We start from the raw sequence: 72,089 nt of genomic DNA, 5'->3' as shown, positions 1-72,089 counted from the left end.
ATAAAATCTGAGCTAATATAAACAAAAATTCTTTGGCACAAACCCAAAAGTTTAAGATAAGGTGTCTAGTTTCCATTTAGTAAAGTTATATGAGTCTGTATCCCAGAAAATACATTATTTTATCACTTGAGGGTCTCCCTCTTCTTACTTCAAAGTCAGAATATGAGCTTGAGCCTTGATTTTCAAGGACAAGAGTCTAGTGGCTGCCGATTGTGTCTACTGTGCAGACATCTAAAGAGAATTGCTGTCATTGCACTGAGAGAATTTAACAAGTATACACCTATTCTATTGGGGTGTTCATTCTCCCGCTGCTTCCTAGTACAAGGGGAGAACAGAGTATATCAATTCCAGTAGATTGCTGTGCAGCACCAAATAGTAGAATACTGCAGACAGGGGACATGAAGTTACATGAGCCTTGGTCTTTAAGTATCAAAACATTAGGCTCACCTAGTCCAGAGGACACAATGCATGTTTCAGGGGAAATTTTTGAGGGGGGATTTACTGCTGCATAAATCAGCCTTGTCAAACCACAGCTAAGCAATCAGGGTTACTGGAAGAAATCAGGAGTTTCTTGGTAAACATCACCCAAGGATTGCCACTCCTAGCACATCGTGGGGAGGCCTTTCTAGTTCCATTTCATGGAAGAATGGCTGAAAGTGCCTCTCATGAAGCTCTACCCCATCTTCAATAATGTAGACTTTTCACCTCAGCTTCTCCCTTACCCAGCATGCCCAGATGCTCAGTAGAAACTCTCCATCAAGCAGGCGGCTGATGTTTGCTCACAACAGACTAGAAGGAAACTTGGTAACCTCAGCTTCCAAGGACTCAGAGCACCTGATACTAAAATACCTCCTTCCTCTCCTAACCTCTCTGACAAGGATTAAAAAGCAGATGAATTTCTTGAAACACTGGAAAATCTATCAGGCTATACTAACATCAGGTATGCCTTCCTGGCAAAGATATTTTGGTCCTGGACAAGATGAGCAGAACAAATTGGAAGATGGGCGAGCAACATGTAGAGTCCAGTTTGAATGTGAACAGAAACAGTGAGTGAAGGGACACAGGAGAGGAGCAAGGAGAAATGGGCAAATGGACATCATGAAGAACTGAGGGTGGGGGAAACAGGGACCGGCAATGCTGTCCCCATCCAGGAGCTCAAGATAGGCATAGGCTAGGGAAGAAGCACCTGCATGGGGATGCCATGGAGTGGGCAGCAGAGAAGGGAGTGGGTGGAAGAGAGACCATAAAACAAACTTTTTGTTTCTGAGATCCTAGCTTGCATCTTAACTATGGCTGCCTCCGTGAGGAGCCACAATAAAGTAGTTTGTCTTCGTTACCTCTTTATTTGACAGTGAGCACTATTTAAAAAGCTGCCACTTGGCCATATTTTACACAAAACCCTGGTTTCTGAGGCAAGTACATTGGTGCAGGGTAAGAATATATATTCCTAAGTTTTGATCAGCTTTCTAACCGTCTTCATTAATATGGGCTCCCAATACCAACACACTGAATACCACAGAATTCAATGAGAAAACAATGTTCATGCCCTGGCCGGTTGGCTCAGTGGTAGAGCGTCAGCCTGGCATGCAGAAGTCCTGGGTTTGATTCCCGGACAGGGCACACAGGAGAAGCGCCCATCTGCTTCTCCACCCCTCCCCCTCTCCTTCCTCTCTGTCTCTCTCTTCCCTTCCCGCAGCTGAGGCTCCATTGGAGCAAAGATGGCCCGGGCGCTGGGGATGACTCCTTGACCTCTGCCCCAGGCACTAGAGTGGCTCTGGTTGCAACAGAGCGACACCCCGAAAGGGCAGAGCATCGCCCCCTGGTGGGCAGAGCATCGCCCCCTGGTGGGCGTGCCGGGTGGATCCCAGTCGGGAGCATGCGGGAGTCTGTCTGACTGTCTCTCCCTGTTTCCAGCTTTGGAAAAATACAAAAAAAAAGAAGAAGAAGAAGAAGAAGAAGAAGAAGAAGAAGAAGAAGAAGAAGAAGAAGAAGAAGAAGAAGAAGAAGAAAAAGAGAAAACAGTGTTCACTTTCTTATTTTCAATTAGGTCTTAAAATATTGAAACTACAATAAAGGCCAAATCCCTTTCTATCTTCGTGAAAGGGAAATGTTCACAAGAATAAAAAGATGTAAATGAACCTCAAAGTCCTCATATTTTTGTCTCCGAGGTGCCTGATTACTAACACTTTAAGTACTTGTCACTAGTCCTTTTGCAGAATTGAGATACCATAAATCTTTTTATTAAGTTGCCATTCTTTAATAAAGTGCAATTCTGCAAGCATATTTACTCAAACCAAAGAAAATGCATTTGACATCAAAACTTAAGTGTAACACATGCTTACAATGCCATAAAATTTAATGTTTAAATTGGGAATTAAAGGAGAATAAAGGGTCAAATTCTTCAACACTGTGACTTTCTCTGTGTCCATACAAACCTAAATGTACCATACTTGTCTGCTGCCAATTTTGAAAAACCAGTAGCAAGTACTTTGAATGAGAAATAAGGGGAAATAGATGCCACACAGTTCAGGATTTGTCTCCCTGTTCCTCTGCCCTCTCCTCTTAATCCACAGCCCACGATGAAGACAAATAAGAAGAAGGAAGAAATAGAACGATAAGATTAATCCTGGGAAGAGAGAGGAAGGTGAGGTTCATCAATTAGTAAAATAAAAGTCTTATTTAAACACCTGACTACCCTACCCATTGCCAGGTGTCACTACAACCAGCCACCACAGTTACTGCAAAACTGCCTAGAGAAGAAAGAAGTTCCATCATATGGACCAGACAGCTTCCTCCACCACATCTTAATGGCTTCTCTATTCTCCACTGTGAAATGATGAGTCACAGTGTGCACTAACAAGTGCCAAAGACAATTTATGACAGTCAGACCATCCTAGAATAAGGTCTAGGTGGTGTCAGTCAGGCAGTAGTCCTGGTGTCTGATTCTTTGCAGCACATTTGAAACAAAATGCAAATTAGTATTTTGTTATAAAATAAAACATGGTACATAGACAAAATGGTTTTGCTCTCCTAATTGAGTCATAACTTTATTTTAAATGAAAGACTGAGGAGTACTCATCATGACTGGACTTCATCAGTTAAAAATATTCAGAGATACATTTTGCTTTGTCTCATATAACTCTCATTTGATGACTCATCACCAACTTCTGAAGCCTGCACAGGACATCAGTTTTCAAAGAGAAGATGTGCAGAATATTTATCAGTTTTTCAGCATGGCCAGCAGTCAATAAAAACCAATAGTTCAGTTTATTTCACTTAAAGCCCATGTGTTCTCCATTTTTTTTCCTATCACTTCTGTTGTTTGGATCTCCACTAATTACTGAAAGCCCTATTAATATCATGATGGTATCCAAATAATAGAACTTGCATTCTATAGGTCTATATTCTATAGGTCCGACCAGAGAGGGTACAATCTACAGTAAATATTGGTTCCCAAAATTTCAATATGAAGCCCTCCCTGGAGAAGAAAAGTACTAAGATTCAATATATGATTCGAAGTTGTTTGCAAACACACTGCTGCTGCAGAACTGAGAAATACTCAAGATCAGCACAGCCTGCCAACAATAAATGAAAGTTATGAAGGAATCCTTTGTCCTGTAACCTGTTTGAAGGAAGAATGCATTAAAGAAGTTGAGTGGTCTGCGTGGAGGTTTTCTGAATGTATTTCTTGGTAGATACTTTCTTGTCAATAGCAATGCCTTATCTATTGTGTAATAGGCATGGTTTATCATTCATAAAGCTTCTATAAAATTCCTCAGGACAATTTGCTTGCCTTTGTTCTGACTCTATGACTTCAAAGCAACTCTATGATCATGACTTTGCTATGCCAACATCATGACATCCAGAAGACATTCTGGATACTGAACACATTGTTCCAGTCACTGCAAAGGCATCTGCCCCATTGTCAAACAATATATCCACAGCCTGCTTTATCATGCATTTCTTGGGGGAGTTGTTTAGTGTGTGTCAGAACCAAATTGCTTCAGGAACTCGGGGAAAATTAAATCCAGAAAGCTGTCTCTTGCCCTCAGCCATAGAATCTCCATTAAAGAATGCATCTATTGAGGCTTTAGCTGAGCTATATCTGACTTCATTCAGCAACATCTTTTTTTAAAAGCAGCAAAGACAAAATATTCTCTCTGTGTAATTACACATCAGTCTCCCTCTAACAGCACTGAGTGCTCTCAAAAGATCATTCAAATGCATCTCCCACTATCATGATTATGTTCTGTTCTGGCAAACAGTAGCTCTGAAGGCACGTCTTACAACAACAAGGAGTCATTTGTATTGTGGAGACTTGACAAGTGTACTTCAAACTTGTGAGTTCCAAAACTTCTCCTTCTAGCACCCAAAGAAAATGTGTCTAGTCTACCACATTGCAATCAAATGCCCGTCAGCACACTGAAAGCCCATTTAGAGAGAACAAGATACTTCAAATACATGCCCCACTGAGGCAAAAACCCTTGCTGGTGCACATGGGGGACTTCAGGCCCTTGAAAGTGGGAAATCTCATCATTTCTTTATGAAAAAAGTCATCTTTTTATTTCCTTCACATAGGATGCTTTTCTTTAATTCATTTTTAAATTTATTTTTTTTAGACTTTATTTATTCATTTTTTGAGAGAGAGAGAGAGAGAGAGAGAGGGAGGCAGGAGCAGGAAGTTTCAACTCCCATATGTGCCTTGACCAGGTAAGCCCAGGGTTTTGTACCAGTGACCTCAGCATTCCAGGTCAATTTATCCACTGCGCCACCACAGGCCAGGCCTTCTCCAAGATGCTTTTAAATGAAATGAATAATAGCCATCTTTTTCCCTTTCCCTTGGAGCCATGGGCCGTTCAAAAAATACACCATTCCATAATCAAGTATCTAAAATTCGTTAAGTATCTTTATAGATTAAAGTTGCTGTCAGTGAAGATGAGGCTTAAAATTTGGCTTGGACTTAGACTTGGAGATTAGCACTTCATAAAGTTAAACTTGAAAAAACTTCTGAAGTAAAAAAAAAAAAAAAAAGAGGAATTAAAATTAGAGCTAGTACTTATCTTGTACCAAACACTGCCTGGAAGTTTTGACACTTTTGTAAATTTTCCCAACTACTATGCAAAGTAGTTAGTATCCAGCTTTAACTCTCTCTCTCTCTCTCTCTCTCTCTCTCTCTCTCACACACACACACACACACGTGCACAGGAACATTAAATAACATTCCCAAGGTCACATAGTCAGAAAGTAAGAGAGACACGTCTGCCTGATGTCTGAAAACTTATTCTTTAAAATACACTGGACCTCCTCTCAGCACATCTTTGTTCAGTTCTGAGTCAGTGAATATATAATCAGCCTCTCTTTGCCTCAGTTTTCCGTTTTCCTCTATAAAATAAAGGTAGTCCACTAAGTAATTGAGTCCTTCCTGCTTGAGACTTTATGACACCATGTGAATTGTACAGCTGAAGGCCACACTGCCTAGTCAATATCCAATGGCTCCCTAGGATTTGTAGATGCTCTTGAGATCCTAAAACACAAAATCTTGTTTATAACCTACTGATTAAACATAATGCCACAACTACTGATTAAACATAATGCCACAAATTATCTTTAATAAGCAATTATAGAAACTAAACCTAAAGGGCAACAAGTTGTCATGGTCTTTATTAAAAATTTGAGTATTGTCAACAGAAAAATAATAAATCCTTCTCAATGAATCTAATTATGGTCATGTAATCACAAGGTGATCTTTGTGCACTGGGCCAACAGACAACTATATACAACTGCCACAATTCTAATAGTGTCCTTCAAGTGCTCTATATATATGAGAGAGGGACACACACAGGCAGGAAGGGAGAGAGATAAGGAACATCAATTCTTCATTGTGACACCTTAGCTGTTCATTGATTGCTTTCTCATATATGCCTTGAGTGGGGGGCCTTCAGCTGAGCTAGTGACCCCTAGCTCAAGCCAGCAACATTGGGCTTCAAGCCAGCTACATTTGGGCTCAAGCCAGTGACCTATGGACTCAAGTCAGCCACCATGGGATTATGTCTATGATCCCACACTAAAGTTGTACTGAAGCTAGAGAGTCCGTGCTCAAGCTGGCAACCTCTGGGTTTTGAACCTCAGTTTTCAGCATCCCAGACCAATGCTCTATTCCACTGTGCCACCACTGGGTAAGGCTAAATAATTTTTCAATAATACCTCTTCCTTATATTGATATAAAAATATTTAAGAGCTGGACCAGTACAGCTGGCTATCTCAGCAAAATTCCAGGTTCAAATAATCTAGTCCACTGTATGAGCCCTTGTTACTATTTTGGGTTTTAAATTAGGCAAAATGGTTGTGCTATTCAGTGTGAACTACTTCTGGATATACATATAGTAAAGTCAGACACAGGTTCAAGTTCTGTTCTGTTTGACAGTTAGATAAAGGGCTGATGGAGCTCCTCTGAGCCTCAACTCCTCCCTGGTAAATGGGTATCACACACACACACACACACACACACACACACACACACACGCACACACCTTAAAGGGTTTTGTGAGAAATCAGTCAGATAAAGCCTATAGCGTGGCTAAGCCACCATCATACTGTATTTGGATTCCTGAAACAATCTCCTAACTGGTCTCTCCATTTCTATCTCAGCCCCTCCCTACACACATTTCTCACCACAGCAGCTAAAAGGACCCTAATCCAAAAGGAAGTAGAAGGCCTTGTTATCTCACTCACGGTAAAAGCCCAACATCCTTCTGTGTCTCATAAGGCTCTCCATGATCTGCACCCACTCCCAAACCCTGCACTGCCTCCCTGCCACACTGCAGGGTCTTGGGTGCACCAGGCACACTTCCGCCTTATCACCTTTGAACTTGCTGCTCCTTCTGCCTGGAATTCTCCTTCCATGGATACATGCATGACTCACTGCCTCACACTATTGGGTCTTTGCTCAAAGAGCATCTCTTCGGTGCATAATTCCTTGGCATTCTTTTCCCAAGACTTCTTTCTCCCCTCTCTGCTATAGCTATAATACAGAAATGTGATAATAATCGCTTCAGGTTAATGGTCATCTCAAGAAAAAGTGAGATGAAATGTTAAGGTATACCTTTAGCTGTATCTGTAATACAGAGTGGGGCAAAAGCAGGCTTACAGTTCTGAGTACAGGAAACACAGAGTTTATTCTTGTCTTACTCTTAATTAATAATTAAATTATTAAATGATTAATCATTTACTAATGATTGTATTTTCTTCCATATGCATAACTGTAAACCTACTTTTCCCCCACTATACTATTTTTGTCTTTCCTCCTTTATTTCCTTCCATCCTCCCTTTCTCCATCACTCACCCTCTCTTAGAGAGAAATCTGAAGCAAATACGGCAAATTGTTAAAATCTGTTGAACTTGGAATTTTATATGACTGTTACATCATTTTGTATACTTTTCAATGGCTTTAAATATTTCATATTTTAAAGTAAAATTTATGATAAAATTGGTTAATTAACATAAACACAGAATGGTTACTTTTCTAAAAAAAAACATGTAATTTTTCAAAAAGAAATAAAAATTGTAAAAAGGAGACTTAAAATTGTTTAAGCAATGAATAATTTAAAATTTACCTACTAAGGGAGAAAAATAAGGCCCAGATGATTTTATAAACAAGTGCTACCAACCATTCAAGGGAAAGATAATCCCCATATTATGCAAAGTATTCCAGATGTTATGAGGGTGTGGGGAGGAGAGAAATTCTTCCTAACCCTTTTTAGGAGGCAAATAAAATAGTGGATTGCACTGTCAAACAAGTACCAGAAGAGGAAGTAAGAAATCATAAGATAAGGAAATTAAATAAAGGTGTAAAATGTAAAATTTAGATAAAATTTCTTCTCACTGAAATTATAGTTGTTGATTTTAGAAAATCTACACAAACTATTAAACTTAATGAGAACTATAGAAAATTTTCTGGCTAAGAAATAAATGTATAATAATTGTGTTTTCACGTAGGCATTTTTAAAAGCACAAATATTATGCTAAGCAAATTAAGTAAATCAGAACAAGCTAAGAACGATATGATTTCACACATAGGTGGGATATAAAACTGAGACTCATGGATGTAGAATAAAGTTAAATAGTTACCAGAGGGATATGGGTGGGCAGTATGGGGAGGGGAGTAAAGGGGGGCAAATACATGGTAAAAGAAGGGGGTCTGACTTTGGGTGATGGGCACACAACACAATAAAAGTTCACATGCTATGGCATGTGAAACTGAAAATCTATGGCGTGTTCACCTGAAATCTATGTGTTCCTAGGAACCAGCATTACCCCATTAAATTTAATTCCTAAATTTAAAAAAGCACAAATAAATGTGTTTAAAGATGCCATTTGCAGCAGCAAAAAATAATACATTTCTCAGGAAAATATTTTAAGAAAGAGAATAAGACAAATGCTTTCCTTTCATGGAGAAAATTATTTCAAAAACCATTAAAGTCATTAAATGACACAAATAAAGGAGATAATTATGTGGAAAGATAGAACACATTCACTCATGAGGGAATAAAGACTGTGTGAAAGTATTAAGTCTTCCCAAATTAAATCACAATTTCCATGTAGTGAAAATAAAAATTCCAACAGGATTTGGAGGAATCTGACAAGCATGTTTTTAAAAATGCATATGCAAAACCAGAGTGCCAAGAATAGCCATAAAAAATATACAGAAGGAGAACAAACAGAAAGAAGGTAGGATTGCTATCCTACCAGACACTACAGAATAGTGGCTAAGTGCATAAACTCGGAGCCAGACACCACAAGTCTGAATTTTTTATCTGACACTTGCTGCCTATGTGAGTTCAGATGAGGTTTTTTTATATGATTTCTGTTTTACATTAATAGCACTTCCAATTTTGCCTGACATGCAGTAGTATGTGCTTTGTAAATGTTAAATGTTGTTATAAAAATTACACATAAAGAAATTAGCAAATAAGTAAGCAATTCACTGAAATAGAAATTTTAATGTCCAACCAACATATTAAAAATTCTGTCAACCTCACTAGCAGGAAATGCAAGTTAAAGCAAAAAGAAAAATGACAGATAAAAAATAAAATATCTGACAATACCAAGTACTAAGGAAGCTGTGAAAAAAAATTTATTCAAAAAATTTTCAACATTTTCAAAAAATAACTGGCAACATTTGTTAAATACCACATAAGCTACAATCCAAATGCACTCATGGGTAAGTACACTAAAAAAAACTCTCAACTCTTCAGAAGATGACTCATACAATAACAATCATTACAACTTTGTTAAAGCAAGTATTGAAGACTCTATTAATGTCCTAAAATGGGAGAATGACCAAATAATTTGTGATATGTTAACACAATAGAACATACAATACATTAATAGAATAAAGGGAGTTGTGTTTAGTCACATAAACATAATGAAGAATAAAAATAAAGTTATAAAAATATATGTAGTGTGTACCATTTATATAATTTTAACTACATTTAAAATGGTGATAAATATAAAAACATTTTATAAATGTGATATATAGAAACATATTTATACATATTTTATGTATAAAACTATATAACTACCTCAATAGATGCAGAAAAAGCATTTGAAAAAATTTAACATCTATATAAGATAAAAACCCTCAATAAAGTGGATATGAAGAGAACATACCTCAACATAATAAAGACTGTAAATGTCAAGTATACAGCTGATATTATACTCAATGGTAAAAGGCTGAAATATTTTTCTCTAAGATCAAGAACCAGACAATGATGCTCACTCTTGCTACTTTTATTTAACATAGTATTGACAGTCCTAACCAAAGCAATTATGCAACAAAAAAAATAGAAGACATCTAAATTGGAAAGAAAGGAGTAAAACTGTCACTATTGCAGATGACATAACATATAGAATAAACAACTTCAGTAAAATGGTAAGCTACCTAATCAATACACAAAAATCTATTGCATTTCTAATAAAAATAAAAAATATTTTTAAAATTAATTTTTAATTAAATTTATTGGGGTGACACTGGTTAACAATTACACAGGTTAAGTAACATAAATTTTAAAAAATCCCATTTATAATTGCATTGAAAAGAATAAAATACCTAGTAATAAACTTAACCAAGAAAGTAAAAGACCTCTACACTGAAAACAATGACATTAATGAAAAGATTAAAGACACAAATAAATGGAAAGATATTACCTATGCATGGATTAGAAGAATTAATAGTTCAATTGTCCACATTAACCAATCTATAGATTCAATGAAATCTCTATCAAAATTACAATGCCATTTTTTTCACAGAAATTCAACAAACAATCCTAAAATTTGAGTGAGATCACAAAAGACCCCAAATAGTCAAAGCCATCTTGAGAAAGAATGGCAAGACTGAAGAAATCATAGACCCTGATTTCAAACTATAATACAAAGCTACAAAAATCAGTACAATATAGTATTGGCATAAAAACAGACACTGCCCTGGCCGGTTGGCTCAGTGGTAGAGCATCAACCTGGTGTGCAGAAGTCCCAGGTTCGATTCCCAGCCAGGGCACACAGGAGAAGCGCCCATCTGCTTCTCCACCCCTCCCCCTCTCCTTCCTCTCTGTCTCTCTCTTCCCCTCCCGCAGCCGAGGCTCCATTGGAGCAAAGATGGCCCGGGCACTGGGGATGGCTCCTTGACCTCTGCCCCAGGCGCTAGAGTGGCTCTGGTCATGACAGAGCGACGCCCGGGAGGGGCAGAGCATCACCCCCTGGTGGGCAGAGCATCGCCCCTGGTGGGCATGCCGGGTGGATCCTGGTCGGGCACATGCAGGAGTCTGTCTGACTGTCTCTCCCCGTTTCCAGCATCAAAAACAAACAAACAAACAAACAAAAAACCAGACACAAACAAATGAACAGAATAAAGAACCAGAAATAAACCCATGTACATATGACCAATTAACTTATGACAAAAGATACAAACATAGACAATGGGTGAAGGGTAGTCTCTTGGGAAGCCACATATGAAAGAATAAATCTGGATTATTATCTTCCACCATATACAAAAATTAATTCAAAATGGATTAAAGACTTAAATATAAGACTTGAAATCTTAAAAAACTCCTACTAGAACACATGGGTGATGAGCTCCTTGGCATTGATCTAGGTGATGATTTTTTGGATCTAACACCAAAAGCAAAGGCAACAATAGAAATATAAATGAGTGTGACTACATCAAACTGAAAAGCTTCTGCAGAGCAAAGGAAACCATCAACAAAATAAAAAGACAACCTACAAAATGAGATGAAATATTTCCAAATAAAATATATGATAAGGAGTTAATATCAAAAATACATAAAGAATTTATATAACTTAATAGAAAAAAAGCTGATTTAAAAATGGGCAGAAGATCTAGATATCTAGACAGACATTTTCCAAAGGCATTAATAGGTACATGAAAAGACACTCATCATCATACTAATCATCAGGAATTTTCAAATCAAAAGCACAATGAGATGTCACTTCATACCTGTTGGAATGGCTATTTTAAAAAAACACACACATACATGAAATAACGAGTGTTGGAGAATGCAGAGAAAAGTAAATCCTTGTGCACTGTTGGTGAGAGTGTAAATGGGTGTAGTCACTACAGAAAACAGTATAGAGGTTTCTCAAAAACTAAAAATAGAACTATCTTATAACCCAGCACTTCTACTTCTGGGTATTTATCCAAAGAAAATAATACTGACTCAAAAAGATATATATACCCCTGCATTTATCGCAACATTATTTATAATAGCCAAGATATACAAGCAACCTAAGTGCCCATGAATGGATGAATGGACAGAAAATGTGAAGTATTTATAAATGAAATATTACTTATCCATAAAAAAGAATGAAATCTTGCCATTTGCAACAAACTGGATGGAAGTTGAGGGCATTATGGTATACTAAGTGAAAGAAGTTAGACAAATACTGTATTATCTCAGTTATATGTGGAATCTAAGAAAAAGAAGAAAAAGCTCATAGACACAAAGAACAGATTATTGGTGGTTGCCAGGGGTAGGCAGTGGAGAAATAGGTGAAGGGGTTAAAAGGTACAAACTTCCAGTAATAAAATTAAAAAGTCACTGAGATGTAATGTACAGCATGGCACTAGTTAATAATACTTTACTGCACATTTGAAAATTGCTAAAAGTGGATCTTGAAAGTTCTCATCATGAGAAAAATAATTGTAACTATGCATGGTGACAGATGTTAAATAGACATTGCAGTAATCATTTCACAATATACACAAATATCAAATCATTATATTGGACACCTGAAACTTACATAGTGCTATATGTCAATTAAACCTCAAAAATAAAAACATTTAAAGATGGCAGTGGAGTAGGCAGACATACAAACTGCCACCTCGCAGGATCAAATTGGATTAAAAATTAATTTAAGAACAATCATACTGAAAAACCAATTTTGGACTAAAAGAACAAGACTCAAAAACCAAAGAGCACAGAGAAAACCACACTGAGACTGGTGGAAAGTGCAGGCATGTGGTGGGGACTCCCCTGCTTCCAGGAGCTAGGGGCAGCTGAGAGTCCAGAGGGATTCTCATAATGGGGGGAGAGACCCCAGGAGATGGGGGTCTTTAGCCCCAGGACCAGAGCCCCAGACTAAAGCCCAGAGATTGGAGGAGACAGCATTGCATGGAAAGAAGAGTGGGATTTCTATTAATAAATTTTATTTATTTAAATTAAATTAATTTAATTAAAAATTAATTAAACAGGAAACAGCTTGCAAAGAAGGTGCAGCAGCCTTAAAAGGCCAGCACAGAAAATCTCACTCACAGCCACTTACCTGGGGCTACAGGGACAAGGAAAGCTGAGAGAACTGGTCTTGTGTGAGGAGAGTGGGGGGATCAAAGCATGGGGACGCAAACAGTGATGGGGAGAATACCTATGCTGAGTCATTCTCCAATACTGAGGTGGCCATATGCAGGGGAAGGGGCACTCCCTACATCTAGAATAAGCCTAGCATAAGGCCAGTTGACTCACCTCCAGAAACCTTTCCAGCTCCATTCAATGAGAAAGGCTGTTCGGAAAGGAGGAAGTAAAGGGAAGGGGCAGTGACTCAGGTTTCCAGGGAGACCCGAGCTATACCACCCCTTCTGATACAGAGAATGCACCCTGTCACCAGACAGTACCAGGGCAGAGCATACCTTCTGGTGCTCAGAGGTCACACCCACCACATTCCTATTGACTTACCATACAGGAAGGAAAAAAGGCCTGGATAGAGATTCAACTGGGGCAAAAAGCAAGATACACTCACTATCCCTCTCCTAATCACAGAAGTTCCCTGCTGGGATCAGCAAACAAACAGCAGGGAAATTAAGACTTTATGTGGCTCACCTTGTTAGGGAGAATTAAAATCTGAGCAACCAGCAGAGGATGAGGGATTAAGTCTTGGAGGAGGGGCCACATGGCTGCCCTAGCCCAACAAGCTTGCACTCAGCACACAAGAAAAAATGGGAAGACAGAGTAATGCAATCCAAATGAATCAATAAGAGAAATCCCTAGAAAAAGACCTGAATGAGATAGAAATAACCAAATTACCAGATGCAGATTTTAAAATAATGATTGTTAGGATGCTTAAGGATCTTAGAGCTACAATGGATAGTAATAATGAGCACCTAAATTAAAAAATTGCAAGCATCAAAAAGGATATTGAAATAATAAAAAAGAATCAGTCAGAAATATAATTACAATATCAGAAATGAAGACTAGACTAGAAGGAATTAAAAGCAGGCTGGATGAAGCTGAGGATCGAATCATTGAATTAGAGGATGAGATAAATGAAAACACAGAAACAGAGCAGTAAAATGAAAAGATGCTCAAAAAGTCTGAGAAAACCATAAGAGACCTCTGTGACAATATGAAGAGAAATAACATCTGCACCATAGGGGTTCCTGAAGGAGAAGAGAAAGAACAAGGGATAGAGAACCTGACTGAAGAAATCAGAGCTGAAAACTTCCCTAAATTGGTGAAGAAAAAAGTCATACAAGTTCAAGAAGCACATAGAGTCCCACTAGAGGAACCCAATGAGGTCTACATCAAGACACATCATAATTAAAATACCAAAGTTAAGAGATAAAGAAAAAGTACTAAAAGCTGCAAGAGAAAAGAAGTCAATTACTTATAGAGGAGCCCCCACAAAAATGACATAGACTTTTCAACAAAACACTTAAAACCAGAAGGTAATGGCAAGAAATATTCAAACTAATGCAAAACAAGAGCCTACAACCAAGACTTCTTTATCCAGCAAGATTATTGTTTAAAATTGGAGAAATAAAAAGCTTCCCAGACAAAAAAGAAACAAAAAAGCAAAACAAAAAAAACTCAAGGAACTCATTACAATGAAACCAGTACTACAAGAAATGTTAAGGGGCCTGCTGTAAAAGACCAAAGGAAAAAAGAAAGAGAAGATTATAGATTTAAAGAATAAAATGGCAATAAACAACTACATATCAATAATAACATTAAATATAAATGGATTAAATGCTCCAATCAAAAGACACAGGGTAGCTGCATGGATAAGAAAACAGGACCCTTACATATGTTGTCTACAAGAGACACACCTCAGAACAAAAGACACAAAAGGAAAAAATATTTCATGCAAATGGAAAGAAAAAAAAAGCTGGGGTAGCAATACTAATATCTGACAAAATAAATTTTAAAACAAAAGCTATAGTGAGAAATAAAGAATGTCACTACATAATAATAAAAGGAGCATTACAACAGGAAAGGATAACTATTATACATATATTTGTGCCTAATATAGGAGCACCTAAATATATAAAACAAATTTTGATTGACAAAAACGGTGAAATCAACAGCAATACAATGCAATAGTAGGGGATTGTAATACCCCACTAACATCAATGGACAGAACCTCCAGACAGAATATTAACAAAGAAACAAAGGCCTTAAATGACACACTAGATCAACTTGATAATAGATATCTTCAGAACCTTTCATCCCAAAGCAGAATATACATTCTTTTCAATTACTAACAGCACATTCACTAGGATAGACCACATGTTAGGACACAAAACGAGTCTCAATAAATTTAAGAAGATTGAAATTATATCAAGCAACTTCTTTGATCACAACAACATGAAACAAGACAACTACAATATAAAAATTGAAAAACATTAAACACTTAAAGACTAAATAGCATGCTATTAAATAATGAACGAGTTAACAATGAGATCAAGGAAGAAATCAAAAGCTTCCTTGAAACAAATGAAAATGAACATACCACAACTCAAAATTTATGGGACACAGCAAAGGCAGTCCTGAGATAGAAATTCATAGCATTACAGACAAACCATAAGAAGCAAGAAATAGCTCAAATTAACAACTTAACACTGCACCTAAAAGAACTAGAAAAAGAACAGCAAGTAAAGCCCAGAGAAAGTAGAAGGAAGAAAATAATAAAGATCAAAACAGAAATAAATGACAGAGGCAAAAAACAAAACAAAACAAAAAATACAGAAGATCAATGAAACCAAAGGCTGGTTCTTTAAAAGGTAAACAAAATCGATGAACCTTTAACCAGACTCACCAAGAAAAAAACAGAGAGGACTCAAATAAATAAAATTAGAAAGGAGAGTGGAAAAGTAACAACTGACACAGCAGAAATACAACGGATTGTAAGAAAACACTATGAAGAACTGTATGCCAAAAAATTAGACAACCTAGGTGAAATGGATAAATTCCTTGAAACATATACTCTTTCAAAAATCAATCTGGAAAAATCAGAAAACAGAACCAATTACAACAAATGAGATCGAAACAGTTATAAAAAAAAAAACTTCAACAAACAAAAGTCCTGGGCCAGATGGCTTCACAGGCGAATTCTTCAAAACATTCAAAAAAACTAACTCCTATCCTTCTCAAACTATTTCAAAAAATTCAAGAGGAGGAAAGACTTCCAAGCTCCTTTTATGAGACGAGCATAATCCTCATTCCAAAATCAGGCCAACACATTACAAAGAAAGAAAACTATAGGCCTATATCCCTAATGAAGTTAGATGCCAAATTCCCAACAAAATATTAACAAACCAGATCCAGCAATACATGAAAAAAATTTTACATCATGATCAAGTGGAATTTATTCTGAGGAGGCAAGACTGGTACAATATTCACAAACCAATCAATGTAATTTATCACATAAACAAAAGGAAGGAGAAAAACCACATGATAATTTCAATAGATGCAGAAAAAGCACTTGATACAATCCAGCACCCATTTATGATCAAAACTCTCAGCAAAGTGGGAATACAGGGAACATATCTCAATATGATAAAGGCCATCTATGACAAACCCACAGCCAACACCATACTCAATGGGCAAAAATTAAAAGAAATCCCCTTAAGATCAGGAACAAGGCAGGGGTGCCCCTTTTCACCACTCTTATTCAACATAGTTCTGAAAATCCTAGCCACAGCAATCAAACAAGAAGAAGAAATAAAAGGTATCTAAATTGGAAAAGAAGAGTTAAAACTATTATTAGTTGCTAATGATATGATAATGTACATAGAAAACCCTAAAGTCTCAGTCAAAAAACTACAGGACCTGATAAATAAATTCAGCAAGGTGGCAAAGATATAAAATTAATATTCTGTAATCAGAGACATTTTTACACACCAACAATGATCTGTCTGAAAGAGAAATTAAGAGAACAATCTCCTTCACTACTGTGACAAAAATAAATAAATAAATAAATAAATAAATAAATAAATAAATAAAATACCTAGGAGTAAATTTAACCAAGGAAGTTAAAGACTTGAACTTGGAAAATTATAAAATATTGATAAAAGAAATCAAGGAAGATACAAACAAGTGGAAGCATATACCATGTTCATGGATAGGAAGAATAAACATCATTAAAATGTCTATATTACCCAAAGCAATTTATAAATTCAATGCAATTCCCATTAAAATACCAATGACATACTTTAAAGATATAGAAGAGCCTGACCAGGCGGTGGCGCAGTGGATAGAGCGTCGGACTGGGATGCGGAAGTACCCAGGTTCGAGACTCCGAGGTCCTGCGCGGGCTCATCTGGCTTGAGCAAAGAGCTCGCCAGCTTGGACCCAAGGTCGCTGGCTCCAGCAAGGGGTTACTCAGTCTGCTGAAGGCCCACGGTCAAGGCACATGTGAGAAAGCAATCAATGAACAACTAAGAAGTCGCAACGCACAACGAGAAACTGATGATTGATGCTTCTCATCTCTCTCTGTTCCTGTCTGTCTGTCCTTGTCTATCTCTGCCTCTGTAAAAAAAAAAAAAAAGATATAGAAGAAATATTTCAAAAAGTTATATGGAACCAAAAAGAACACAAATAGCCTCAGTAATCTTACAAAAGAATAAAATGGGTGGTATCACACTTTCTGATATCAAGTTATACTACAAGGCCATTGTACTCAAAACAGCTTGGTTCTGGCATAAGAACAGGCATATAGATCAATAGAACAGAACAGAGAACCCAGAAATAAATCCACCTTTATGGCCAATTGATATTTGACAAGGGAGGGAAGAGCATACAGTGGAGTAAAGACAGCCTCTTTAACGAAAATTGGACAGCTATCTGCAAAAAAATGAAACTAGATCACCAACTTACACCATTCACAAAAATAAACTCAAAATGGATAAAAGACTTAACTGTACATTGTGAAAACATAATTGTCTTGGAAAAAACATAGGCAGTAAGCTCTCTGACATCTTTCACAGTAATATGTTTGCTGATTTATCTTCACTGGCAAGTGGAATAAAGGACAGGATAAACAAATGGGACTATATCAAACTAAAAAGCTTTTGCACAGCTAAAGACAATATGAACAATATAAAAAGACAAACCACACAATGGGGGAAAGTATTCGACAATACGTCTGATAAGGGGTTAATAACCAAAATTTATAAAGAACTTGTAAAACTCAACACCAGAAAGACAAACAATCCAATAAATAATAGGCAAAAGAATTGAATAGCTACTTCTCCAAAGAGGACATACAAATGGCCAAAAGGCATATGAAAAAATGTTCAACATCACAAATCATCAGAGAAATGCAATTCAAAACCACTTCACACCTGTCAAAATGGCGCTCATTAACAAAACAACACATAATAAGTGCTGGTGAGGGTGTGGAGAAAAGGAAACCCTCCTGCACTGCTGGTGGGGATGCAGACTGGTGCAGCCACTGCAGAAAACAGTATGAAGATTCCTCAAAAAATGAAAAATGAAACTGCCCTTTGACCCAGCCATCCCACTTTTAGGAATATATCCTAAGAATATCAAATCACTGATTCAAAAGAAGAAATGCACCCCCATGTTTATTGCAGCATTGTTTACAATAGCCTGATCTGGAAACTGCCCAAGTGTCCATCAGTGGATGAGTGGATTAAAAAGCTTTGGTACATATATACAATGGAATACTGTGGGGCCATGAAAAAGAAGGAAATCTTACCTTTTGTGACAACATGGATGGACCTGGAGACTAAGTGAAATAAGCCAGCCAGAAAAAGAAACATATAATATGACCTCACTCATTTGAGGAATCTAATGAACAATATGAACTGAGGAACAAAATAGAGGCAGAGGTGGAATCAAAGGAACCAGAGCAAAAGTGGCCAGAGGGAAAGGGGATGAGAAGATGAGATCAGAGAAGGGAAAGAGATTCGTGAAATTATATATACATAACAGCGTTATAGAGAAGACAGCAAATCCTGGAAGGAAGGGGAGAAGTCTTTGGGGGGAGGGGCCAGGGGTATGTGTCGAGAGGTAAACAAGGGTGGAAAGGGAGATATATATTTTGTGGGACACCTGAATCTATGTAAACACAATAGATTAAAATCAAGAAAAATATTTTTTTTAAAAAAGAAATAAAACAGAGACATGCCACATACCCTTTGCCTAGCTTCCATCAACGATCACATCTTGCTGAAGTTAGTACAATATTACAACCAGGATATTGACATTCACATGCCATTTTTTCTATATATGTTTGTGTTACAGTGAATTCTTTTAAAAAAACATTTAGTAAAAGTATAAAAGTATGCATAGCGGATGAATAAGCATCAAATTTAGAATAGAGATTACTTTTGAAAGCGGGAAGGGATAAACCAGAGGTGGCGTGGGAGTATCAATATATATGTTTAATGCATAACTTCACTAACTTATATGAAGCAAATAAGGAAAATGTAACCATTCAAAGTTTAGGTAATGGGTATGTGGATATCTATTGTTTTTTATATCTTCTACATGCCTGATACACATATTTCACAATTTAAAAAATATCTGAGTATGAGTATGCTACTAAATATCACATTCAGAAGGATAACAAACGGATAGCAGGCATGCAGATTGATGCATGTATGTTATGTACAAATACAGGCCAGGTCAATGCACACAGACTTCTCCTTGTGGCTAGATTGCCATACCTCCTCTGCATGTTCCTGCATTGTTCAAATCTTTTATTTGAGAATATATTATTTGGGTTTTAATCAAGAGAAAACCGACAGGACTAAGTCCAGAAGAACATTCAATGGCAAAACCCAAGGAACAGTTACCTAGAAAAGCTCAAACCTTTGTTGAGAGAAAGGTCTCCCCCTTCCATACTAGTGAATCCCTGTGAGTGCACCTAAGCGTGCTGATGTCCGTGGGCATTACTGGGGGAGAATTATTACCAGCATTATCCTGAAGCTGCACTCACAGCAGGAGACTGAGACTTATGATGACAAATTATTACCATCCTATTTATTCATGCAGGACGGTCATTTTCCAAGACAAGGCATATCCGTGACATGGAACCATCTTGAGTCCTACAGATTAATGGCAGGACAGTGCTGGGAGGAAGGCGGCCTTGAGAAGCTGTTCTGAACTCCAAAGATGAGAGAGCACATTCTCATTAATCACACTGAAATCGAGCTCAGCAATAAAAACAGCTGGCTTTAGAACGAGCTGTTTTCCAGGAGTCATTCATTTATTTGATGTTATGTCACTGATAAACTGCTCCAACCATGACACTGTGATTAAGCCAAGTTTATTTAGATGTGCACCACTGCCTCTTGGAACAGCTAGGGCCAAAGTCTTCAATCTTTGTCAGAGGCTGTAAACATTTTGGGCAACTGAACAACAGGTCACTCACTAGTCCTAATGACCAGTGCTGAAATGTAAATCACGCCCATCAAGGTACCTAAAGCAAAGCTCAGGAGCTGTAGGAGTGGCTCAAGAAAGCAGAGGACTGCAGAACTATGTCAGAGAATCTAAAAGTCAGGAAGCTTGTCCTTTTCTGATTTTGAAAATTCAGATAATTGAAGCAATACTTAATGATACCCTTTGTTATTTCCTGTAGATCAATCATACGGCCAGCAGTATACTGAGTGCTATTTGTATCCTACTTCCTTGAACTGTCACAGTCCATGCAGACAACTGCCATCAGGCCACGCCCTCTGCACCCTCTGGGTGTATCAGTGGGTTATGATGAGGCGAGTCGGGACAGAAGTCCAGTTGGCCTAAATCATTTATTTCTCAGAGCCCCAGATTCCTCTCCCTAATATTTGCTAAGGATAACATGAAATAATGAACACAAAAAGTTATTGGAAAATATTTAGCTCTTAATTGTTATAAAACCAAAATGAAGAGGAATGAGGACTACGGTATTCCTCCAACATAAAACAAACGCCCGTATACTGACCCCTATACTCAACTTCACAGGCACATCATCTTCCCGACCTCAAGAAATGTTCTCAGCCTCTTCCCTCTCAGCAACATCATTTCCCTTCAAGTTCAGGTACCTGGAGACATTAGAGGGTTCCCTGAATGGATATTTAGATGGTCATTTCTAAAGAATTTGCTCACATTTGTTGTTTTGCTGAACAGATGTAGGAGACAGCCAGAGCTCTCAGGGAAAGGGTTGTGGGATGGGACCCACTGATCTGACAGGGTTGAGATGAGTTTAACAATCTCCAACAAGGGGCTGAAGAGCCCCGTCACAGCCCACATTCCAAAATTACCTACACCATATCCTCAGACAGCAAAGCAAGAATGAGACCGAAAGAGATGTCTGTACTCAAGCCCCCAGATACAGCAATACACACCTCTACCATTTTTGTTTCACTCTGCCCATCTTATAACATGCTTCCAACACCCACTCCCTTCCCGCCACACAAACACCAGTCAGAACTCTCCACCAATCAGACTCCAGATTTCTTCTAGTCCCTTCTCAGACTTTATAACCTACTTTTCATCTAAAGATGGCAAATCATTGCACCACCAACAAAAATTCCAGTTGTTTTATTGCTATTAACTGTTCAAATAAAAATAGCTTTCTATCAGAAAAAAATGTAAATATACAAAGGCCTAAAATTCCCTTTGATCAGCATCCCTCATCATTTTATGCATTTACAGGCATAAACACACACATATATAAAGTTGTTATCTGTCACATAGATGGTATAACAGCTTTTCTGCAAAAACATGTGTAGGACTTCTACTCATGTTATCTGTGACATCCTGTTTACACAGACTCTGTTCTATGGAACTTTAGAAGATTTGAGTGGATTCTATTTATTGTTACTTAGAAAAAGTGGAAATAGTTTCCATTTGCAATTGAGAAGAGAGGAACAAGAAGAAACAACTACTGGACTAATTTCAAGAACCTTGGCTGTCTGGTCCTGGGTTCAATGATCCAGTCCACATTTGATCCCTTATTTATAAATGACATTGTCAGGAACCAGGCAAGTCAGTGTAGAATAGAAAGGAATATCTCCTATAACTTTAAAACATTGGAACACATATTTCAGCTGGAGAAGCCAGAGAAGATTCCAAATCCTTTACTTTAAAGATAAGAAATCTGAGACTAAGAAATATTATTATTTTTCCACGTTTACATAGTCCAAGATTCCTGGCTTTGCCTCAGTATTGGGTTTTCTTTTTCCTGCTGCCACATGTCTGTGTCAAGGACCTCAGGAGTAATCAATAAAAAATTCCATATTTTTTAAAAAGGAAAAGCCTTCCAGCTCACCAACTATAAAAGGTGTTGTATTTGATTTGTTCTTTGAGCCAAGACACTGCAGTAAAAAATTAAATTGATATGTAATCAACAGTGATTGTGACAGATTGCTTTCAGTCATTTCTCAAGGCTTACGAAAGTCAATATTTGCTCAAGTGGGGCAACCACAGGACTTTCACCAACTACAAACAGTATCTGTAGTGAGAATGAAATTTAACTGATGCAAGTGATACATTTACTTAGCACTGTGCTGGGTACATAAATGCTTCCTATCGGTAGGCGTTTTTATTTATGGATGCCCGGGTGCCCTCTTTGCTGGAAACTCTTTCATTGCTCGGAATTGGACAGAACTGAGAACCACTGAGTCCGGCTTGACAGCACCCTAGCCCATGTCACCCTTCTAACATTTGTTTTAATCAGAGAGGGGTGATGATGGTTTATGGTGTGCACAAAGCCATCTCAGTCGATTCCAAATCCTTTTATTAGGAAAAGTGTCTTCCCATTGTGGATGTCAACGCTGTCCCTACCTGGCATCCTGCTCAGTAGGAGTGGGCATAGGTGCTAACCTCCCTCCCAGGCCAGCCCTTCTCCAGGTCTTCAGGCAATTGCCATGGACCAGTTGGCAGTGAGCTCTGGATTTAAGAGATTCTTCTCAGGTTTTTCACATTTGCTGTATTAACACGTTTATCCATTTGATTTTTCCAGGCCTTCTTTCTAAATGAAAAGTAAACATGCCATTGTCCTTGGATCAGAGCCTCTCTGACTTTCTCTTGTAGCAGCTTATGGGAAGCAGATGCTATGTGCTTATAATTTGGACCCAGGGAAACCCATCAGTGTTCTAATTATATATGTGTATAAACCAGATGTTGGCCAAGAAATCCTGGACCCTTGAGATATAGATAAAAATTAACTCCAATCCCTGTTCCATGCCCAGTGCAAGTCCAAAAGCTTTGCCTGCCTCCAAACTTCCTTTCCATTCCTGTGCAGACTTGTTCTCATGATCACCTCTGCTCCAGGCTCTTAGCCCTCATGTGCTGGCTTTCTCTGCTCAGCAATACATTTCCCCAAATGCCAAACTTAGCCTTATAAGCAGTTTCTAATCAAGCAATCAAGCAATCAAATGTATCCCCAAAACATGTATGATTGTAATTTATTAAATTTAAAATGTGGAGGGGGAGCACAAGAGACAGAAGAGGATGTTACATCACAACTTTTATGCAACCCTGTTCTTGAAATGTCCTTTTAGTGACCTCACTTTGGGCAATGTCCTGGGGTTGTTCCTACGAAACCAGCTGTATCCCACACTTTTGGCTTCTTTTCCCTTGTCCCTCCTCCTATTTCATCTTAATCTCTTCTTCATGGAGCCTCAGATTCCTTCCCTTCAGTCAGGCAAAGCCATTCAGTGCTCCTGAGATGAGTCAGCAAAACTCTGTCCCAGATTACCCTCATTCACCAAACCCAACAAAGTCTTCAGCAGGAATGTGCAAGCGCCACCCTCCTTGGAGGGCAGTTGTCATAGCAATTGAAAGTTTATTCATATATTTTTTTCCATGTGAATCAAATTCTTGGTTTGAGATGGGATCAGAGGACTGCACTGGTCATACTGAGATTTGGGTTTTTTTTTGTAATTTCACCCCCTGGAACCGGACAGTGTTCAGTCACATGGCCATTTGCAGCTAGCTGCTTTGAAAGGAAATAAGAAGCAATGAGCTAATCAGTTGAAGTTGTAGAAATTGACACCTTGTTGAAACGGTCAAAGTTTAGGACACAAATGAGTTAACAGCTAAAATTATGGGAAGAGAAAGGAATGTAAAACAAAAGTAAAGAAACAAGGTGAGAATGAAGGAAATAAAGAAGTAGCTAGCCCAGGCCTGGCCAACAGTTTTTGCACCCGGGCCAGATTAGAAAGAAAACTTCTTTCACGGGCTGGACAAAATATTAAAATTTAAAAATGTTAAATACAAAAATGATTCATTTAAGTAAACAAAATTTCATTATGTAATTTGTTTATGAATAAATGTGAGTGAAAAAAATTTTAATATACAATATTATTTTAATGAAAATATTTTTAATAAAAATATAATTATATACCTTATAACTATCCAAACTGTATCACAATCAATCAAAACAATATTTAATTAATAGAATGAGCTTGAAGGGGTTATATTACAAATAAAACAATTATTTCATTTTACAAACAGCCTGGACACATTTTCAGTTATCAACTGCAGCTATTGTCTATGCTACAATGCCACTTGATTCAGCACACTTGACCACAAAAATAACGAATTGTTTGACCTTGGTTGCACACTGGCAAACTCCACCTAAAAGAATGTGGGTTTCACATCGCCGCTAAACGTCAAACCGTTCCTATCGAGTACAAATGAGTACAAAAGTTGTAAATATTTATAATGGAATATTTTTAAAAAATTAAGCAGTATCACGAACTCATTCGACCAATTATTGGAAGTTAACCCTAGATTAGTCACACATGGAATTCTTTCCGCATATCACTATCTTCTTAAATATCTCAATTTCCAATAATCAAAGACGCTTCCGCTTCTGAGTAGGTGAGTTTTTAAAGTAACGGAGAATATTAAAAATTTAATCGCAGGCCACTTAAACTCATTATGTGGGCCATATGTTGGCCATGCCTGGGCTAGCCGGTGAATAAAGGGCTGCTTTTATCACAAATTGCAGAAAAAGGAAGGAAAAATGGAGAAGGGAATGCTGAAAGGGGCAGCGGGAGAGTGGAGGTGGCAGAGAATAGAAGCCACTCTGCCCACATTTTCTTTGGGCTCCCCCACCCTTTTGACATCACCCAGGTATAGGGTCCTTAGCAGTGTAGTCTAATGAAACAGATCAGTGATGGTAGGCAGGTCTGAGTCCTCTCTAAAGGTTAGCATTTAAACTCAATGCTATGGGATTCAATGTCTCCAGGAGATAGAAGAGCTAATTCCTCAATCTCCTACCCCAATGCAAATTTAGTTGCTCCATTTTTCCCCTCTCCCCTTCCCTCTCCTCCTCCTTGATCTGGGCATAGTGGGGTCAGAAGCCAGGAAGCTCACAGTGATTCAAATGTCCATCTATGATCATAGCAGTTAGCTACCTAACAATATCCTAAAGATACCTGGGAAGAGGAAAAATGTTCAGATGCATCTTTTTAACTATGATTCCAGTCCCTTTTAAGTATCATGTAAAATAAGACGACATCAAAACAAACTGGTTTTATTGTTAAGTAACTGGTATTGCTGTCGTAATACATACTATTACTGTTTGACTTAAAAGGTCAAAATGCTGTGTGAATTTACACAAAGATTTACCTGCCTTTGTCAATGCTACCAAGTTTCAGAGCGTGCAGACCTACATGCTATGGGGTTTTCCAGAATTAAAGTCATGTGGATGAGGAATCAGGACCACTCGGGTCAAGGAAGGATAGAGCTGGCAAGTAGGAGAATGGGCTACGGGAATGCAAGAGCCTTTAGCATCCCCACCCTCTCACAGCCCTGTTTCTAAAACCTTTCAGGGGTAAACAACTAGAGAATCAGAAAACCTAATTCACCAGATGCTATCAATATGTATGTATGTATATGTATATACATATATATATTTAAGGCTTTATTTCAATGTAATATTCTTTTAATATGTTTTAATTAATATTTTTATATTTTCAAATTTTTAGGGTAGAAAATGCTTATCTTACCACAAAAATAATGAAAATAATAAATATATAAAAATACATATATAGTGCAAAATCCTGCGATATAGCAAAATTAGATATATATATACACAATTTAAAAATCTGCGATACATGAAACCATGTGAGACCATGAAAGATGAACCGCGATATGGCGAGGGACAAATATATTCTACATCCCTGTCTTTAATATTCACAATACATATTAAATACCTTAAGATTTCTTACAGGAAAAAAAATATATATCAAATTTCATAGTTCAGCCTTGCCCAAACCCATTTGGCTACTGAACTCTTCTGTCGCATAATTCCTATTAGCATATGGCAGATCTGGTGTTCCAGGAAAACACTTTGAGAATGACTGACCCAACATCATTCTGACGTTCATAATAACCTCTCCTCTGTGATAGGAAGACGAAGCTCAGGAGCTAAATAGCATTAAAAATAAAATTACTCCGGATCGGTGTTCACAGATGAAAATCAAGCGGGGAAATAAGAGGGTTGTAATGTTATCAGATGTTTTCTTGCAGAGAAAAGATACAGACTAGCCAAAAGCATCAACATGTTCACCAACATAGAAAGCCTTCCATTTTTGGGTGGTTGCTCTGGATGTGCGAAGGACCACATGATTTTGAGTTACCTTCACATAACATATTAACTGACCTCCTTCCCACAGAGAGTCATCGTTCCTTCTTAATTCTTCAGTGAAGTAACCTTGTTCTGTCATCAATGCAAGAGCAGGCTGTCTGGCAGTGTCACACAACTGAAGAATCTTGACAAAATGTAAGTAACTTGCACCAGAACATGGGAATACCAGGGCATGTGCAGTTCAGTACTGTCTGTGATAAGTACATACAGTCTTTTTTCTTTAAATTCTCTTTTCTTTTTAATTTATTTATTCATTTTAGAGAAGAGAGAGAGAGATAGAGAGAGAGAGAGAAGGGGGGAGGAGCAGGAAGCATCAACTCCCATATGTTGCTTGATCAGGCAAGCGTAGGATTTTGAACCAGCGACCTCAGTGTTCCAGGTCGATGCTTTATCCACTGCACCAATACAGGTCATGCACTAAGTACAGTCTTGAACAAGCCTTATACCACCAACGAGCTGCTGACTGACCTAGCCTAGACCACTTAACACTTAGTCATGACTGCCTCACTTCTAAAATGGGAGCGTAGGACTTGATTTGGCTCAGAAGTCCCAGTCAGCTCTAACAGACAGGAGACAAGATAAAAGATGGGTTAACTGTTCTGGTTTTAGAGTCAGACCAACCCAAATTTGGAATCTGAGTTTCAACCACCTACTGTCTGCATGCTAGGACCAATTATGCAACTTCTCTTTACTCGGGGATGAAAAAGACCCTCAATTATCTATTATATTTAGTTGACCTAAGACACGGGGATTAAATACAATTAGTTATCTTAAAAATATTTACAGCCTGGCACATAAAAAAAGGATCTATAAATATTCCTATTATGATTATCGTCAACTTCCTATGCCACTGAATTCTGGCTACCTAGGTAATATGTGGGGTCCCCTAAAGGGCCAGATTCAACCACATTAAGCCCACAAACACATGTACTATAATAGCTTGAGCAAGCCAGCCTATATCACGTGCTAGATATGCCTGCTGCTAGATCATTCTCTGCTGCTTGAAATGATTTAGTACTTCCTTAAATCAGATAGTGTCAATGCTCTGCTTAAAACTCATTAATGGCTGTGCTGGCACAGCAGGTAGAGTGCTGACCTGGAATGCTGAAGTTGCTGTTTCAAAACCCTGGGCTTGTCCGGTCAAAGCACATATGACAAGCAACCAGTGAACAACCAGAGTGAAGCAACTATCAGTTAATACTTCACGTTCTGCCCCTGCTCCTCTCTCTGTAAAATAAATAAATAAAATATTAAAAAAACAAAACATAACACTCATTAATGGCTGCTGGTGGCATCTAGACAAAAATACCAAATGCCGACAGATCCTGGTATCCTCTGGCTCAGATTTCCTCCCCTCTCACTCACTGCTTGGGGACTGTGCTCCTGCTACTGCCCCCACCTGGACTGCATTTGCCCCCCATTCCTTGATAGCCTGTTCTTTCTCATCCCAACTGAAATATCACTTCCTCCTTCCTTAACCATACTATCTAAAATGGCTTTCCATTTCCTCTTGAAACTACTTTAGTCCTGACCTTTTGGCTTCAATGTGTCCTCTACTCCCAACCATAGCCTCTATGTTTATTAAGAGCTTAAAAGAGAAAGAGAAGAAAGAGCAAGCAAGAGAGAGAATCTTACTGGTACAGCTAAGGTTTGAGATTCGTTCTTGGTTCAATCAATTATGAGAAGGAGATGAAGTCATGTCATACAAACTTGGCCCACCATTGTGAGGATAGGCTGGCTAGATACCCCAAAACATCTCTGAGCAGCATTCAAGGCCTGTTGGAATAAAGTAGAAAAATCAAGCTCTGAGAAAAAGCTAGAAAACTTCTGCTCATTTAGGACCAATTCAGCATCTCCTCCTCCTCTTCTCCCATGAGGCATCCCTGACCCGCACGCAATCTTTTCCAAACAGCAGAGACCACCTCCTCCTTTCAAAGAGCACCCACATTAAAGCATATAGCTCACTTTACTGGGATTCCTTATGAATAAGTCCATCTGCCCCACTGGTTTGTGAGCACCTCATGCAGTGCCTAGTTTTATATTAGATGTTCCATAATTCTTTGAAAATTAATGTATTCATCTATTTATTAAATTGAAATTAATAAAAAATTAACTGGTGACTATGACAAATTCAATGAGAGTAAAAGATCATACTGCAATACTGGGTCAGATATCAAAGGTGCTGACCTATAGTCATAGATGTAGAAAGAGAGAGAATCTGCATAGCCCAGTAACTGGCACAACATCAACCTTCAGTAATTGATAGTTGTTCATTGTAATGATGACAATGATGGTGATTCTAGCACTTAGTAATGGGGTACATAAAACAGTTTTTCACTTCTAATAAGAAGAAATTGTCCAGTGCCTTCAACTTCTCTCCACATATTTTTTTTAAGAAATTAAATTTAATGGGGTGGCATTGATCAATAAGGATACAAAGGTTTCAGGTAAAACTCTCTGTAGCTTTTGAACAGTTGATTGCTTGTATGTTCATCACCCAAAGTCAAATCATTTTTCATCATCATATATTTGTCCCTCTTTACTCCCCTCCATCTCTACATATTTTTGAAGTTAACTATTTAAAAAGACCATTTCATCCTAGTTTGATGGGAGAATAACTAAAGCACTGCATTTTATAAATATGAAACTATATTAGCAAAAACTATATTAGCAAAAACAGTTAAGAGTTCAAAGTTCTGGGAAGGGTGTTAGGAGTGAAAAGGGTATATATGGTCCAGAAATGTTCACATTAAAGGCAAAATGGCTATTTTTCAGTATCCTATTAATTATTTCAAACACAAATAGCCAATCAACTGCCTGGAAAATATTAAGATTTAATATTAGAATTAATTTCACTATAAAATTAAAAAAATCTGTATTTTAGAGGATGCCTTAATCTAAACTAAAAATTAAAATCAAATACTTTTGTATTTGTCTCAAACAAACATCTTGAAGCTCTTTTCCTCTTCACCAAAAGCGGGTAATCCAGTTTTTATCATTTATATTACTCTAACCCAGCTGCTTCCTTTTACTAAAGCAGCTGGAATTACTCTCATTTCTAAAGTTTTGCTTCAGAATTTGGCTTTTCCCTTTTTTCTAGGCCTGGTATAAATAAGGACATGGACTAAGAGAATGAAAACATAAACCAAGAACAGCCATCTAAGTAGCTCTAAAGTCTGTTTTCGTTATAAACATCACTGAGACTCCAATCCATCACCAATTCCCCACAAATGTTTAGATGTTGGATGGAAGACCAATCACAGCTGGACTGCAGAAAGCAACTAGTGTCAAAAAAGGATGGGGCTTTGAAGAAACATCGACAGTTCTGTAAAAAACTGATTGTATCTTTCTTAAAATAACCACCTTAATTTGGGTAATGTGAATGAAGCCTGTTGAAACCATGTCACCCCATGGCCTATAATCCTGGGAACAGAATAAGTGCATTGCTCAATGACTAATTGATAGTGCTATATTGAACCTCCATCACTCACTTTTGAAATTAGGAATGTTCCTAAGGGCACTGAGAGATGTTTCATAAGAGAAAAAGGTAGTTGTCTTCCACATATTAACAATAATTATGGCAATTCTATAATTATTTATTAATAACTAATTATTGTTATTTTGGTAGCTTAAAATTGTGGTTAATTAGATTTGGATCTCATCTCTGCCACTTATTAGCTATGGGACCCAAGAGTTATGGAATCTCTTTGCACCTTGGTTTCCTCAACTGTAGTGTGAAATTAATAGTATCTACCTCATAGGACTGGGTGAGGAATAAATCAACAGAACAGGCATAGAATAAATGCTCTATAAATATTAGCTTAATTATTACTGAGTTCTTACTCTGCATCTCAGCTGATTTTGACCCTGAGGTCTCTGCTCTACTCATTGTTCTATATTGCATCCTGGATGATGAATGGGAGTGGGAGAGGAGGGTGGGTGGGTGGAAGGTGGAGCAAAGAAAAGAATTAACAAATAGATTCAAACCTTGTAATAGTTCACTTTGGGATTAATATGACAAATTCAGAGAGAGATTTATAAACCATGATTTCTCTAGAGAAGAGGGAACCTTAGAACAAATCTTTTGTGTAGTCTGTATTTCTTTCAGACTGCAATGTTTTCAAATAGGAGCTATTTGACTAAAATCTATTTAACAATGCTTTGTTAAACTACAAGTGAATGAACCAAGAATATGCCTTGGGTAATAAAAAATGAAAAGTTTGCAGAAAGTAATGCAGAAGATATGTTACCCAACAGAGAACAAGCTGGTGGTGGTTGGGGTGGGGGCGTGGGCAGCTGAGGTTACAAATGGAGAGGTGGGGTTCCCAATCGGCTCTCTCCTCTTTTATCCTATGCTTTGGATTCACACCATTGCAGAGCCTGAATCAGCACCTGTTCACAGTCAGTTTCTCCGGGAAGCTGACTCTGAGATAAAATTGAAGGTGCAGGAATGTACTAGAAAGTGCCCACAGGACCAACGCTGGTAGAAGGTGAGCTGCAAAGCAAGGCCCACAGCCTCAGTTTAGCCCATGAGATGGCTCTGGACCTAACATGCCCATCATATTGGCCTGTGATTGGCTGAGCTGGACCGGTCTTTGTAATGCCCCTAAATCAGTAACCCCATGCAGGAGAGAGGGAGCATGGGGTAGGGGAGGCACTCCTTAGAGGGGCCTGGAGCTCAGGGCTACCCACTGACAGCACTCCTAGCAGCTGCAGCCACAATCCTCCTTAGAAGAGGGATCTGGGCTGTGTTCCCGGCTGTCCCTCATAGCCCCCAGATCAGTATTTTTCTACCTGTAGTCAAACAACCCAAAGAGCGCAGACTCCTGGGACCTAATTCCTACCTACTGAATCAAAGTCTCTAGGTATAAGGCCTGGGTACGCATTTAAGTTAACTCCACGGGTGATCCTGGTTCACAGTGAAGACTAAAAAGACCTCTTCAAAAGAGAAAAAAGAAAAACTTGCTGCCAAACAAAGTAGAAACTTGAAAAAAAAAATCCAATTCCTGCTGCTAATCCTGCAATGTTCAATATTATGTACAAAGTAAATTACCACCTAAACTAAATCTCCTTCAGCTCCCTCCCTGGCCCCTGTAAGAGGATTTCCTATGTGAGTACGGATGCATTATCTGCAGCTGGCCATCCATCCCCTACGCCTGCCCACAGATGCCCAGAGGGCCATAGGGCTTCAACACATCAACAAGAGCCTGGCAGGCCTGCTGCTGCAAGGGCTGATGGGCTGATTCATCATGCCAAGGCGGTCCTCAGGCTCATTTGTGTCTTCCTTAGAATGCTTCTTGCTTCTGAAAAGTCTATATGTTAATAGTACAATCCAGCTAAATCACTGCCTTGTATAAGGAGGCTTTGGAAGGTCAATAAATAAGCTCCCAGCTCCACACCCACAAGCCAAATATTTGAAGGGCACTTAATCTCTCTCAACACTTCTCTTTTCCACACTTAACTGCTCATCCGAAACCCATCCTCTGGGCCACTGCCATGCTTATCCTTCTTCTGACTTCCTTCGGATGAGGTCTGCAGCTAGCAGACACATCACTCTAAGCCTCAGCCAGAAACTGAACCAGCCAGACAAAATGAAACTTAGGAAAAACAGCAAAGTTTCCTTTCTGAAAAAAGTAAATATTTGTATTTTTCCATATACATTAAGGGACCTAATGTAAGTTCACATGCTTTGACTCCATAAATACAACTCCTAGAATTCATCTGAAAAATATTAAGTGTGGAAAAAGCACAAAGGCGTTCATCACAGGAGTACAGGTAACTGACAAATGTGCAGAAAAGATAAATATGCTACAATAAGAATAATTAAATATACAATATTATATTATGTAGTTATTAAGATGTTTATGAATAGTTTGAACAACAAATAAAGTGGTTTTATTAACTCTTAACTAAGAAAAACAGGATACACATATGTTTAAAAAGAAAGAATTCAAATGTTTAAAAAGCTTAGAAAGGAAGATATATATTTACCAAAGTTTTAATTAGCAATGCATCTGAGTGATGAAAATGTATCATTTTCTTCTCCCCTTTGAGAATTTTAACTTTACACTCAAAGTGTATAACTTAAGAAATAAACAAATAAATGCTTGTTTTTAAATCTCATTCTCTATATTCAGACAAGTCCATTAAAATGCAGATTTCTAAATACAAAGATAATGTTTGCTTCATAAAGACGCCCTGTTATGTGAAAAGTATATTATAGAAGTGATAATCTGGTAATATAGGTATAATCAATCCACAGACATTGGCATGTTGTCCTTTTTTTCCATCTATGTTTTTAGCAGAGTTTTATTTGTTGATAATCCTCAAAGAAACTAGCCCTTCCCTGGTGCTGCAATCACAGCCCCAAGCAGCCTTTGGAAAGCAGCTTACAGCCGCCTGTCCCTACGCACCTGATATCTACAGATTGCTTTGTTCTGTGAAGCTGGTTGTCTCAGGTATTATTTCTGACCATTCTCTATGGATTATCTCATCTTCTTGTTCTTTCACAGAGAAAAATAAAACTGAACTTGATTATATAATAATAAATTCATTTATAAAAGAAATTTGCAAACAAAAATCTGTGAACAAAATGAAAAGGATATGAGTTTTTAAAGCAAATAAGCTGGAGAAACATGTAGCAGAAATATAAGAGGATAATGTCCTTTAGTAAAGGACAAATCAAAACAATGTTCTGTACAGATCAAAAAGATTTATGTAAGTCAAAAAGAAAAAAAGCACAAAAGTAAATAACAGAAATACATTAAGTAAGCAAACAAGTTAATATTGAAAAATGAAAAGTGATTTCTAATAAAATATTCAATGCTGGCAAGCCTACAGAGAAACAGAAACTCATACACTGAGTAAAGGGATGGAAATTGATACAACCCTTTTAGAGGTCTGCAAGGCAATATGTATTAAGAGGGTCTAAAACATTTATACTCTCATACAGTTTTTCCTTTTCTAGGAATCTATTCTAAGAAGACAATTCAAAATTTTTCTGATCATTTATTGCTGGGTAACAAATCTTCCAAAATTTAGTTGCTTAAAACAACAGCAGACCATATTTTGCTTGCAAATGAATGATTTGGGCAAGGCTCTGCAAGGATGGCTCATCTCGGCTCCGTTCAGCAGCAGCAGCTGGAGCAGGAGGGAGCTTCCAAGGCTTCTCAATTGAGACTAGTAGTTGAATAAGTTATGGTGTATTTAACCAGTGGAATATATATTATTGTTAAAAATTATATTTATAAAGAGTCTTAAATATCGAAGAAAATGCTTATGTTAGATAAAAAAATACTTATGGACAAAATTGGCACAAAGTTGTATAAAAAAGACAATAGTTCTTTGTGTCTGCAAATTACCATTGGTTTTTATTTTTTGCTTTCATTATTTTCTTTCAGTATTTCCCTAACATCTCATAAAGGGCATATAAATTGAAAAGGAGCCCAGAGGTTAAAGGATCTGTTTTTAATGTGGTCCACTGGCCTGTCCTTGGCCATGAGGTAGAATGGCTCGGAATCTGCCCATATCCCTGCCTATAATGGGTTCCCTTGTATGGTACCTGCGCTTAGCTTTAACCTTGCTTGGATTTCTGCTTTCCATGCTATCTCACTGTGTAATTCATTTCTTGGCTTTACTGACCTTAATGTCTCAAATATGTACCAACTTGGCTATGTTTTATGAACAGGTCTCCTCTTCCTGGAGCCAAAGTCAGTAACCATTGTTGGCTAGAACAGCATGCTGACTAATGGCTGTGCATTGCTCCTCCCCCCTTACCAATGCTCTTTAAATGGAGGACTGACCCTTGCTATAACAGAAAGAAGTATTTGTCCACCTTCCTTTTCCCCTTCCATATCTCAGCTCAGTCTACTCCCACCAGCTGAAAACACTCTTCATCTATCACCTTCATCCACTGATAGATTTGATCAACTGTTAAGTAAAATGACAAAACTAAAAAGACCTCACCTGAGCTCTTTGCCCTCTGAATGTGTACAGCTCCTGCTACTATCATAATTACGGTACTTCATACTATTTTCTACATACCATATACCCCTCTTCTTGACAACTCAAATTAGATGTGGCTTGCCTGACATCCCCAAAACCTAATCCCCACAGAAAGCTTTGTTATACCCTTTCTGTCTGCTCCTGTAGGTCTCTATGCTGACCCTTTCATGGCACATCACATCTGTACAATTGTAATTCTACAGATCATCCCTCCAAAGACAGGACTTGTCCTGATGACTATAGTGTAGTAGACACTGGCTTCCTCCAAAGCCATCTGCTATCCCTCTCCCTTGCCCATCTCAATAAAGATTAGGAAGTCAAATGGTTGTGTTGCCAGCTCTCCTCGTAACTAGGAGTTATAACTCATAAGACATTAGAGAATATATGCTGTGAGGACTTCCACTAAAAGGCACTGCTCTTCAGTAGCTTATCCCTTTACCTTTCTCTATTATTCCTGCCTTGAATGCCATCAGAGTAGCTGGAGGTCAGAAGTCATAAGAAAAAAGCCAAGAAAATTTCAAGGACAGTGGCACTAACATGATTGAGCCTCAACTCCAATGGCAGCTATCTATGGGCATCTGACACCTGAGAATAATGAAGTCCTATTTAAACCAGTCAACTATGGCCTTGGCCAAATCTGGCCTACTTTCCCTTTCTGTAAATAAAGGTTTATTAGAATATAACCCTGCCCATTCACTTACATATTGTCTCTGGATGTTCTTATAATGGCTGAGTTGAATAGTTTCAATAAAGACCATATAAAATAGCCTTAAATATTTACTGTCTGGCCCTTTACAGAAAATGTGTTCACCTCTGGTATAAACACCAATTGGTCAGTGTTCCTTCTAATTACAGCCAAGTGATTTTTTCATTAGCATAATATCTCCAAAACTTAACAAAAGGTCTATACCACAGAAAATATTCAATAAACAGGTAACTGATGAATGGATGGATCAATAATTTGAGGGCAGTGACTATTTCTTCATTTAAAAAAAAATCTATTCCAGTGCCAAGTGGTGACTTACATAATGGACGCTTAACAAGTATAGATTTTTTTCTAGATGTGGATGCAAAAAAAAATACTCAAAATAATTAGAGAAAAATCAAGTACTAAACTGTGTAGACTTAAGTGAAATAACACTGAGAATGTTGAGCTATATGTGTAGGCTAGTGCAGTAAGATCAATTTTCACGGTGCAGCTGGGAATTAGGCAGCATCTGACACTGGCCAGCAGAGAAGTTCCAACCAAGAGGCTCCAGAATCAATGCTGTCACTGGACATCTTCAGACAACATAAGAGCAGGATCCAATTAGCCTTACAAGTGGCATATCCAAAAAGAGATCTTAGCAGGCACCAGACCCTGCTGAAGCAATTCCACTTCATGTGAGCAGCACCCGCACAGCAGCTCATACACTGTGGTTGGGATTGATCCTTACAGTCAGCCAGCCTGAGGGCTGACCCCATTCACAAACAGGCAGGTAACAATCAAGGTTCAGTTACAATAGGAGTGCAACATATCCCACACAGGGGACATTCCTGGAGTACCCAGCTCAGTTGATCAAGGAGACTGTGCCATTGTGTCCCACAGGACACCAACTATGTAAAGCTATTCTATCAAGACTGAGAGTCAGCCATGGCCGGTTGGCTCAGCGGTAGAGCGTCGGCCTAGCGTGCGGGGGACCCGGGTTCGATTCCCGGCCAGGGCACACAGAAGAAGCACCCATTTGCTTCTCCACCCCTCCGCCACGCCTTCCTCTCTGTCTCTCTCTTCCCCTCCCGCAGCCAAGGCTCCATTGGAGCAAAGATGGCCCGGGCGCTGGGGATGGCTCTGTGGCCTCTGCCTCAGGCGCTAGAGTGGCTCTGGTCGCAACATGGTGACACCCAGGATGGGCAGAGCATCGCCCCCTGGTGGGCAGAGCATCGCCCCATGGTGGGCGTGCTGGGTGGATCTCGGTCGGGCGCATGCGGGAGTCTGTCTGACTGTCTCTCCCTGTTTCCAGCTTCAGAAAAGTGCAAAAAAAAAAAAAAAAGACTGAGAGTCATAGCAAATCTACCCAATATATATAAACAAACACAAGGAGGCAGCCAAAATAGGGAGACAAAGAAATATGCCCTAAAAATATATTAAGGGTATACATTGCAATTATTTTCTTGTAGTTTTCTTTTTGTCATGTAAAAACATTTTATTTTACATAGTCAAAGTTATCACTCTTTGCTTTTACTGTCTATAGATTTTCAGGTGTAATTAGACTTTTCATACACCATGGTCGAAAAGGAATTCATGCATATTTTCTCTTTCTTTTTATCCGTTTTTAAATTGATTTTAATTTATTGTGTTTACATAGATTCTAGTGTCGCCTCAAATGCATTCCCCCATCCCCTATATTCCCCTCAAAATCTCCCTTGCCCCCCCCTCCACACAAGCCATCCCCCCTTCTCCTCAGGATTATCCCATCCTATCATCCCCTTTCCTTCTGTCCTCTTTTCCTCTGGTCCCTTTGATTCCTCCTCTGTCTCAATTCTGTTCCTCAGTTCACATTGTTAATTGGATTCCTCAAATGAGTGAGGTCATATGAAATTTTTCATTATCTGCCTAGCTTATATCACTTAACATAATAGTTTCCAGGGAGTTTATATATACATCCATAATTGTTGGCAAAAAGGTGTAAGAATTTGCCTTCTTTTTCATGGCGCCGCATTGTGATTCCATTGTACTATCATGTACTCACTGCGTTTTGTAATTCACGGTCGTTTCAGTCGTGAGCGGACCCTTGGGCTGTTTCTGGATCTTGGCTATTGTAAACAATGCTGCCATAAACATGGGAGTACATTTCTTCTTTTGAATCAGTGATATGGTGTTCTTCGGGTATATTCATAAAAGTAGGATGCCTGGGTCGAAAGGCAGTTTGATTTTTAATTTCTTAAGGAATCTCTATACTGTTTTCCACAGTGGCTGCACCAGTCTGCATTCCCACCAGCAGTGCAGGAGGGTTCCCTTTTCTCCACATCCTCGCCAGCACTTATTCTGTGTTGTTTTGTTAATGAGCGCCATTCTGACTGGTGTGAGGTGGTATCTCATTGTGGTTTTAATTTCTCTAATGATTAGTGATGTTGAACATTTTTTCAACTGCCTATTGGCCATCTGTATGTCCTCTTTGGAGAAGTTTCTATTCATTTCTTTTGCCTATATTTTGACTGGATTATCTTCATAGCATTGAGTTTTACAAGTTCTTTATAAATTTTAGTTATTAACCCCTTATCAGACATATTGTCGAATATGTTCTCCCATTGTGTGCTTTGTCTTTTTATTCTGTTCATATTGTCCTTAGCTTTACAAAAGCTTTTTAGTTTGATATAGTCCCATTTGTTCATCCTGTCCTTTATTTCACTTGCCTGTGGAGATAAATCAGCAAATATATTGCTGCGAGAGATGTCAGAGAGCTTTCTATGTTTTCCTCTACAATGCTTATGGTTTCACAACTTACATTTAAGTCTTTTATCCATTTTGAGTATATTATTGTGAATGGTGTAAGTTGGGGGTCTAGTTTCATTTTTTGCAGGTAGCTGTCCAATTTTCCCAACACCATTTGTTAAAGAGGCTGTCTTTACCGCCATTGTATGCTTTGTCAAATATCAATTGTTCATAAAGGTGTGGGTTTATTTCTGGGTTCTCTGTTCTGTTCCATTAATCTATAGGCCTGATCTTATGCCAGTTCCCTGCTGTTTTGAGTACAATGGCCTTGTAGTATAACTTGATATCAGAAAGTATGATACCATCCACTTTATTCTCAGCTTTTTCAATAGCTGAGGCTATTCGTGTTCTTTTTTGGTTCCATATAAATTTTTGAAATATGTGTTCTATATCTTTGAAGTATGTCATTGTTTTTTGTTTTGTTTTGTTTTGTATTTACAGAGACAGAGAGAGTCAGAGAGAGGGATAGATAGGGACAGACAGGAATGGAGAGAAATGAGAAGCATTAATCATTAGTTTTTTGTTGCGACATCTTAGTTATTCATTGATTGCTTTCTCATATGTGCCTTGACCATGGGGCTACAGAAGGCTTTGGGTCCAAGCTGGTGAGCTTTTTCTCAAACCAGATGAGCCTGCACTCAAGCTGGTGACCTCGGGGTCTTGAACCTGGATCCTCCGTATCCCAGTCCAACTCTCTATCCACTGCACCTCTGCCTGGTCAGGTTGTCATTGGTATTTTAATTGATATTGCATTGAATTTATAAATTGCTTTGGGTAAGATAGACATTTTAATTGTTTATTATTCCTATCCATGAAAACAGTGTATGCTTCCACGTGTTAGTATCTTCCTTGATTTCTTTTATTAATGTTTTATGATTTTCCAAGTACAGGTCTTTAACCTCCTTGGTTAAAGTTACTCCTAGGTACTTTTTTTTTGTGATAAGAGTGAAGGGGATTGTTCCCTTAATTTCTCTTTCTGACATCTCATTGTTGGTGTATAAAAATGCCTCTGATTTCTGAATATTAATTTTATATCCTGACACCTTGCTGAATTCATTTATCAGGTCCAATAGTTTTTTGACTGAGACTTTAGGGTTTTCTATATACAAGATCATATCATCTGCAATAATGATAGTTTTCCTTCTTCTTGTTCCATTTGGATGCCTTTGATTTCTTCCTTCTTGGCTGATTGCTGTGGCTAGGGCTTCCAGAACTATGTTGAATAAGAGTGGTGAAAGGGGGCACCCCTGCTTTGTTCCTGATCTTAAGGGGATTGCTTTTAATTTTTGCTCATTGAGTATGATATTGGCTGTGGGTTTGTGATAGATGGCTTTTATCATGTTGAGGTATGTTCCCTGTATGCCCAGTTTGCTGAGAGTTTTGATCATGAATGGGTGCTGGATTTTATCAAATGTTTTTTCTGCATCTATTGAAATTATCACGTAGTTTTTCTCCTTCCTTTTGTTTATGTGATGAATCACATTGATTGATTTGTGAATATTGTACCAGCCTTGCCTCCCAAGAATAAATCCCACTTGATCATGGTGTATGATTTTTTTCATATATTGCTGGATCTGTTTGTTAATATTTTGTTGAGAATTACAAATATTAATCGACTTACGACCTATGCAACTTACGGCCATTCGACTTTATGACTACAATAGCTAGCCACGACTGCTCCCCGTCTGGCAGTGCAAGCGTTGCCCAGCTGGGTATACAACAGGGTGGACAGCTTCCAGCAGCACTACTATCTCTGCATGCACCATTTCAACTGTTGTCCCAGACTTGGTAGAGCAATTTGTGTTTTTTGTTTTGGATATTTTTCATCAAACCCCTCCCAAGATGTCTGCCAAGAGGAAATTGTTTTTGCAAATATTAAACCAGTTGTACTGGTAACGCACTGTTATACTTAAACCTGACGAAAGTAAAAATAAGAAACAAAATGGTGTAGAGATGACACAAATGGCATAAAATGAACAAAGAAAATTAAGATATATAACAATAATGAAAGAAAATTATGATAAAATATGACAAAGATTTTTATAACATCATTTCACAGTACTGTACATATACCCTACTCAACTTACGACCAAATTGTGTTACGACCTGTCTGTCAGAACCAATGAGTGGTCGTAAGTCAAGCACTACCTGTATAGCACCTAAATTCATCAGGGATATTGGCCTATAATTTTATTTCTTTGTGTTGTCTTTGCCTGGTTTTGGAATCAGAATTATGCTCACCTCATAAAAGGAGCTTGGAAGACTTCCTTCCTCTTGAATATTTTGAAATAGTTTGAGAAGGACAGAAGTTAGTTCTTCTTTGAATATTTAGTAGAATTTGCCTGTGAGCCCATCTGGCCAGGGCTTTTGTTTGTTGGGAGTTTTTTGATAACTGTTTCGATCTCATTTGTTGTAATCGGTCTATTTAGGTTTTCTGATTCTTCAGATTAATTTTTGGAATATTATGTTTCAAGGAATTTGACCATTTCACCTAGTCTGTCTAATTTTTTGTCATACAGTTCTTCATAGTATTTTCTTACAATCCTTTATGTTTCTGTTGTGTCAGTTATTTCTCCACTCTTATTTCTAATTTTTTTATTTGAGTTCTCTGTTTTTTTCTTGGTGAGTCTGGTTAAAGATTCATCAGTCTTGTTTACCTTTTCAAAGAACCAGCTCTTGGTTTCATTGATCCTCCTCATTGCTTTTTTTAGCCTCTATGTCATTTATTTTCGCTCTGATCTTTATTATTTCCTTATTCGACTTCTTCTGGGCTTTACTTGCTGTTCTTTTTCTAGTTCTTTTAGATGCAGGGTTGTTTCTTTGAGCTTTTTCTAGCTTCTTGAGGTATGCCTGTAATGCTATAAACTTCCCTCTCAGAACTGTTTTTGCTATGTCTCATGAATTTTGAATTGTTGTATGCTCATTTTCATTTGTTTCTAGAAATTTTTTTAATTTCTTCTTTGATCTCATTGTTGAGCCATCTGTTATTTAAGAAAATTCTAGTTTAGTTTCCAATTGACTATTTTTCAGTTTTTCTATTATAGTTGATTTCTAGTTTCATGCCATTGTGGTCAGAGAAGATGCTTGATATGATTTTAATCTTTTTAAATTTGTTGAGACCCCTTTTGTGCCCTAACATGGTTTATCCTAGAGAATATACCATGAGCACTTGAAAAGAATGTATACTTCCGTGCTTTCGGGTGAAAGTTTTTGAAGATATCTATTAAATCCAGTTGATCTAATGTGTCCCTTAAATCTGCTGTTTGTTAATTTTCTTTCTTGAGGATCTATCCAGTGATGTTAGTGGGCTATTGAAATTCCCTACTCTTATAGTATAGCTGTTGTTCGCACCCTTTATGTCCATCAAAGTCTGTTTTATATATTTAGGTGCTCCTATATTAGATGCATAGATATTTATAATGGTTATATCTTCCTGTTGGATTGCTCCTTTTATCATTATGTAGTGACCATCTTTATCCTTTACTACAGCCTTTGTTTTAAAGTCTATTTTGTCAGATATAAGTATTGCTACCCCAGCTTTTTTTCATTTCCATTTGCATGAAATATTTTTTCCATCCTTTTACTTTCAGTCTGTGTGTATCTTTTGTTTTGAGGTGGATCTCTTGTAGACAGCATATGAATAGGTCCTGTTTTCTTATCCATGCAGCTACCCTATGTCTTTCGATTGGATCATTTAATTCATTTACATTTAAGGTTATTATTGATATGTAGATGTTTATTGTCATTTTATTCTTTAAATCTACATTCCTCTTTTACTATATTTTCCCCCCTTTGTTCTGATTACAACAGGCCCTTTAACATTTCTTGCAGCATTGGTTTGGTTGTGATGAATTCCTTGAGGATTTTTATTCCCTGGAAGCTTTTTATTTCTCCTCCAATTTTAAATGATAGCCTTGCTGGATAAAGAAGTCTTGGTTGTAGGCCCTTGTTCTGCATTACTTTGTATATTTCTTGCCATTCCCTTCTGGCCTCAAGTGTTTCTGTTGAGAAGCCAGATGTAATCCTTATGGGGGCTCCTTTGTAGGTGAGTGCCTGTTTTTCTACTGCAGCTTTTAGTATTTTTTCTTTATCACTTAGCTTTGGTATTTTAATTATGATGTGTCTTGGTGTAAGTTTCTTTGGGTTTCTCTTTAATGAAATTCTCTGTGCTTCTTTAACTTGTGTGACTTTTTCCTGCATCAATTTAGGAAGTATTCAACTAATTTTTTCAAACAGCTTCTCTATCCCTTGTTTTTTCTCTTCTTCTTCAGGAACCCCTATGATGTGGATGTTGTTTCTCTTTAGGTTGTCACAGAGCTCTCTTAGAGTTTCCTCAGACTTTTTGAGCCTCTTTTCTTTTTGCTGCTCTGCTTCTGTGCTTTCATTTATCTTGTCTTCTAATTTGTTGATTCAATGCTCTGCTTCATCCAGCCTTTTAATTCCTTCTAGTCTCGTCTTTATTTCTGATATTGTATTTGTCATTTCTGACTCATTCTTCTTTATTATTTCAATCTTTTTTGATGCTTGTTATCTCTTTACTTATGTGCTCATTGTGTCCATCCATTGTTGCTCTAAGATCTTTGAGCATTCTAATAATCACTATTTTAAACTCTGCATCTGTAGTTTGGTTATTTTTATCTCACTCAGTTCTTTTTCTGAGGATTTCTCTTGTTGACTCATTTGGATTGCATTTCTCTGTCTTCCCATTTTGTCTGTGTATACACTCCTCGTTTGGGTGTGTTGTTTGGGAAGCTAGCTAAGTCTAGGTTTGGTATTGTCTGCCTCCAATTTTTAGTTGTGTTATTTTTACATTTTCTTGGGTTGGCATCAGCTGTTGTTTGTAATCCTCTGTGGGCTACTTATCTGCTATCACTGTTCATTTTGCTGTTTGTGTCAGCGTTTTCTATGTCTTAGCTGGGTCAGGTGTGAGGAGCCTTTCCTTACATTTCCACTCTACAAGGGTTGTAAGGTCCTGAACTGGTGCTTTCCATATCTAAATGTGCCTACTCTGGACCTCCCTGTCTGGAGCCTGGTGCAGATCAGTGGGGGTCACTGCCTATGACTAGCTCTTATCAACCTTTTTGAAGCTATAGGTGATCCAGATCTTGTGGCTTCCTCTGCTGGGTCCAGGTACCATTGTAAATATCATCTGCACTCTTAGGCTTGCTTTTATCTACTCTTGGCCTGGGGGGAAGTTCCTTTAAAAGTTCAAGTTCCCCTGAGATACGCTTTCTGTTGCTGCTTATTGCTGGCTACTTGTTGGGCTCAGTACTATAATTCAGTGGTTAGGTACAGTATTGGATGTGACCTGCCTCTTAGCTTCAGGTCTCATTCTATCCAGACTATTTATTTATTTATTTGGTTAGTTAATTAGTTTTTTTCTTCTTTTTCAGCACTCAGTAGGGTGTAGTCACAGGGGTCCAGTGGGTGTGACCCCTGTGCTCCCATTGTGTGGTCTGTCCACCAGCCCGCTGCTGCTGTTGCTGCCTACAGCATTTGGGCTCAGGTGCTATGAAAGCCAGCCCACCTAGTGGCCACTGCATCCTCTGCTGCCCCAGATGGGCTCACATATACCCACTTGGACTGCTTCCAATGCTGCCCTAGCCTCCGCTGCCACTGAGGGTAGGCCTGTGCTGCAGGCAAGTTTACACATGGGCTTGGGCCTCTGCAGCAGATTCCGTCTCTGTAGGTGGGCCCATGCACACTCACCATGACTGCTTCCAGGGCTGCCTCTACCTCCGCTGCTGCCGAGGGCGGGTCCATGACACTGGGGGTTTTCATGTTGGCTCAGCCTTCCTCAGCAGCCACCGTGGCTCCCACCTCCATAGGCGGGTCCATGCATGCCCACTCGAATCACCCCCAAAGCCACTCAGCTTCCACTGCTGCTAAGGGTGCAGCTATGCCAAGGGCGGGTTTTTCCAGGCTGTAGCGGTGGTCGTGGCTTCCGCCCTCGCTAGTGCTGTCACTCAGGCCTCTGACCCCACCTAGGGTGGGCCCATGCTACAGGCAGGACTGTGTGAGAGCCTGGACCTCTGCAGCGGCCGCAGCGGTTTCCGCCTCTGTGGGTTGGCCCATACACGCTCACTTGAACCATCCTCTTGTTTGCACCCAAGCCCTGCCGCTTCCAGCCCACCCACCCCAGCAAGCACTCAGCAGTGCAAGGGGTGATGTAGCTTAGACCTCTGCACTCACTATTTGTGTCCCTAACATGCTGCCTGCCTCTAAGTGCCTCTTTGTTCTAATTGGGGCAGGAGAGACTCAGTTGGATGGGGTAACTTCTTCCCTTTCCTGGTGATGCTGTTCCCAGGAAAAATGTTTACTTTAGATTTGGGGAGTGATTCAGTCCAGGGGTTAGGGTGTCCATCCCTCAAAGTGTCTCCCTCTGTGCCTCTGAGACCACACTCTCCCCTAGCAACTCCAGTCCTCCCAGCGCTCTCCGGTCCTGGAGCTCTGGGAAATTGGCTGTGAGCAAGGTTCTTTGTGTAGTCCCTTTAATACAGAGCCTGGGTCCGAGAGTTCTGCCGCCTTTTCTTAAACAGTATCTAGAATCTTTTCTCAGCCAAATATAATCTATAAGCCCCTTCCAGGCTCCAGGGCTCTAGGCTGGATTGCGGTTTTAGGGCCGAGGACCCACAACTCGACAGGCAACCATCCCCATCGTGAGAGTCCCTCCCAGCCGCCACTCGCTCCCAGGAGTGGGGCAGACCTTTCTATGTCTCTGCCCTTCCTACCAGTGGCTTCTTTGGTGGTGTTTGGCTGTAGAATCCTCTTAGTTTAGTCCAAAATTGGTCTTTCAAGATGAGTGTTCTCAGAATTAAGTTGTAATCCACCTTGGTTCTGGGAAGTGGGAGTTGGGGCATCCACTTACTCTGTGGCCATCTTGTCTCTCCACACATGTTTTCTTAATGTCCTAAATGGTTTTGTGGTTACATTTAGATCTTTGATGCATTTTAAGCTATATTATGTGTAGTGTGAAGTATGAATCTAATTTTTTCTGTTTCCAAGTGGCTACCAGGTACTCTGAGTTTTTCTTCATTACAAAGTCCATTTTTCCTTTATCATAAGACGTATTTCCACATGGACTTTGGTCTATTATTGAGTTTTTCCTCTGTTTCTCTGGTCTATTTGCACTCTAGTTCTTTATTTTTTTAATTATAGAGGTTGTATATGTATTAATATCTGATTAGTCAACCCTCGTAATTTTTCTTTTCTCAATGTTTTCCTGGCTATTCTGCATTTAGTTTTCTCTAAGAATTTCAGTATCAGTTTGTAAAATTCCATAAAGAAGCTTTTTATACTTTATCAGTATTGTGGTAAATTTATAAATTAACAGAAATAACTGACATCTTTATAATGTGCTTGAGTTATCTGTATCTTTTAGTCTTTTGTGTTTTTCAAGTGTAACATCATAACATATGCAAATAGAGATGATTTTACCTGTTCTTTATCCATTCTTAACATTTTGACTTCTCTCCTCTTATATATTGACTAATACCTCTAGGAAAATGTTGAAATTTAGTAAATGTGGTGGTATTCATGCCATCCATTCCTACTCTTAGTAGAAATTCCTCTAATTGAATACTGGTTTTGTAACAAATATATCTTTTATAATATTAAGAAAGTACCTATTGATTAATGTTTTATTAAATGACTTATTCATAATACTGTATTTCATCAACTTATCAGCATTGATGAAAATAACCATTATTTTTTCTTAGATTAATATGGTATGTGATGTTAATGGATTTCTTAATATTAAGCAAAACATAGACTAAATTCTACTTGGTCATAGTGTATGTATTATTTTCTTAATACACTTTTGAATTATGTTTGCTATTTTTACATCAATATTCATAAATAATATTGGTCTGTAATTTAGTACACTTTTTATAGAATACCAGAATGAAATATAAATATTATATTTGCTTCATAAAACAAATTAGGATGTTTTCTTTCATTTTCAAAACTATGGAACAATTTATAAGACATTAATACTCCTGGTCTTCAAAGATTTACTAGAATTTCTCCTTAACCCCAGGTGGGCCTGGTCCATTTCTTACGGGATAGTTCTATGATAACTTTCTCTATTTACATTATGGAAATTGATCTGTTCACATTTTCTAAGTCTAATTGGGTCAATTTTGATAGTATGTTTTCCTAACTGTTATCCATTTCATTTAGATTTTCAAATTTATTTGCATAGGTGCCTGACAAGGCAGTGGCGCAATAGATAGAGCATCAGACTGGGACATGAAGGACCCAGGTTCAAAACCTCAAGGTAGCTAGCTTGAGCACAGGCTCACCAGCTTGAGCATGGGGTCACTGGCTTGAGCATGAGGTCATATAATTGACCCCATGATCAGTGGCTTGAGCCCAAAGGTTGCTGGCTTGAAATCCAAGGTTGCTGACATGAGCTCTGCTGTAGTCCCCAGGTCAAGGCACATATGGGAGAGCAGTCAATGAACAACTAAGGTGCCTCAACAAAGAATTGATGCTTCTCATCTCTCTCCTTTCCTTCCTGTCAGTCCCTCCCTCTGTCTCTCTCTCAAAAAAAAATATTTGCATAGGCATCTGTAGTCTATTAGTAATTTTTAAATTCTTCCATTTTTCAGAGGTTATTTCCCCTTTAACTTGTCAAATCTTATTTTATATGTGCTTTTCCTTTTGTTCTTGATCAAGTTAGTTGGTTTTATTAATTTTTTTGTATTATACAGTTAGTTTGTGTTTTATGAGCCAAACTGAGTATCTTTCTCTTAGAATGAGTTAAATCTGTTCAGTTATTGATATAGTTGATATGTCTGATCTCAACTGTAACAAAATACTAATATGTATTGTTATGTTTCCTTCTCTATAATTTATGGTTTCTTTATTCTTTAATTTTAAAAAATTGGTATTTGACAATGTTTCTATTTCTGTTCTGGTGATTACCATGTTACTTATTCATATTTAAGGCCTCTAATCATTTGGAATTTTTGGTTAATTGAATTTTGCTTTGACTGTCTGGTTTGTCAGTTTCTGTTACAGTACTTTAACTTGCACCTACTGCTTGTCTAACAATCAATAAGCCTATTCTATTTTCTCCTTTCTCTTCCTTTCCCTCCTACTTCTCAGTTGCTTTATCTATACTTTTTCACAATATGTAACATTGATATGTTCAACTTCCACTTTCATCCTCACATCTACATTTATATACTGAAATTTTCACCTGAGTTTTAGGATTTTCAGCAAAATCCTTTAGTTGAACATTTCCCAGTCATCTTAATTTGGGTGACTGGCACAAAAACAAAACTAATCAAATAATAAACATCTTCAATTTATTTTGCTGTATAAAGGTTATTCTAAAACTATGTTGCTGATATTTTCTTTTCCTTAAACTAAATTAGTGGCCGACTACCAATTGTCTCTCCTTCCCACTCACGTCCAACAGAAAAAAATCTTAAATCCATGGTTATGTCCCTTTCACATTGACTAACCCACTTGGAATCAATGTCATTAAGGGCAACAAAGACATTCTACATGTCACACACACAAACAAAGTCTTTCCAAAGACCTTTTAATAGCATTCCCACTGGAGAATTTTGATATAATTAGCATTTAATCCAACCTTTGTAAAATCTATAACCTTAGTAATGTTATTCAGTGCTGGCACCATCCCCAGTCAACTGCAGTTCTAGTTATTCACTTGATATCTTAACACTTTGTTGAATTATCTAACCAAAACAGCCCAAGAAAAAGAACAGAGTAATTATATAAACACTTGGAGCAGAACAATTACAAAGCATAAGCAGTTAGCATTTAGCCTTGTTAGAGAGCCAATCTGCATATGCATATTTCCTAAAGTGCAGGGCTGGTGGTCTTTACTATGTTTTGTTATGTTCTTCTTTGATTTCTGCATGTTCATTAGTTTTCTTTAATTAGATGTCATAGAATGTCTTTTTTTTTAACTGAGGTATCAATACTCATATGCATCCACACTGATTTCTTTTTTTTTTTTTTGAAATTTTAAGTTTTTTGTTTTTGTTTTTGTTTTTTTATATAATTTTATTTTTTTAATGGGGTGACATCAATAAATCAGGATACATATATTCAAAGATAACAAGTCCAGGTTATCTTGTCGTTCAATTATGTTGCATACCCACCACCCAAAGTCAGATTGTCCTCTGTCACCTTCTATCTTGTTTTCTTTGTGCCCCTCCCCACCCCCCTATCCCTCTCCCATTCCCCCCTCCCCCCCGTAACCACCACACTCTTATCAATGTCTCTTAGTTTCACTATTATGCCCCACCTACGTATGGAATAATACAGTTCCTGTTTTTTTCTGATTTACTTATTTCGCTTCGTATCATGTTATCAAGATCCCACCATTTTGCTGTAAATGTTCCGATGTCATCATTTCTTATGGCTGAGTAGTATTCCATAGTGTATATGTGCCACATCTTCTTTATCCAGTCATCTATTGATGGGCTTTTTGGTTGTTTCCATGTCCTGGCCACTGTGAACAATGCTGCAATAAACATGGGGCTGCATGTGTCTTTACGTATCAATGTTTCTGAGTTTTTGGGATATATACCCAGTAGAGGGATTGCTGGGTCATAAGGTAGTTCTATTTTCAGTTTTTTGAGGAACCACCATACTTTCTTCCATAATGGTTGTACTACTTTACATTCCCACCAACAGTGGATGAGGGTTCCTTTTTCTCCACAGCCTCTCCAACATTTGCTATTACCTGACTTGCTAATAACAGCTAATCGAACAGGTGTGAGGTGGTATCTCATTGCCGTTTTGATTTGCATTTCTCTAATAGCTAAAGAAGATGAGCATCTTTTCATATATCTGTTGGTCATTTGTATTTCTTCCTGGGAGAAGGCATCCACACTGATTTCAATTAAGAGATAGGCCCAGGAGCCTTAGAAACATAGGTGGGGTGTGCTGTAGGACATTTTGGGACATCAGCAGGGAAGAAAGTCATGGGGGACCTCATCTGGAGTTAGATCTTTTGTGCCCTTGGGATGCACAAGATCTTAGATTAAGTTCCTACTGGGCTTTCAATCACATGCAACATAAGTCATCAGGAAAATCTCCAGCATTTAACTGTAAATGAAAATGTCATGTAATTTTAGAAGCCCTTTTTGCACTTTTGGGTCCATTTCCTTAGCCTACAGAGATCTTTAAGAACAAGCCATTTCTCTGACCTTATTTTCTCAGTCTTCTTTCATATCCTTCCTCTGTCATCCTCTCACACAGAAACCAGAAATATATTTCCCCTGAATCTACTTGCTTCAGTGCTTGACAGCCTGACTCAGTTCCCATGGAAGAAGTGCTTTTGACTCACGTGTGCCTAAATCACTTACTTTAAAATATCACGTTTTTTAAAAATATGCCACTTGAGTTCAAGTGAAAACCATTAATATTTCATGCAGTTAGATAAAACTAAAATTCTCTTTGGGAACAATAAAAAAAACCTAGCTACTATAAAACATTGTTCTTCAATATAAAGAACTCAATAAACAGTCTGGGGAACAGAACCTGTCGGAAGGTAATGCGTAAACACAGGCCACAGAAGTATTGACATGTTTGTGACCAGATCAGTTTACTGTTTGACCCATTCACTGCACTCTCAAATAAGGAAAAATGAAAACCTTGAGGATAGAGGCACATTTCCCTGTTTATATACCCCAAGAATTTCAAGGACAGATATGTATGAACTTAAACCTTTACAAGGTGGTTAGTGTTCCAAGGGAACATAAATGACTCATTCTCAATGATTCACTCTCATCCTCTCTTTAAAAAAAATTTTTTTTAAACAGCATATAATTTCAAAGGTTCAAATTTTTGTGAACACAAAAACTGTGACCAATTTTTCCATGACATGTGTTAAGATATTACTCAGTCGTTAAAAGTTTCCTGGGAGGAAGAATATAATAGAAAAGTGTCAGTATGTTTATATTCATGTATCTTTTCCTAAAATCACTCCCATTTCTTTATGGATAATTATTCCCAAAGTTTTCTAACAGTGGAATTTTTAGCCATCTTCTCCAGTCTGGATGAAAAGAGGCCCATAAATGCACCTAGAGTGAGCATAATGTCCAAATCACCAGAGAAAGAAGCACAATCCAGTGGAAAGAACTGAATTAAGGGTGGGAAAAGGCAGGCGAATGACACACAAAATGAGGCAGAGATGGGCAGGTTGAAAAGATACCAAGAGACCTAAAGGCACATGGGACATTATACTAGATAAATCTGCCATGATGTGGTTCTTATCTTCACCCTTACAGGCCTAAGTACTGGAGATTGAGAGAGGAATACATTCTTTTTTTTTTTTTTTTGAGAGGAATATATGCTTATTGATAGGTGGTACATGATAATTAAATTTACATGAGACTTGTATATAAACCAAAAGGCCAGTTAATAAAATTTCCATCAGGTGTGTGACAGCCATGGAGCTTCAAGACAGATCCTGCCATAAGGCCCTGGAAATCTGCCACAGCATTTGAGCCCCCGCCAATTGTTAAGCATAGCACTGAGCAGGGATACCATGGCCTGGCAACCTCTGCCCACTGCAGGATCTTCTATGGGCAAATGTATTAGAGCTCCCTTGAGTTTGTCAAATACTTTCTCAGAATTGCACCCCAGTCCAAGGCTCCTCCTATCCAGTGTTCCACCTTCTTCCTCCTCCCATCACAAGTGTGAGACCAACATTGCAGACTGAAGTCTCTCCCCACCTTCTCCTGCTCTTGCTCTCCCATGGCTCCTATTGATATAACCCCCAATCTATTTTGCTTCTCTGTACTGGTATTTGCTTCCCAGAGGATTTGACTGTTTCAAGGAACCATCCCCTTTCTGTAACTAGAATGTTATATCTGTATGGCGTTGCACTTGTCTTATTATCAATGTCATCATAAGAGCTCAATCAATCATTGAGTGTTGCAGTGAGATGTAGTTGTTTCCTTGAGATCTATCCCCCAGTAGTTTTGACATGTTTACAGTTCTCTCAAATTTACTATGCACTTTCTTCCCTCTTCCCCACCTTGACTTGGCTTGGTTCTATTCACACTTTAGGATCAAGAACAGATCAGTATCTGTTCTTCCAGGAAGTCTTCTCTGACCTGACCTCACCTGTAGCTTTGGTGGCCTTATATTGTTTCAAGAGGATTGGACATATATTTCCTTTGTACCAGTTACACTATACTATCCAAAAACTACATGGCTACTTAACTCACTAGATTACTACATCATGAGCAGGACTATGCCTTATGGGTCTTTGTATCTCCAGAACAAACTCAGTGTCTCATATTAACTAGTGCTCAGAGAATGAAGGATAGGGAAGGGCTTATGATTTGGAATGATAGTAGAATAAGATAACTTGAAAACCCTCCCAAATACCTACAAACACAAGCTGAAACAAAAATTGTTAAGATCCATAGGTCAGGTTACAAGGAAGAAGGGGAATTCCTGAACATCAGATATGAAAGCAGCACTGAAAACAGAGAAATGTATTCTGCTAATGTTTCAGCAGCCTCAGGAGTTTGGGGAGAGGTGGAGGGCAGCAATCTCAGTAAGCTAGGGGATGGGGTTCCAATGTCCATGCGGAAATGGGAGATGAGGCCTTGGGCCAATGTGGAAGGAAGATGTGGGATTGAATTGAGACTGTTGAAAAGCTGCTATTTTAGTGAAATTCTGACAAGAAAAGAAATTTCCACCAGCACTGGGAGACAAGAGGACAATTTATCTTTCTCTGTCTGACTCTAGATAAAAACAAACAAAAATTTTCTATAAGAGTTTAAAACCCAGGCCAGCACTTTCTTGGGTTTTCCATTCAAATTTATATTGCCCCAGAACTTCCAGACAACAAACTAACAAAACTTAATTTTAGACCCAAGATAACCTAGAGTACTTGTCAAGAATACATGCAAAAACTGCTCTGAAGGGTCCTAGTCTGTACCTGAATTACAAGCTGTCCTTCTATACATCACATTGTGACCTAAGATAAGAAAACAACATGCTCTGAGCTAGAGACAGAATATGTATCTCAAAATCTTTGGCTGCTAATAGGACAATAGGAAAGAAAATATTATTTTAATGTATTAAATACACTAATGGAAGAATCAAGTTCCTAAGAAAAGAGAAAGACATCATAAAAACAATAATGGATAATAAAATCCATGAATATGGCTGCAATAAAACTCAGAACTTCAGCTAACATTATGCAACATTAAGGAAAATGTAAATGTTACAAAGAAATAAAAATTCAGAAACCTAAGACAAAAATGAGAAACTACATTTGAAAAAAAGAAAATTAAAGAAATCGCCAATATCATGTCTCAAAATAGTACACATAGGCAGTAAAATTAAAACAATAAATACAAGAGACAGGTCAGTATCAAATTTAACACAGTTTAAGAGAGACTTAAACTGGAAGACAGATCTGAGGTAATAAAAAATGAAACATAAATAAAGAACTAGAAAGTATAAAAAGAAAGTTAAGAGGCGTGGAAGAGAAATGAGTAGTTCTAATTTACATCTAGATGGTAAGAGGTCATTTCATGAGTAATAACTGGCCATGGCCTAGAATGGAAAAAAGGCATCTGGAATCATACTGAGTCCAAAGAAGAATAACACTGAATCACAGAGTAAAACTGCAGGAAACAAATGCAAAAAGAAAATCCTAAGAGTAACCAAGAAAAAAGGATTAAAATAACTTAAAAAGAAGCAATAATTAGATAACCAGCAGACTTCTGTTTAAGAATAGGAATCAGAATAAAATCTTGGCAGAATGAATTTTAAAAATAAGAGTTTAATTTAGACCAGGGGTAGTCAATCTTTTTATACCTGCCACCCACTTTTGTATCTCTGTTAGTAGTAAAATTTTCTAACCGCCCACCAGTTCCACAGTAATGGTAATTTATAAAGTAGGGAAGTAACTTTACTTTATAAAATTTATAAAGCAGAGTTAAAGCAAGTTAAAGCATATAATAATAATTACTTACGAAGTACTTTATGTCAGATTTTCGCTAAGTTTGGCAGAATAAATCTTTATAAAACAATTTACTATAGTTAAATCTATCTTTTTATTTATACTTTGGTTGCTCCACTACCGCTCACCATGAAAGCTGGAATGCCCACTAATGGGTGGTAGGAACCAGGAAGACTACCACTGATTTAGACCAAAGATGACAGGTTTTATTTTGTATGGTCTTTTCCATCACCCAGTTATGTCTTCTGGGAAGGATTTTTATGTCCATTCAGTCTCAGCGGGGGAATAAAATCTCTTAATTATTACTCTGTCATTGGCAGAAGGGTAAGCAAAGCTCCAGTATGTACGTGTCATGCATCCAGGGTACAAGCCACAGTGAGGCCCAGTGAAGTATTACTGCCCCAAACAGTAAATACTGGCATATGACCAGAGAGTCAGAATAAAGGCCCTTAAGTTTATCTAATGATAGTGTTTCAAGAATCAAGCTAAGATATATATACAACATATCTGTGAAATTTCTATTCAATAAGCCAAATGTCCATACTGATGATAATACTGCTGAAAGGATCTTCACTAACATACCTGAGCCCCAGTACTTGTCGCCCAGACATGTCCCTTTTGTCTTGGCAGGAGTTGATTTCTATAGTTTGAAGACTGAAGATGAAACACAAGTGAACTGATACCAGACTTCCCCAATTAACTCACTCTTTTTTTTTCCTTGTATTTTTCTGAAGTGAGAAGCAGAGAGGCAGACAGACAGACTCCTGCATGCGCCCGACCAGAATCCACCCAGCATGCCCAGCAGGGGGCGATGCTCTGCCCATCTGGGGCATTGCTCCATTGCAACCAGAGCCATACTAGCACCCGAGGCAGAGGCCATGGAGCCATCCTCAGTGCCTGGGCCAACTTTGCTCCAATGCAGCCTTGGCTGCGGGAGGGGAAGAGAGAGATAGAGAGAGAGGACAGGGGTAAGGGTGGAGAAACAGATGGGCACTTCTCCTGTGTGCCCTGGCCAGAAATTGAACCCAGGACATCCACATGCTGGGTCTACACTCTACCGCTGAGCCAACCAGCCAGGGCCAACTCACTCTTCCTTGACAATGGCCAAGCACTTATGTGCATGAGTGTACAACATAAATATAATTGATTTTGTAAAGGCAGACTCCAAATTAAGAAAATAGATTTTATGACTAAATACCGTAGAGTACTTAAAACCGCTTGGAACCTTGGGCCTGTTTTCCCATACAGCATAGCAAAGTGATTAACTCTCACACCAGTGTAACAGAGAAACATCTGCACTACTCAGCATGAACTTGAATAAACAGCTATCACTGGAAACCACATCACTTACGTGTCTTGTCTATGTACAGATCCAACGTGAAATGTTAGATCCAGGACTACAAGACCAAAGGCCCTTTCTCCAGCCATGGCTTTCCCACTACACCATGTGTCCACCAGCCCTCCTGCTCCTGGACAATGAACCCCACCCAACCCCAAACCCAGAGGCTTTAACTGCAGGACGAAGGGCTCCAATAATACCAGTATAGGCAAGGATGGTTTTCTTTATGGAGAAGATGTGGGTGAATACTTGCAAATGAAATTAAAATATAATAAAAGAAAGACTACAAGATGACAAAACCAGGATATTTCCATAAAATTTTGTTCAAGAAAATAGTCTATTAGTTAAACTCTAATTCAAATAATAATGTTTGGGTTTACTTCAGTGTTTAAATGAATCAGGTGAGGCCTTGTACTAAATTCTTTATGTGTATTATTTTAGTCTCCCAACTACTTATGAGGATAGGTGTTATTATTATTTGCCCCATTTTTTAGAGAAGGAGACTGAGGCTTAGTCCAGGATCAACTGGACTAGCCCAGGGTTGAAGAGCTAGCAAGTGACAGAGACACCATTTGACAAAACAAAGATGGAGTCTGACTCCAGCCGTGCATTGGCACAATATAGTTTCCTGTCCAATCCTATTAAGCTGTCAGGAAGAGTGATTACACACAAGAGTGGCAAATAGGTTTTAACTCTGATCTATTTGTGGTTGTTTTGATAAAGATTCCAAGGTTCAGGGCTCCGTGAAAAAGAATGCTATGATCATTTAGCAATGTCTATCATTGGTGGAAAGCAGCAGAGTGACGATATTTGCTACATATTTGCCATTCCTGGAATAATGGGTTCTCAGGAGAGTTTCTATCTTTAATACTCGAGTTAGAATTATAAGAAGAAAAATAACATTGACAATTGCTGTCACTCCTGATTTATTTTTTAATGGAAAGACACCCATCTGTGATATAGAACATAAAAATGGAATACAAGCTGCTAAATTGTTCTGAAGTCTGCAATGGTGAAGGTTAACCTCAAATGACATTTCTTCCAACATTCCATGTTTTCTAAAAGATAAAGAAATGATAATCCAGCAGCCAAGACAAAATGAAGTGATATGCTATAAAATAAAATATGCCTCCTAACTGTCAACCAACTGCCAGGAGTTTCGCTTGTCAAGCACCCAGATGAATCAATCCTGGTGTCCCACAGACCCAGGGAAATACAGGAAGTCACATGTCTAAAGATATCTGACCACTCTTCCTCACATGGCCAGCCATCACCATGACCCAAGCCATCTTTTCCCTCACCTGGGTGACTAATATTCCCCTACCTGGTCTCATGGCTTCTACCTTTATCCTTTACAGATTCTAGCCCAGGTGCTAGGATGATTCTTTAATCACATAAGGCAGATCCTGTCACTCTCCCTCCTCTGCTCAAAACCATCCGATGACATTCCAGAGTACTTGGAGTAAAGCCTGTGGCTGTGTCTAAGCTGCCCTCCTTTCCTCATCTCCTCATGTCACCACTGTCCCCTGTCCCTCCACTTTAGTGACACTGGCCTTTCTTGCTATTCTGTCAACACGCTAGGTGGGCTCCATCTCAGGGCTTTGTGCCGGTGGTTCCCTGTGTCTGGAATGCCCACCCTCCATTCGTTCCTTCGCCTCCTTTCTCATCATTGCCCCGATGTTCTTAATGAGGCCTTTCTAATTAAAACATCAGCTCCTCGTCTCTACTTTATCTCCCTTTCTCTGCTTTTTAAAAAGACGTTTTTCTCCATATACTTACAATCATCCTATATTTTTGTCTGACTTGCCCCTTTTCTCCACTCCCACTAAATGATAGACTTCAGCAGAACAGGGACATTTTCCATTTGTTCTCTGCTTTATATTCTGTGTCTAGAATTGTGGCTGCCACCTACTAGGCACTGAATTAGAATGAATGAATGAATAAATGGATGGATGAATGAATGGAGTTAAGCACCCACAGCCATATAAGTTCTGTTACCTGTAAAACCCAAGAAAAGAAAGCAAAGGCCAATTTTTCCAACATTTTTTATAATGGATTCAGGCCTCAGAAAGATTACTAAATGAGGTTTTGTGTGGGAACATGGATCTAGTTCTTGATAAGATGATGGCACAGAGAAATTGCGGCATGAGAGATACTCTTCATCTCTCCCCTTGAAATTTCCACAAATTCTACAACTATATGCAGAGAAAAAAAACCCAAATGAACCTGAAATATACACACACCATATAGACAACAGTATGATCACACAAGAAGGCGGCCAAAGCACAGAAGAAAAAATAATACCAGAGGACTGAGTCTTTCTTCTTCCTCATGGACCTGAGGGAACTAGGCACTGTTTGTGCAAACTCTGTCTCAGACCTGGAGGATCCAGGTGGAGAGTCTGGGGGGAAGGAGCAGAGCAAGGGGCAAAGACCAAGAACGGGCAGCAGGGCTGCTTCGCAGCACCAGCTGCACCCATGATTGCAGGGCTGAGCTATTATAGGCACAGGGCACACGCAAAGCCAGTGGTAAGCTCCCAAGAACTGCAGGCAAATACCTTGTGGAGATCAGCCCACAGGACACTGGGGCATACTTTATCTGACTGACCAACCAGCACAATTTAGCCTGTGGTGCCAGACATGCTTGATTTGGGATCTGGGATCTGCATGCACCAGCTCTGAAGCTTGGGCACCAGCTTGCCAGAGGGAGTTTAGCGTGTTTGGACCTTAAGCCCCTAATCTGTGATCTGCTGCAGTTGCTCCTGAAACTCGGGGACACCAGCTTGTGGTGCACACAACCAGCCCAGCCCAAGGCTGTGCTTGGAGAGCTTAGAGTGATATCGGAGGAGGGACTGGATTCTGTAACCCCTAGCCTCCTGGTTCCTCATTGCTTCCCTTGCTGCAAAAACAGCAATGGTGGTAGACCCCCTCCAATAGATCTCCAGGCTGCTCTCTCCTATGAGAGGTGGGGACACCCAGAGACTAGATCCCTTGCTCTGTGGGGACACAGGGGAGGAACCTGGAGGACCCCTGGTCAGCCAGTGCTGATATCATAAAGTTGCAAAGCCCTAGTAATAAGCCCCTCCTACCAACGTGACAACCTTGACTTCATCATTACAAAGGTGACAGCTAAGCCTTAACAGATCATCCAAGAATCTCACAAAGGCAAATCTTGTAGTGCAGTTCACCCTGCCAGAAAAGGAATAGTTATCTCTTATTGGGGTTATTAACAATATCACCCACAAATGCCATCAAGGAAAAAAATCAATTATAGATATACAAGACAGAGACATAGCTCAGATAGATGATGAAAAATCCCCAGGAAAAAATCTCAATTACATGAAAACCTTGGAGCTTAATGACAGATAATTCAAAATTGAAGCTCTAAAAATACTCAATAAGATACAAGAAAACACTAAAAGGCAATTTAGTGAGCTCAAAAAACAACTTAATGAACAAAAAGAATACTTCACCAAGGAAATTGAAACTATAAAAAAGAACCAAACAGAGATGAAAAACTCAATATACGAACTGAAAAATGAGGTAACAAGCTTAGCCAACAGAACAAGCCAGATAGAGAGGAGAATCAGTGACACTGAAGACAGGCAACTAGAGATACTACAGAGAAAGGAGAGACTCACGAATTTTAATATACCATTGATGGCTTTAAAATGTCATCCAAGAAGAAAATCAATAAAAAAATATCAGCCTTAAATGAAACATTAGAACAAATGGACATAATAGACATCTACAGGGCATTTCATTCCAAAACGTCAGAGTATACATTTTTCTCTAGTGTACATGGAACATTCCCAAGAACAGACCATATGCCAGGCCACAAAACCAACATCAACAAATTCAGAAAGACTGAAATTATACCAAGCATATTCTCTGACCATAAAGCTTTAAAACTAGAATTCAACTGCAAAAAAAGTAAATATACCCACAAAAATGTGGAAATTAAATAACATACTTCTAAAAAATGAATGGATCAAAGAAGAAATAAAAGAAGAGATCAAAAGATATATACAGACAAATGAAAATGACATGACATATCAGAATCTCTGGGATACAGCAAAAGCAGTAATAAGAGGAAAGTTCATATCATTACATGCTTATATGAAAAAGCAAGAGAGAACCCAAGTAAACAACCTAACATCACATCTTAAGGAATTAGAAAAAGAAGAACAAAGGCAAACCAAAACCAGCATAAGAAAGGAAATAATAAAAATTAGAGCAGAAATAAATGAAATAGAGAACAGAAAAACTATAGAAAAAATTAATAAAATAAAGAGTTGATTCTTTGAAAAGATCAATAAAATTGATAAACCCCTAGCAAGACTCACTAAGGAAAAAAGAGAAAAGACTCATATAAACAAAATTCAAAATGAAAGAGTAGAAATTAGCACAGATATCATAAATATACAAAAGATTATTGCAGAATACTATAAAAAATTATATGCCACCAAATTCAACAATCTAGAAGAAATGGATAACTAGAACAATACAATCTTCCTAGACTGAACCATGAAGAAGTAGGAAGCCTAAATAGACCAAGCAGAGAGGAAATAGAAACAACTATCAAAAACCACCCCAAAAATAAAAGTCCGGGGTCTGATAGATATACTAGTGAATTCTACCAAACATTCAAAGAAGAATTGGTTCCTATCCTTCTCAAAGTCTTCCAAAAAATTGAAGAAGAAGCAATATTTCCAAACACATTTTATGAGGACAACATAACCCTCATACCAAAACCTGGCAAGGACAACACAGAAAAAGAAAACTACAGACCAATATTTCTAATGGATACAGATGCTAAAATACTAGCAAATCAAATACAACACATCAAAAAAAAATTCATCATGATCAAGTGGGATTCATTCCAGAAACACAAGGATGGTTCAACATATGTAAAACAATTAATGTAATATACCATATCAACAAAATGAAGAACAAAACCATATGATCCTATCAATAAATGCAGAAAAGACCCTGGCCGGTTGGCTCAATGGTAGAGCATCAGTCTGGCGTGCAGAAGTCCCTGGTTCGATTCCCGGCCAGGGCACACAGGAGAAGCGCCCATCTGCTTCTCCACCCCCGCTCCTTCCTCTCTGTCTCTCTCTTCCCCTCCCGCAGCGAGGCTCCATTGGAGCAAAGATGGCCCAGGTGCTGGGCATGGCTCATTGGCCTTTGCCCCAGGTGCTAGAGTGGCTCTGGTTGCAGCAGAGTGACGCCCCGGAGGGGCAGAGCATCGCCCCCTGGTGGGCAGAGTGTCGCCCCCTGGTGGGCGTGCCAGGTGGATCCCGGTCGGGCGCATGCGGGAGTCTGTCTGACTGTCTCTCCCCGTATCCAGCTTCAGAAGAATGCAGAAAAAAATATAAATAAATAAATAAATAAATGAAGAAAAGGCATTCGATAAAATACAACATCATTTTATGTTCAAAATACTCAACCAAATGGGTATAGAAGGAAAATATCTCAACATAATAAAGGCCATTTATGACAAACCATCAGCTAACATCATACTAAATGGTAAAAAAACTGAAAATTTTTCCTCTATGATCAGGAACAAGACAAGAATGCCCACTATCTCCACTCCTATTCAACATAGTGCTGGAAGTTCTAGCTAGAGCAATCAGACAAGAGAAAGAAATAAAAGGCATTCAGATTGGGAAAAAAGTAGTAAACGTTTCATTTTTTGCAAATGACATGATCCTGTATATAGAAAACCCCAAAGACTCCACAGAAAAGCTATTAGAAACAATAAACTAATACAGTAAGGTCGCAGGATACAAAATTAATATACAAAAGTCTACTGCTTTCTTAAATGCCAACAATGAAACCTCAGTAAAAGAACTCAAAAAAGTAATCCCTTTTATGGTTGCAACAACAAAAAAATTTAAATACCTAGGAATAAACATAAAAAATAATGTAAAGGACCTATATACTGAAAACTACAAAGCATTATTAAAGGAAATTAAAATAAGACACAATGGGAAAATATTTCCTGTTCATGAATAGGAAGAATAAATATAGTTAAAATGGCCATACTACCCAAAGCAATATACAAATTTAATGCAATTCTCATCAAAATTCCGATGTCATTTTTTAAAGAAATGGAACAAAAAATCATCAGGTTTATATGGAACCAGAAACAATCTTGAATAACCAAAGTAATCCTAAGGAAAAAAAAAAAAAACGAAGCTAGAGGCATTATAATACCTGACTTCAAACTATACTGCAGAGCCACGATCATCAAACAGCATGGTCCTGGCAGAAAAATAGACACACAAACCAATGGAACAGAATAGAAAGCTCAGAAATAAAACCACATACATATGGTCAAATCATCTTTGATAAAGGAGCCAAAAACACACAATGGAGAAGAAAAAGCCTCTTCAATAAATGATGCTGGGAAAACTGGAAAGCCACATGCAAAAAACTAAAACTTGACTACAGTTTTATCTCCTTGCACAAAAACTAACTCAACATGGATCAAAGACCTAAATATAAGACCTGAAACAATAAATCATATAGAAGAAAACATAAGTACTAAACTCATGGACCTTGACCATAAAGAACATTTTATGAATTTGACTGCAAAGGCAAAGGAAGTAAAGGCAAAGATAAATGAATGGGACTACCTTAGACTAAGAAGCTTCTGCACAGCAAAAGAACTGTCAACAAAAAAAATAGGCAACCAATTAAATGAGAGCTGATATTTTCAAACAACAGCTCAGATAAGGGACTAATATCCAAAATATATAAAGATCTCACAAAACTTAGCAACAAACAAACAATCTAATAAAAAATGGGAAGAGGACATGAACAGATACTTCTCCCAAGAAGAAATACAAATGACCAACAGATATATGAAAAAAAAGCTCATCATCACTATTTTAAAAATGCAAATCAAAACTACAATGCGATAACACTTCACACCTGTCAGATTAGCTATTATCAACAAAACAGGTTATAACAAGTGCTGGAAAGGCTGTGGAGAAAAAGGAACCCTCATTCACTGTTGATGTGAATGTAAATTAGTGCAAGCATTATGGAAGAAAGTATGGTGGTTCCTCAAAAAATTAAAAATAGAACTACCATATGACCCAGGATTCCCTCTACTGGTATATACCCACAAAACTTGAAAATATGGGTACATAAAGACACATGCACCCCCATGTTCATTGCCACATTGTTCATGGTGGCCAAGACATGGAAACAGCCAGAATACCCTTCAATAGAGGATTGGGTAAAGAAGATATGGTACATATATACAATGGAATGCTACTCAGCCATAAGAAATGATGACATAGTATCATTTACGACAACATGGATGAACCTTGATAACATTATACTGAGTGAAATAAGTAAATCAGAGAAAGCTAAGAACTGTATGATTCCATATATAGGTGGGACACAAAATTCAGACTCATGGATGTTGTGGACCATTAATGACAGGAAGCCATTATAGATTCAAGGCTTAGCAAAAGGCTAAGTTCTCCCCCCTCCATCTCCATATTTGGCTTTGATGCTGAGTGTTTGCACCCACTCCACTTCCTTCCTTGGGTTGCAGGAAGCAATATACATGCCCTTCCTCTGACTCTTTGTTTGTTTCAGATGTTTGTAAATTTCACTAAGGTATCCTGTTTTTGCCTTGGGAGAGTTCCTGTCTTAGCCTTTGATGTGAAACTTTGTATCAGGGTCCTTGATTTGCATAGGTCTATATAATAAAGCGAACTGGGGCTGTGAGGCACTCAGATACTGCCAGGCAGTTTGAGGAGTCCTCCCGGTCCCATTGGTTTTGTTCTGACAAAGTGTGTTTCCTTAATTCCGCACCTTTATTTGGAGCCGCGCTGGTCTGCGGCAAGTGGCGCCTGAACAGACAACTTGAGTATGAGTACAAAGAAACTAAAACTGAAGGAAGGTGACGGAACTCCCCAATGTGAAGTGTGCACAGTGAGTAAAGAAAGTTTTTGGGGAAAGTGTAGTTGGGAGTAAAAGATTATGAGTCAGATAGTGTAAAAAATAAGGGACCTTTATGTAGAAAAGTTTCTGTATAAAGACAAATCATTGTCTGAAGAGTATCAGGGTGAGCCAGAAATAGAGGGATGTGTATACAAGGATAACTTGGAGTCTGAGGATGACAGGGGGGATGAAAAACCCGTGGCTATGGCTGCCTTAGCCACGGGGCCTCAGCTGCCCTCAGCTCCTTCCTACATTCAACCCTCTGCTCCTCCGTTCCCTTATCAGGCTGATTACCAGGCTCGAAATGTAGGGGAAACAATAAATGATGGCTTTACCCGTTTTCCTGTTGTAGAAATACAGGGTGATACAGGGAGACTAGTGCGAGAACATAAACCTGTACCTTTTAGAGCTCGGAAAGAGCTTAAACTTGCTTGTGTTCAGTATGGGCCTACTGCCCCCTTTTCACTTGGTTTATCAAATATTATTAGTACAAAGGTTCTTCCCCCAAATGACTGGAAGGTGATTGCTTGTGCTTGGCTCTCTGGGGGTAATTATTTGCTGTGGAAGTTGGACTTTCATGAAGGGGCGGTTGAGGTAGGAGAAAAATCTCAGTATAGTCAACCTGAGCCGCCAGTTACAGCAAATATAGAATTTGAGAATGGATAGGAGACTCATGTATTAGGAAAATTACAGCTTTTTCTGTCATGGGATGATTTTCTTTAATGTTCTGACTGCAGTCTTCTGAACTATCATTTTGTTTCTTTCTTGTTCTTTGCCTGGAGGTTGAGGCAGGGGATCTGTGTTGGATCTGACTATAGAAAATATCCCAGCAGCTGCCGAGAGCAAATTTTCCTGGGGAGATTTTATTTAGTCACATCCTTCAGTCTCTCTGTCAGAAAATGCCCTGACTAATATCAGGCAGGCATCTTTCTAATCTGGATGTGCTCTGAATTCCCGGATTTCTCTCTGGTTTGTCTGGTTCGTCTAATTCTTGTCTCTGTTTAGTCTTTGTTTAATGTTGTCAAAATGTGTCTGTTTTTAAGGCCTGAATTAAGGTTTTTTTGCATGCAAAAATTGGAAATGCTGGCTCTAATATTTAGAAAAAATAAAATGTTTTTAGAACTTGTAAGGAGCGCTTATTTAAATTTAAATAGAATAGAATGTAGATCCTTAAGACTTAACTAATTTGGTTAGTGCATTGTGAGGTGTGTTCAGAGTTAGGAGCCAAATAGCAACTTAAGTATTAGGAAACTCCTGCAAATCCTCTTTGTCATGTTCTTTTTACTTTAAGTTTTTTGAATACTGATATACAGGGTCATTCAGCAGCAGAGAGGCTCTGGAACCCTGCAAGGAAAGCCTTCCCTGAAGTGCAATGAAGGGACCCGCTCACAGGAATCTGGCAAGGGCCAGACCCTGTTCTCTTATGGGGCCGAGGATATGTGTGTGTTTTTCCTAGGTCTGCTGAAACTCTTCAGTGGATCCCTGAACAACTGGTGAGACACCATGATTCTATTTCTTTTTTTTTTAATATTTTATTTATTGATTGATTTTTTAGAGAGAGGAGTGAGAGAGAGAGACAGAGAGAGAGAGAGAAGGGGAGGAGCAGGGAGCATCAACTCCCAAATGTGCCTTGACCAGGCAAGCCCAAGGTTTTGAACTGGCAACCTCAGTGTTCCAGGTCGACGCTTTATCCCACTGCGCCACCACAGGTCAGGCCAAGAGACACCATGATTCTAGATGAGAGACTCACTTCACAAGACCAATTGTATGAGGCTTATTTTACTATGCTCTCTTCCCTTTCTCAATTATTATTACCTATTTTTTTAATGTTTTAGATCATTTTATTTCTTTCCTGCTCCATTGCCTGAAAAGAAGGTGAAAGGAAGGCCTGATTTGGGTGTTGCTGAACAGAAATCTCATACGGCCATCTTGAGATTTTTCGAGAGAGATCTCTGTTAAGTATATATCCTTATTACATTCCAATTAAGGTAGCCCTACTTAAGACCAAGCAGGCCATAGTTTAATCTCTAAAACCCCAGGTTTCACTCTTGATTTGTGTGATTGTATGTGAAGTCTTTGTATAATGTCTAAGTGTTTTTGTTTATAAGGCCTGAATTAAGTCCTTACATGAAAAGTAATGATGATGATATTTTTGGAAGTGCCAGCTCTAGTATTGAAAACAAAATGGGGATAATTTCATTTCTCTACATGGATATGATTTTGTTTGGAATAAGTAAAGTGCGCTCATTTTGGATCCAAAAGACTTGCTGGTTTGGCCAGGCTGCTCCAGGCCGCAAGTGAAAGGCTTGAAGCAGCATAGATTTACATAATAAAAGTGTAAAGAATTTTTTTTATAGGAGAATAATGAAGATTACACTGGGATTTTTCAGTTTTATGTACTCTTTAAGGTGCCTGATAATATTAAGGGGATGTTTTGATAAGTGTGGGAATGTTGCTTGAAGGTGCATTTACTCTATTTTTGTTAAAAGTTAAAGTCAAGAATTTCTTGCAATCTTTGAAGTCAAAATATTGTAAAGTGTGCTTAACATTTGCTTGAAGATCAATTGTAAATAATATAAAAAGAAAGGGGGGTCATGTCCTGGAGCCTCTGCAGGTCTACCCTGTCATGCTTTTTACTTCAAACAATTTCTTTTGAATGCTGATGTACAAGAGATGCCAAATTTTTTGTCCTGCAAACTACTACCCCTTTTTTATTTTTATTTGATTCCAGCTAATAACACTGTTTTGTTCTTTTCTGAATAACTCCAGATATATAGGCAGATAAGGACTCTCAAGCCCCTCAGCGAGATCTTCTGAGCATGACTTTTAAGGTACCAAGAGGCCAAAAAAACCCAAAGGAGATCAGTTAAAATACTAGCTCTTGGCATATGCCCTCAGAGGCTCCAACGCTCCAACTGGAACTTCATCAGGGCCCTGCTTCAACAGTGGAAAGCATGGTCATTTGAGCCAAAGCCTGCCAGGCTTACATGCCTTTGCTGTGAGGAAGAAGGGACACACTGGAAGGTAGGCTTCCCCCTCACTCCTCTAAGGGAAGGTTCAGTCTCTTCCAGCCCTGCTCCAGCCACCTGTGACCTAACCTTGCCCAGAATACTGGGATTTGCCAATGAAGGCTAAAAGGTGTCCAGGGCCGTCAGCCCCATCTACAGCACTGTGGAAGAGCCTGGGGTATTTCTTTCAAGTAGCCGGTAGACTGGTCTCATTTACACAAGGGCCATTTATCTATGTCTTGCCTGAATATTCAGGTTTTTTTATTCTTCCCTCGAAGATCTCTGTTGTGGGTATTGATAGTCCTGTTTTCTGTTGCTTTGTTTAATATATAATCTTTCCTTTATTCCTCCTACATCAATGCCCCACTCATATTTTAGGCTAGGACCTACTCCTAATTCAGAGCTCCTTTTTTCCTTTTTTGCCAACTTACAAATTTACCTCTGCCACCCAGCTTAGTGTATCCCAAGGTTCTCCTCACCACCCAACAGCTGTAAAGCTCCAGTATAGGACCCCTGGGTTCATCTTTCCAGTTTAAAGAAAATGGAAGCTCTGTCTTCATGCGTGCTGCAGATGGCTTTTCCAGTCTACCTGGGTCATCGCCAGCTGGAGGCAGCGGTCATTGGGATTTTGACGCTAGCGGCAGAGTGTGGAAGTGTGACGGCAATTCCAGTGCCATGAGGACTTCTCCTGAATGTGGACTTTTCCTGGACTCCTGCTCCTGTGACAGTTTTTGATGGACTGAACTGGGGTTGGGTTGCATTTGCAGAGATTTGGAATGGTGTTGGTGCCAACTTGGACTTGGTGAACACTTTAAGGACATTACTCTTTTATAGATTCTTGTTGTATTATTAACTTAAAGAGTTTGCTTAAAGGCTTTAATCACTGTGGTGTATTAGTATACTTGTTTTTGGGTATCTGTTAGCATTGGCTATACTAATTTTGTGTTTGTTCTGTATTTTTTCCATCTGCCTCCAAATTAGAATCTGGGAAACTAGGGAATCACATAAGTGCAAATCTCAGCACACAAATTAAAAATAAAAAAGAAAAGGGGGATATGTTGTGGACCATTAATGGCAAGAAGCCATTATAGATTCAAGGCTTAGCAAAAGGCTAAGTTCTCCCCCCTCCATCTCCATATTTGGCTTTGATGCTGAGTGTTTGCACCCATTCCACTTCCTTCCTTGGGTTGCAGGAAGCAATATACATGCCCTTCCTCTGACTCTTTGTTTGTTTCAGATGTTTGTAAATTTCACTAAGGTATCCTGTTTTTGCCTTGGGAGAGTTCCTGTCTTAGCCTTTGATGTGCAACTTTGTATCAGGGTCCTTGATTTGCATAGGTCTATATAATAAAGCGAACTGGGGCTGTGAGGCACTCAGATACTAGCCAGGCAGTTTGAGGAGTCCTCCCGGTCCCATTGGTTTTGTTCTGACAAAGTGTGTTTCCTTAATTCCGCACCATTATTTGGGGCCGCGCTGGTCCGCAGCACATGGATATAGACAGGGGTACAGTGGTTACCAGGGGGAAGGGAAGGGTAGAGAGAGAAGGGGTTGGGGGGCAGGAGAGGGGCTTAAAAAGAAACAAAATACAGGGTGACAGAAGATGATTTGACTTTGGGTGATGGGTATACAACATAATCAACTGTCCAAAGGATGTGGAGATGTTTTCTCTAAATCTATGTACTCTAACTGACCAATTTTCGGGGACCGAAAAGCCAACAGGGTATTTTTCAGTTTGGATTTTGGCGACAGAGGTGTGGGGAACTGGCTGCTGCCCAGCCCCCACCTTACTACGTTGTAGAAGGCTAAGTAAGCCCTTCCCCACACCTCCAGGTATTTGCTCATCCTTCCCCCATGTGCCGTAAAGAGAAGACTGGCTTCTTTGTGTATGTTTATGTATTGGTTGGGGTTTTTTACACTTGATGGAGTTCTTGAGTTGCCTTGGAAGCTGTATTCTAATTTCCACTTTGCTCTGTAAATAAAGAAGGATATGTTTTGGGGGGCAGCCATGTTTTCTCAGTTTTGCTAGGGCAGTAATTTTCTGCCAGTAGGAACTGTGAAGCCCTGCCACATCTTTTATATTCTTTAAATCTGTGTCTATTTTCTGCAATTCCATTCCGTACCATTGCCACTCAGGACCTGAATATACTCGTCGTGGTTGGCCCACAGCAACCTATATCACCCTGTTAAATTTATTTGTCTAAATAAAAGATGCTAGTTTCTAAAAAGCCTTAGCCCTTAAGACTGCACACTGAAGCTCTCAGTCCACAACGCATTCAAGAGCATATTCTATCCTTACTACTACACGTGTAGTCTAGGGATATACATCAGCTTGGAACGTATCACAAATGCCTATCTTCATTCTCATGTCAGAACTAAGGAAGTGTACTGTGGATATGACCACCACCACCACCCTCGGTGATTTCACGCACAGGAAGGGTCTGAGGAGCACGATCCTGGATGATGAGATTCCAGTAAAGGGCTCTGAGGTCTTATCAGTGGAAGCACAAACCAGTCCTTGGAATCTGGGAAACCCAGGTACTAGGCTTCTTCCTAGAAAAAGAGCTTAGGAAAAAAATAGTTGTCTAGCTGTCAGGCTTCCATTTGTAAGTCCCACATCAGCAATATGTGAAACTGTCTAAGTTTTAAAAAATGTTTTTCCTCCACATCTCATGCTGCCATTAGTTACATTCCACTGTGAGCATGCATCATGGCTCAGCCACAGAAGCATTGCACAAGGAAACATGGTGCCTGAGCTCTTGAATCACATACCGTTAAATACATCATGTTCTTCTTTGGAGCCTGGATGACTCACTTACTTAGATGGGTGGGATTACAAGTCCTGCCTCCCTTAAGGATGTTTTGAACTTCAGATGGAATCCTATTTGTGAAAGTTCTCTGAAAAGACAATGGTGCTGCATAATGAGATATTACTTAAGCATTAGTATTTACTTGCCATTTCCTAACACATTCTTGGTTCATGCTTACTGGAGATGGAGTCATGCCATATCACGATTCACAGTTGAGGACCAACTGTTGTTTGTTCTTATACTAGAAGCTGTAGCAGCCTAAGGTAGGACGTCTTCCAATTATATGGTTTTGCTTCTAATTATCTCACACAGCACCCACTCAGCAGGTTTTCCCTTGCCCCTGACAGAATTGTAAGAAATAACTATCCTTCCTGAATCACTACAACTGTTAGAACTGGGTTCTACCCAGACAATTCTCACCCTCTTTATAGGCTTCCACCATGAGCCCTGGTGAATCTTGTATCACCTTGAGGGGCAAAAAGGACCTATTGTTACCAGGAAGGAAACATCTCACCTACCAGGATCAAGTGGCAAGCTACAGCTTGAGAATTGCATACTGTCTGTCTATACCTAGGGACACATTGTCCTGAGCTGAGCACTGTCTACCACCTGTTTCCTGGTATATGAACTCCTGCCTGTAAGAGTTTGCCCATAGTCAGTTCCACAGCCCCCCAGACCCCAGAGTTGTGATCTTTGCCTACATGCTCCATCATTGATCAGAGCCAAAGTGCCTGGGCCTGGTCTCTTCTGGGCCAGTAGCTCCTAAGACCTAGTACTGAGCACCAACATGTTGGTGAGAAAATGCGCTCTTCTCTTGCTGTGTCCACCATTATTTTTACCTACAACCCATGGCTGTTCTATGGGAAGCATAACAGTTCTCACACTGGATTCTCTCTTTTAAATACACATATATTGAAGTATAATAACCATATAGAAAAGTACACAAGTCACAAGCAGCTCAATATGTATTCAGAGTGAACACACCTATATAGTGCCCATTCAGATCAAGAAATTTAATATCTCCAGTATCTCAGAAGCCCCTTCATGCCTTCTCCCAATCATTAAAATCCCTAAGGTAAACACTTGCTCCTCCCAGTCATTAACCACCTCCCCAAAGTAATGATTTTATTGACTTCAACACTCTAAATTAGTTTTGCCTGCTTTTGAGCTTTATAAGTGGACACTATTATTCTTTTCACCTGCCTTTTCTTATTGATTGGTTGATTGATTTTGGGGAAAGAGAGGAAGGAAGAGAGAGAGAGAGAAGAAATGAGAGACAGAAATAAACACAGATTTGTTATTCCACCTATCCATAAATTCATTGGTTGATTCCTACATGTGCCGTGACTGGGGATTGAACCCTCATCCATGGCATATTAAGACAAGATTCTAATAAGGTGAGCTAACTGGCTAAGGCCTCTGCCTCCCTTCTTTTACTCAATATAATGTTTATGAGATTCATCTATGTTGTTGTATGAAGTTTCTTTTTTATTACTACAACGTATTCCATTGTTAATATACCACTATTTATCTACTTTTGATGGACACTTGATTTTCAGTTTTGCTCTATTACAAAGAGTATTCCAATAAACGTCTTGTGCATGTCTTTGGTAAACATGATGTACATACACATTTCCTATTAAGTATCTATGAGTGAAATACCTGGTTGAGAAGGTGTGCATACAGTCACCTTTAGCAGACATGGCAGTTTTCCAAGATGTTGTGCTAATTTATGTTCCCAGAAACAGTGTGTGAGAATTCTAATTATCCTACTATCCTACATCTTTGCAAACATCTGGTATTGTCTGTCTTTTTCATTTAAGCCATTCTGTTTATTCTGATTTAATGTAATTCCCTTGATGACTAATGATTTCCAGCACTTTTTCATATATTTATTAGCATTTTAAATGTTTTTATAAGTGCCTGTTCAAGTCTTTTGCCCATTTTTCTATATATGAGCCTTCCTTATCATCATGTGGGAGTTTTCTGTGTTCTGAATATTTGAATTTGTAGGCAATTCAAAAATCTCCTCCTATTTTGTGATTTGTCTCATCAGTCTCTAAATAGCGTCTATGACAAAGAGAAGCTCCTAAGTTAAGTAGAGTATAGAAATCAAATTTTTCCCTTATGATTAGTGCTTTTATTATGTTCAGTAAGAAGCCTAGCAATTGACATCTTTGGCAAAATTTCCCCCACATTGGCATCTGTTGAAAGTCACTCAAAATAGTCAATTTTTTTGTCATTTGTATGACTAATTTCTCAGGTTTTCCTTGAAATTTTTGACTGTTCTCAAAGCTTAGCCTAGACCTGGCATAGACCTATAAGTTATACACATTACAGAAAACATACTGTATTCATATATTACTGATGTATTGTTCATCTTTATGTCTTCCCATAAATGTATATTTATTGACATTGGCTTGGGAAATTCAATCCCAAAAGATCCCCAGTAAAAAAACCAAAGACTTCTTTATCCCTAACCAAGGACACTTGAGTAAATGGTTCATACTTCTCTCCAACCAGAGGGTAAATAGCTTAAATCAGTGGTCCCCAACCCCCGGGCTGTGGACCGGTACCGGTCCATGGGCCATTTGGTACCGGTCCACAGAGAAAGAATAAATAACTTACATTATTTCCGTTTTATTTATATTTAAGTCTGAATGATGTTTTATTTTCAAAAAATGACCAGATTCCCTCTGTTACATCTGTCTAAGACTCACTCTTGATGCTTGTCTCGTAAGTTCGACAATTATATTTAAAAATACCACAGTTTTTACGCCAGTCGCATAATTTTATTTTGTGCATTTATCTGTCCCATCCTAAAGGCCGGTCCGTGAAAATATTTTCTGACATTAAACCAGTCCGTGGCCCAAAAAAGGTTGGGGACCACTGGCTTAAATCACCCACTCAGGGAGATGGCTAACAAAAATCCAATTAGTACCATTTGTGTCACGCACACTCAAAAACAGATAAAAGTCAGGGGAATAAATCTTGTTTGGATTCATCAGCATAAAGCTGATAAATATTCTATTAAGATCGGCCCCTAAGGCCTTCCTGAAACTCCCAGTCTTGAAAACCCTGGAGATGAAAGATGCAGCACTCCTTCTCCCTCGGGAGCACGCCTGCCCTTTCCCTTCCCCTCTCCTTCCCCCAGGCGCATCACCTCTGCCTCTCTGTCCTAAGCTCCCAGGGCCCTTCTTCCCCCTCTGTAACTTGTTTCCTGAACCTACGCAGCCCTGCTCACTTCTATCACATCTAGAACTTTCTAAATAAACTTTATTATAATCAGAAACAAAATAATTCTTAAAAAAAGATCTAGTTAATAATTATTTAGCAATCAGTTTAGCAAATAAAAACAAAAAGTACTGTGTTTAATTGCACTGCCTTTTAAAACTATTAAGATGATACTGGTAGGACCATTAAACCCCAGAGATTATTTAGTCATTTCATTTCATAAAAACAGTCCTTTTCACAAGGAAAGCCCTATTATTATACACCTTTTATGGATGAGAAATTGGAAGTGCAACTATAAGAAATTAAATAACACTTAAATCCACAGAATAGTGCCTGTCACATAATAAGCAGTCACTAAATCTTAGTTATTATTGTTGTTACAAACCCTTTACTATGCAGTTGTAAAAGCATGTGGCCCACAGAGATGAAGCACATCAGCTCTACTCTCATGACTTCCTAATTGCAGAATTAAAACTAAGCTCTCTACAGCCATCTCATCAGCAAGAGATCCTTTCTATTAAACTACACAATCTCTCAGAATCACCTACATAAAATAGTTCCAGAGGATATTTTTACAGGGGAAATAGCTTCATAAATATTTAATAATGAGCTGGGAATATGACTTGATATTTGCATTTTTATCTTTCTATAATACAAATTATAAAACTGTGCTTCAATGATTTGATATTTTTCTCATTTCTTTGTTTTTCAATTAAGATATTTTGTCAAGTTTGAATGCATCTTCTCCATGAAAATAGTACCACAAGTAACTCACTATCCCAAAATGTAGAAACTGAAACCAGAATTTCAGGGTCAGCAATGTAGGCATGCATCTTCTGATCTCACTGGACTTGCTCACACCTTTGTGCTCAGCTACATAGCAGCT

The sequence above is a fragment of the Saccopteryx bilineata genome, chromosome 3, assembly GCF_036850765.1.
Source record: "Saccopteryx bilineata isolate mSacBil1 chromosome 3, mSacBil1_pri_phased_curated, whole genome shotgun sequence".
NCBI lineage: Eukaryota > Metazoa > Chordata > Mammalia > Chiroptera > Emballonuridae > Saccopteryx > Saccopteryx bilineata.
Note: the sequence above shows the minus strand (reverse complement) of the source record.